General features: G+C 40.7%; 1 pseudogene; it reads right to left on the bottom strand.

Annotated features, from left to right (window-relative positions):
* Positions 1 to 16329: 16329 nt before the first annotated feature.
* On the bottom strand, positions 16330 to 48308 carry LOC128113187 (ferritin light chain 1-like; annotated as a pseudogene).
* Between the last annotated feature and the right edge of the window lie 23781 nt (positions 48309 to 72089).

The raw sequence follows: 72089 nt of genomic DNA, 5'->3' as shown, positions 1-72089 counted from the left end.
CCTTTCCCAAGCACCCAGACTCATCCCTTTCACTTCTTCTTTCTCTCTCTGCTGGAAATCCTGCTATCCTCTCCTGCCTAGCTATTAGTCATTCAGATCTTTATTACACCAGTCACAACAATACATCTTCACACAGTGTACAAATATCTCAATGCATTTCCCCCTTTTTATTTAAATTAAAAGGAAAAATTTTAATTCTAGCATAGTAAAACTATATTCAATACGAAAAAAATATCGAATAAGAGTTACATTCACAATGTTCCTTCGTATTTTGCAAATTTGGAGAAAGTACTGTATTATCTATATTTGTGAGTCCAAAGGTTTATACCTAAATCATTTTTTTATCATAACTGCATTATCATTCTAGAAATGGTAGACCATAAATCATTTTTTGGATAAATAACTTAACCTTTTATGTTTCTCTACCTTATAAACTTTACATCTCTTATGTAACAAGGAAACAAGGTAACAAGGAAAACTATAACCATCTAGCCTTCAACCCCATCAAAGATTAGAGAAGGATATAATATTGCCCAAGGAAACTGAAAGTCCAGAACAAACAACTTCCAAATCTATAGAAATGGCAAAGACAGCTGGCTGCCTGGACAGTCGCTCAAGGTTCCTCTACAATGTTGGGGCATCCATCTTCAGCCTACAGGCCTAGAATATCTGACAGAGTTTTCTGAGAAGCAGGAATTTTGAAGGACTGTCCTCCCTTGTCTTGGCAAAGTTAGGCCACCTCTTTCTTTTGTGTCCTACTTGTCCAATTTGGACAGCATACTGTCAGCAGTCAAGGCAAGGGCAGTTTCTTGCCTAATGGCTATTTTTGCCACACTGAAAGCAAACTCCATATGGAGGTTCTTTGATACACATCATCCTTTTTTGAAGTAAATTGGTGCTGCCAAGAGCAGACATGTCTCACTGTCATGAAAATCCTTATGTTATTAAAACATCTTAAATACATATTCTGTAGATCTCTGAAGTGTTTGAAGACCACTTATCTATCTAAAATATATCTTGTTTGACTTTTCAAAAAAAACCTAACATGACTACATGTCTAATTGTTATAGAAGACTACTAACTTGTATTTTTTAATTATCTTAAATAGTTGATAATAATAGTTTTTAAGGACTAGATATTTTCATTACATTGTTAAATGAACTGCATAGGTACAATAACTTAAACAAGAGTAGAAACATATATACAGTATAACAAAAATAACCTTAAATTTGTATCAATAAATAAAAATCAACACCAATGTAAAATATTTGAGACTTGTAGTTGTTTTTAGTTTAAAAGCAGATTCAATAATCTACCCCTTTATCCTGTCATTTCTATATCCATCCCTTCTATTTTCAGAATGAGATCCTTGAATCTAATGTCCTTTTCTCAGCTTCCTCTCTATAACCAATAACAACTTGCAACCAACCCCCCTAAATGTTGATAAACATCCATAATCCATCAAATGACCAAAAACCACCCACTCCACTTCTTGGGAATGTGGGTATCATGTATTCTAGACTGCTTCCTGTTGTCTGGGGTGATAGCATCTTTATGGAACCCTGAGAAAATTGGGACAATGGTCAAGTCCTGGGATAGTCAGCCAGCTCCCAAATAACAACACGGAGACTTATTAATTATGAAAGCTCTGCCTTAGATTAGACTTGCCCCACTAGCTATTATAACTTAAATTAACCTGCTTCTATTGATCTACATTTTACCATATGGCTTTTTACTTTTTTCTTTCTATATGTCCAACTCTCTCTGTGTCCCATTGACATCTCTCTGGTATAATTCAAGTGTCTAGATTCCTCTTCCTTTCTCTCCTCAGAAATCCTGCCTATATCTCCTGGCCGTTAAGCTCTTTACTAAATCAGTCACAATGATACATCTTCACACTGTGTAAACAAATATTTTGCAACAGTTGTGCTAGTCTTAAAATAATTGCTGATTGCTGCAGAAATATTTCAGTGCCTCAGGTATTCCTACAAGGTAATGAGTCACAAGATTAAACAGACTGACTGCTAAATTCTTCTTTTGTATGAAATACCTGCTTGCTTGGATGTGTGAGATACCTGCTGGACATCAGTGACAAAATCAAGCCTTGCCCCAACCCAGACACAATATGAGTTAATTTGGCTACCCAAAATTATAACTTGTTTTTTGGCCTATATAATCCTTTGGTTAACACTAGTTGAGACATTCCTTGAGAGGTCCATACCCCTCCTCCCTGCACCAAGGCTGCACAAGGTGTCCACCATAGTCACTGGGCTCCAAAAAGCCCTCTAATTATCCAGGGACAGATCCAGATTCCACTGCCTTGGGCCTCCCCAAACAGTTCGAGTTGAACAATCATCTCGCCTATCCAGAGGGCCTAGTCCAGAAGCATGGTGGCTCCACAGCTATTGGTCCACAGTTCATGTGTTTCCACTAGTTTGGCTGGCCACCTTTGTACATTTTCCCATCATGATCTTGATGTTCCTTGTTCATAGAATCTCTCCTCGCTCTCATCAACTGGACTCCTGGAGTTCAGGCTTGCTCCTAGCCATGGATCCTGCATCTGCTTCCATCAGTTACTGAATGAAGGCTCTATGATGAAAGTTAGGGTATTCACTAATCTGATTACTGGAGTAGGCCAGTTCAGGCACCCTCTCAACTATTGCTAGTAGTCTAAGGTGAGGTCATCCTTGTAGATTCCTGGGAACTTCCTTAGGACCCTGTTTCTCACTATTCGCATTTCTTCATTTATCATGGTATCTTTTTCCTTGCTGTCTCTTTCTGTCCCTGTTTCAGCTCAAATCTCCCATCCCCTTATGTTCTCATCCCCCATCCCCTGCCCTCCATTACCCCACTTCACCCCCAGTTTGCTCATGTAGATATCATCTATTTCTCTTTGGCTGGGCATTCATGCGACCCTCTTAGGGTCCTCCTTGTTACCTGGCTTCTTTGGAGATGTGGGTTGTAGTCTTGTTATCCTTTGCTTTACATCTAGTGTCCACTTATGAGTGAGTGCATACCATGTTTGTCCTGAGTCTGGGTTACCTCACTCAGGATGATAATTCCATCCATTAGCCTGAAAATTTCAGGATATCATCGATCTTTTACTGCTGAGTAGTACTCCATTGTGTATATGTGCCACAGTTTCTTTATCCATTCTTTGATTGAGGGGCATTTAGGTTGTTTCCAGGTTCTGGCTATTACGAATGATGCTGTTATGAACATAGTTGAGCATGTGTCCTTGTGGTATGATTGAACATTCCTTGGGTATATGCCCAAAAGTGGTATAGGTGAGTCTTGAGGTAGATTGATTCCCAATTTTCAGGGAAACCACCATGCTGATTTATCAAGTGGTTGTACAAGTTTGCACTCCCACCAACAGTGGAGGAGTGTTCCCCTTACTCCACATCCTCTCCAACATAAGCTATCTTCAGTGATTTTGATCTTAGCCATTCTGACATGTGTAAGATGGCATCTCAGAATCATTTTGATTTGCATTTCCTTGATGACTAAGGATGTTGAGCATTTCCTTAAATGTCTTTCAGCCATTTGAGATTCTTCTCTTGATAATTTTCTGTTTTTCCATGTGGACCATTTTTTTAATTGGATTGTTCAGTATTTTAATGTCTAGTATCTTGAGTTCTTTCCTTTTATTTTTTCTTTCAGAGCTGAGGACCAAACCCAGGGCCTTATGCTTGCTAGGCAAGTGCTCTACTGCTGAGCTAAATCCCCAAACTTGAATTCTTTATGTATTTTGGAGATCAGTCCTCTATCAGATGTGGGGTTGGTAAATGTCTTTTCCCATTCTGTAGGCTATCATTTTGTCTTATTGACCATGTACTTTGCCCTACAAAATCTTGTCTGTTTCAGGAGGTCCCATTTATTAATTGTTGCTCTCAATGTCTGTGCTACTGGTGTTATATTTAGGAAGTAGTCCCCTGTGCCAGTGCATTCAAGACTACTTCCTACTTTCTTTTCTGTCAAGTTCAGTGTAACTGGATTTATGTTGAAGTCTTTGATCCACTTGGACTTGAGTTTTGTGCATGGTGACAGATATGGATTTATTTGCAATCTTCTACATGTTGACATTCAGTTATGCCAGCACCATTTGTTGAAAATGCTTTCTTTTTTTTGTGTGTGTGTGTGTGTAGTTTTGGCTTCATTGTCAAAAATCAGGTGCCCATAGGTGTGTGGATTAATGTCAGAGTCTTCAATTTGATTCCATTGGTCCACATGTCAGTTTTTATACCAGTACCAAGCTGTATTTATTACTATAGCTTTATAGTAGAGCTTGAGGTCAGGGATCATGATTCCTGCAGAGGTTGCTTTATATATAGGATTCTTTCAGCTATCCTATGTTTTTTGTTTTTCCATATGATGTTGAGTATTGTTTATGGTGATATTTTATTTGTGCTGAAATGTGATTTTATTTGTATGTTAATAAATAAAATTACCTGGGGGTCAGAGTTAATAGCAAGCCATTTAGCAGAAGTCTGGCAGTGGTAGCACACTCCCTTAATCTGATCACATGGCAGGCAAAGGAGATTAGAATTAAGGTTCATATTTTTTAAAAAAGGATATATGGAAATGATAGAATAGAGGATATTGAATCTACTCTCAAAATAAAGAGAAGATATAGATATGATATAGATAAAAAGGTAGATTCAATAATCTTTAAAAGACAATTACTAGTTTTAAATACTTTACATTGGATTGTATTTTTGTATATTGTATACAAATTATATATATTGAGATTGATATTGTTAGAAAATGCTATATGTATATTTCTAATCTTGTTCAACATATTGTACTTATACCATTCATTTAACAATGTAATGCAATTTGCTGATCCTTGAATGTTATTATTATCAACTATTAGGATATAAAGAAAGGAAAGTTAGTAGTTAGACATTACACTCGAACATATTAGGTATGTTTTCAAGATAGAGCAGGTATTTTAGATAGACAGGCCATCTTCAAACCCTTCAGAGATCTACAGAATATGGCATTTAAAATGTTTTAGTAACTTAGAATTTTTTCCCTTTTTTTATGACATTGAGACATGTCGGCTCCTGGCAGTGCCAATCTACTTCAGAGAAAATATGGGCATTGAAAAAACTGCATACAGAGTTAACTTTCACTGTGGCAAAAGTTAGCCACTGGACAGCAAAGTAGTCTTGAATTGACCACTGACAAACAGGACAAAATGGGCATACAGGACACGAAACAAAGGACTACTGATTCTTGCCAAGACAAGTGTGGTTGTGGCTTTAACAAAAGGCATCTTCTGAGGTCAGGACAATATGGCACCATCCCTGAAGTGGCCTTTGCAATCTGGAAAAGGTACAGTGCCCCTTTCTTTGAAGGCAGCTGAACTGGCAGTGGACCGATGGCTTTTAATGTGCAGTGGAACAGCAGCTGAAACAGTTATTCTTGAAAGAGTAACTAAGTTGACAGAGTCGAACCTCTCAATGGTAGACTGGCATTTAATAGAGGGATGCGGAGAAGAATGGGATGCCAAGATGAAGCCACACACACAAGCCAAGAAGAATGGACAGCTGAGTTAAAAAAACATCAACAATTTCCAGAATTTAAAATCCTGAATCATGACAGGACACTAGTGGAATTCAGGTGTTTCTGTTACATGGATTACTCTCTCCAAATGTGAAGTCGAACTGTTTGCCTTGTGTACATCCTACTTCATGAATGAGTCTGTCAGATATGCTAAGCCTATAGACTGAAGATGATGCCCCAACACAGTGGAGAAACCTTGGGTGACTGTCCAGGCAGCTGGCTGTTTCTGTCAACTCACAAATTTTTTTTGGAAGCTGCTTGTGTGAACTTCCTGTTTTTACTTTTTTAGGTAATATTATTTCCTTCTTTGGTCTCTGAGGGAGTTGAAGATTAGATAGTTATAGTTCTAGTTAAAGATTAGATAGTTATAGTTTTTCTTGTTAAGAATTTCAGAAAAGAAACTCACTAAAGAGGTGTAAGTGTATAAATTTGAAAGACATTATAAGATAGTTCTGTTAGTAATATAAGTTAGGATAGAAAGTGAATCAAGTACATTTTGGACTTATCAAAATAGGATAGATAATGGAATTATTTTCTCTGAATTTGTCAAATGCAAATGGACTAGACATTGTTTAGGCATTTATTGCTTGTATATATTGTATATAGTTATTTTACTTATTGTATATAGTTTTTCTTATATTATTTATAAATTTTTTCCTATTTTCTTTTTATTAGAATAGAATGCTGTGGGAGTTTCTGTATGTTACATGTGTTGCTCCAATTGGGTAATAATTAAAACACTGATTGGCCAGTAGCCAGGCAGGAAGTATAGGTGGGACAAAGAGAGAGGAGAATTCTGGGAAGTGGAAGGTTGAGGCGGAGAGACCTGCCAGCCGCCGCCATGACAAGCGAGATGTAAGGTACCGGTAAGCCACGAGCCATGTGGCAATCTATAGATTAATAAAAATGGGTTAATTTAAGATAGAAGAAGTAGATAACAAGAAGCCTGCCATGGCCATACAGTTTATAAGTAATATAAGCATCTGAGTGATTATTTTATACATGGGTTGTGGGACTGCGGGGGCTTTGGTGGGACCTGGAGAGAAATTCTCCAGCTACAATAGAAAGGGGAAATATTGTGATATTTTATTTGTACTGAAATGTGATTTTATTTGTATGTTAATAAATAAAGTTGTCTGGGAGTCAGAGCTAATAACAAGCCATTTAGCAGAAGTCTGGCCGAAGTAGCACATGCCCTTAATCCAATCACATGGCAGGCAAAGTCTCTGTGTGTTCAAGGACACAGTCAGCATGGAGACACACACCTTTAATCCCAGTACCAACCACAGAGACATGGAGGTCTGTATAGACAGGCAGTGTCGAGGAAGTCATGTGGTTGGATTTAGAACCAATGAGAAGACAGAACAGAAATGTAGCATGAATCTTAAAGAGTCTTATTAATAAAAAACAAACCTGGAGCCAGGTATTGGGGTGAATGCTGGAAGATCAGAGAAGCAGAACAGGTCACATCCCCCTCACCTTGCCAATTCCTCAGCTGATCCTGTTTCCTCAGACTGGAAGCCTCAGCTGAACTGTGCTGCTCAAAAGCCTAAAAGCGTAACCAGGTCTTGCTCCTGGTCCTCATGCCTTATATACCTTTCTGCTTTCTGCCATCACTTCCTGGAATTAAAGGCTCTTGTTACCACACCTGACTGTTTCCAGTATGGCTTTAAACACACAGAAATCTGGATGGATCTCTGCCTCCCAAGTGATAGGATTAAAGGTTGTGTGTGCCACCATTTTCTGGCCTCTATGTCTATCTAGTGGCTGTTCTGTTCTCTGACCCCAAATAAGTTTATTATGGTGCACAATATTTTGGGGAACACAATATCACCACACAGAAAGGCAATAAAAAGATAGGCCACACAGGAGAAGGTCTGTCTCTCAGGGGAAGGATGACAGCTACTGTTAGGCTAAAGGCTATTTGCTAGTGCTCTGGCCTCTTGGGCTTTTAACTCTTTATTTGGCTCTGTGTTTCTTATTTAATAAGACTGTTTGGAATTACATCTACAATTGTTCTTTCCAAATCTGTGAAGAATTGTGTTGGGATTTCGATGGTGATTGCATTGAATCTGTAGATTGCTTTTGGTAAGATTGCCGGTTTTACTATGCTAATCCTACCTATCCATGAACATGGGAGATCTTTCCTTTTTCTGATATCTTCTTCAATTTTGTTCTTCAGAGACTTAAAGTTGTTATCATGCAGGTCCTTCACTTGCTTAGTTAGAATTACCCCAAGATATTTTATATTATTTGTGGCTATTGCAAAGGGTAATGTTTCTCTTATTTCTTTCTCAGCCCATTTGTCATGTGTGTATAGGAGTGCTACTGATTGTTTTGAGTTAATCTTGTATCCTGCTACATTACTGAAGGAGTTTATCAGCTGTAGGAGTTCCCTTGTAGAAATTTGGGGGTCACTTATGTATATTATCATATTGTCTGCAAATAGTGAAAGTTTGACTCCTTCCTTTCCAATTTGTATCCCCTTCATCTCCTTTTGTTGTCTTATTGCTCTAGCTAGAACTTTAAGTACTATATTGAATAAATATGGGTAGAGTGGACAGCCTTGTTTTGTGCCACTGATTTTAGTGGAATCACTTTGAGTTTCTCCCCATTTTATTTGATGTTGGCTGTCAGCTTGCTGTAAATTTCTTTATTATGTTTAGGAATGTTCCTTGTATTCCTGATCTCTCTAAGACCTTTGTCATGAAGGGGTGTTGGATTTTGTTAAAGACTTTTTCAGCATCTAATGAGATGATCATGTGGGTTTTTTTTCTTTCAGTTTGTTTATGTGGTGTATTACATTGACAGACTTTCATATGTTGAACCATCCTTGCATCCCTGGGATGAAACCTACTTGGTCATGGTGGATAAGTTTTTTTATGTGTTCTTGGATTCAGTTTGCTAATAATTTATTGAGCATCTTTGCATCAATGTTCATGAAGGAGATTGGTCTGCAGTTCTCTTTGTTTGCTGCATCTTTGTGTGGTTTGGTTATTAGGGTAACTGTAACTGTAGGTGGAATTTTCTCTCCAGGTCCCGCCAATCCCCGGCAGTCCTACAGCCCACTTATAAAATAAACCCATTGATGCTTATATTATTTAAACTGTTTGGCCTAATGGCTCAGGCTTCTTGTTAACTGTTCTTATATCTTAAATTAACCCATTTCTATTAATCTATACTTTGCCACATGGCTCATGGCTTACATCTTCCTTGTCATGGCGTGGCTGGCAGTGTCCTCTTTCAGCCTTCCACTTCCCAGAATTCTCTTCTCTGCTTGTCCCACCTATACTTCCTGCTTGGCTACTGGCTAGTCAGTGTTTTATTAATAACCAATCAGAGCAACACATTTGACATACAGAACATCCCACAGCATGTAACCTCATAAAAAGAGTTTGGTAATATTCCTTCTGTTTCTATTGTGTGAAACAAGATGAAGAGTATTGGTATTAGCTCTTCTTTGAAAATCTGGTAGAATTCTGTGCTGAAACCATCTGGTCCTGGGCTTTTTTTTTTTTTTTTTTTTTTTTTTTGGTTCGGAGAATTTTATTGACTGTTTTTATTTCTTTGGTGGTTATTGGTCTATTTAAATAGTTTATCTGGTCTTGATTTAACTTTGGTATGTGGTACCTATCCAGAAAATTGTCCATTTCTTTCAGATTTACCAATTTGGTAGAGTACAGGTTTTTGAAGTATAACCTGATGATTCTCTGGATTTCCTCATTGTGTGTTGTTATATCTCCCTTTTCATTTCTGATTTTGTTGATTTGGATGCTTTCTCTTGCTTTTGGTTAATTTGAATAAGGGCTTGTCTATCTTGTTGATTTTCTCAAAAGAACCAATTGTTTGTTTCATTGACTCTTTGTATTGTTCTCTTTGTTTCTATTTTTATTAATTTCAGCCCTCAATTTGATTATTTCCTGGTGTCTATTCCTCCTGGATGAGTTTGCTTCTTTTTGTTCTAGAGCTTTCAGGTGTGCTGTTATGTTGCTAGAGTGAGATTTCTCCAACTTCTTTATGTGGGCATTTAGTGCTATGAAGTTTCCTCTTAGCACTGCTTTCAAAGTGTCCCAAAAGTCTGGGTATGTTGCACATTCATTTTCATTGAGTTCTAGGAAATCTTTAACTTCTTTCTTATTTCTCCCCTGATCCATTGGTGATTCAGTTGAGCATTATTCAGTTTCCATGAGACTGTAGGCCTTCTGTAATTTTTGTTGTTGTTGAAATCTTACTTTAAGCCATGGTGGTCCGATAGAATACAGGAGGTTATTCCAATTTTTTTTGTATCTGTTGAGATTTGCTTTGTGACCAAGTATGTAGTCAATTTTAGAGAAGGTTCCATGGGGTGTTGAGAAGAAGATATATTCTTTTGTGTTAGGGTAGATTATTGTGTAGATCTCTATTAACTTCTTTTAAGTCATAACATCTGTTAGATCTCTTATTTCTCTGTCAAGTTTCTGCCTTGCAGACCTGTCCATTGGTGAGAGTCGGGTGTTGAAGTCTCCTACTACTAGTGTGTGGGGTTTGATGTGTGACTTAAGCTTTAGTAATGTTTCTTTTACGTATGTGGGTGCCCTTGTATTTGGGGCATAAATGTTCAGAACGGAGACTTCATCTTGGTGGATTGTTCCTGTGGTGCGTATGTAATGTCCTTCTCCAATCTCTTTTGAGAGGACACCTATGATCAAGTTGATGGTCCTATACTCTTGTACTATAGCCAGCACTTAGTGGGCTTCGTGGGTTTCAAAAAAAGAGCACATGAAGTTGGGAGAGAACAGTGATGGTCTTGGGGATACAGGAGAAATTGAAAAGGAGGTGAATATATTTAATCTCAAAGCCCACCCCCTCAGTGACATATTTCCTCAGCAAAGCTGTACCACCTAAACCTCCCAGACAGCACCACCAACGGGTGGCAAAGTGTTTAAATGTCTGAGACCATGAGAGAGACATTTCCAATTCAAACCACCACACTGGTATTTTGAAATTCATCATATAATGATGATTGTAACAGGCACATACACACCCTTTAATGTACAATGACATTTAAATATTCAGATTAGAACATTAATTCAGGGAAGTTTTCTTCTCATTATTTTTTAAACCTTCATAATTTGTCTTTTATGTCACTTTTTTATATTTTTATTACTTTTACTCCACTCTCATTGATGTTTTCTCTATTTTATGTTTATTATATTATTATAAATATTTTATTTATTTTATCTTGGACTCTTTTGACTCCCATTAAACTTTTCTATTTTAACTATTAGTTTTTCACCTCTGAAACCTCTGTTGCAGCTGTATTGTTCCATATTCATTGCATTCTATTATAACGTGGAAACAATGACTTCTCACATCATGCTCAAGATGGAAAGTAGAATTCGAACAATAAATGAAATTAAACTGATCATGACTTCACCATTTAATAGGTGCACTTCACTTCACTTTTCTGTCCTCAGTTTCCATACCTATAAAATGAGAGTTATAATAACACATAATTCATAAGATATTTATGTGAAAATACACACACATATCTATCTATATCTATATCTATATATACCTAGATAGATAGATAGATAGATACATAGATAGATAGATACATAGATAGATAGATACATAGGTAGATAGATAGATAGATAGATAGATAGATAGATAGATAGATAGATAGATATACTGTCCTTGAAACAAGGTCTGACACCAAATATATGTTATCAAGGCAATTTCTTCTTGTTAAGTTGTTAACTTTTATTCTGTTTTCTGCACAGTAGGCTTTTCTGTTTCATTGTTTTGGACTTTTTCTTTTGTACTTCAGGCTATCCAATACAGATTTTTGTTGTTGTTGTTCATATCCAATCATTCTTCAGAATAATGATGAGGCTCATTTCTCCTGTTGAGTTTTGTTAGTCTCTCTTGTCATTTTGTGAAAAGGTCTTTTCTCAAAAAGTCTCATCATGGCTTTGGAATTTCACCAGCAGTATTTTGTTTGGAGACAAAGGTATTTTGTAACCTGCCTCACCTTAGGGTAAACCAAACAGATAGCAGCTGACAGGCTATACTTTCTCTAAATACTAGAACAAAAAAGTTTGAAACTTCTGCATTCCAGTAGAAGCCCATAGTGGTTCAATCCCTTTTATTCTGGCGTTGTTTTGTTTTCTAGCTGATACAGAGACAAAGGTAATTGGTAGCTATTCATTTCAAATCCCTCATATTTGTTCCAGGTTTCATTTCCACCATGTGCCTTACTTGCCACTTTCAATTTTATGTCTAGTAGAATGTGACCTTCATTTTGTTCTGCCTGATTTCATAATTTCATGTCTCAGGATTTGCACTTTCTGTCTCTCCCAATTTTGTGGTAATATCTGCTCTAATGTTAACCCATCTTCCCCTCTCATCACCTTCTTTGTTAATGCCATCACTTTTCGCTCTTTGGTAAAATGACTGCAACTTCCACACCATGTCCTGAGATCAAAGTGAGTTTATTGTTCCTTCTGCTTGCTTATTGCAGAAGTAACCTCACAAATAATATTGTTTGGATTACTGGAAAGTCTCAGCTAATCCTTTATCCCCTCTTCATGATTCTGGAATAATTAGCAGCAAAGATAGCAGTCTTCCACTTCCAGAAGAATGGAATCACACAAAAACTGTGATGATTGATCACTTCTCTGATAAAAAAAAAAGAAGAAAAGAAAAAGAACTAAGAAGCTCTACTGTATCTAATTGCTGCAATTAATTAAGCCACTCCTTCCTCCTGGGAGAAGTGAAAGTGAGAAACAAAGAGAATAGCTTCTCTCATTCAGTCATAACACTGGAATCCCTAAAGCAAGAAAGAGAACTAAGGTAACTCAGAAGTTCCAAAAGCTGTAATGGAAACAAAAGAATTTTTTTGGTTCTCAGGAATATAAAATATTTTGTCAGTTTTCGAGATCTCTGATAAATATGTATTTTAACACAGAAACTTTTTATTTTCTGATTTTCTCATTTCAGCCCGAGTTTCCTAAGAAACAGTTCACTCTATCCCTGTAAGTGCCCAGTAGTAAATCACAAGTGTCTGTATTTCTTCTTGCCAGAAAAAGCACAAAGCTGAAAGAACTCCATTGGGAGACGTGAGTGGTGAGAGAGTCTTCATGACCCTGCAGAGGGCTAGGATTCAGCAGAAGTGCATTCTGTGTGTAGACAGTCCCTAACATAGCATCCCTCACTGAATCGCTGCTGACAACATTTAGCCGTTTTCAGGAAACATCTCAGGTCTGTTCCTCCTCAGTTTGAGATTAGTTCCTGAATTACAATCCCTGGCAGGGCAGCCGGAACAGGAAGACATAAAGTTGCTGGCACAGAGAAACTCCTTTCCTTCACCCTGTGATTCTATTAAAGCATCTCACTAAAGGATACTGAGCCTTTCCTGAAGGTTATTGTAATAAATTTTTCCATGCTGTTTGAGGCAAACAGGACCACTGGCTCAGATGGTTCCCTAGTCCTTTGTCTTTCATAGCGTGAAAATGACAGCGTGACAGTAGGCATACTGTAGATGTAGAGGTCATTCAGCAAAAAGCCAAGGACAGCTGTGACCTGACGACCTGAATAGTCTACAAACTCAATCTTCTATCATTCTAATATTTATAGAACACCTCTGGAGTGTAGCTGGAGAGTTCTCCAGTCCTGCCTGGCCCATGGTCAGGACAAAGCTCTCCTACCCACCAGTCCCGCAGCCGCTTGGACCCAATCAAACACACAGAGACTTACATTAATTAAACTGTTTGGTCAAACACACAGAGACTTATATTAATTAAACTGTTTGGCCTAATGGCTTAGGCTTCTTGCTATCTAGTTCTTCTATCTTAAATCAACCCATTTCTATTAATCTATAACTTGCCACGTGGCTCGTGGCTTACCAGTACCTTACATCTCGCATTTCATGGCGGCGGCTGGCAGCATCTCTCTGCCTCAGCCTTCCACTTCCCAGAATTCTCCTCTTTCTTTGTCCCACCTATACTTCCTGCCTGGCTACTGGCCAATCAGTGTTTCATTTATTGACCAATCAGAGCAACACATTTAACATACAGACCATCCCACAACACTGGAGTGTTATGCAGTGTACTCAGGATTGGTTAGGAACCCACTTTGGAAGGGTTCAGTCCAGTGATGAGGCACTATGAACTCTGTACATTGCATATCAGAATGTGCTTTAGATGAATACGTGAATAAATTCTAACAGATAATGCTAGTTTATCTACACAGTGTAAAAAGTAGAGGCAGAAAGGGAGATGGTCACTGTACTGAATTTCCAAATCCATAAACAGGATTTTCAGAGAAATAAGAAAGGCAACAGGTATAGCTGCCTCTCTTTGTCTGCACCCTTGGATTCAACCAGGATATCAAAAATATATTAACAAGTTAAAACCTATACTGAGCACATACAGATGTTTCTCCATTATTTCCTAAACATATGCATAGTTGTGATGACTATTTATTTTGTTGTAGTATATCAAAGAGAATTCTCTAAAGGAATAGAGTTAGTAAAATATTAGGACAAGTATTAGATGAGCATAAGCAGTTGGAGTCTAGGTATTTAATGAAAGGTGGTCTACAAAATAGATGCATGATGGACAGAGGACCAGAGAATCCATTAGATGCTCATTCCAGGAAGCATGGTACCTCAGAACAGGGAGGATGAGTAATGTAGCCCAAACCTGAGGTTAAAGGCATTGAAAATACCTGGACAGACACTAGAGTGAGTCCATGATGAAAGGTTAAAGAAGCTGGGGTCTGATGTCCACAAGTGATGGCAGAAGCAGTAGGTGCATTTGCTCAGGAGGACTGGAGTTTGCACACAATGTCAGGCAGGCCTCCTTTTCCCTGTTCATTCTATGTAGGCCCTTAGCCTATTAGATGGGGACATGTCCCATGTCCAGGACAGGATTTTCCTCCCTCAATTTGTCCCATCTCTTCAATGTATTTAGAACTTCCCTCACCAAAAAGATATACCAAAAAGAGCACTTTACTCTACATGAAAAATCATGATTAACTATGATAATTATCTGCCATAAGTAATTTAAATCCAATTTAATATGTATGAGATATACTCAGGTTACATACAAATGCTGTACTAATATAAATGAGTGACTTGAGCATCTGCAGGTTTGGGAATCTATAGAGATCCAGGCACCAACATCCTCACTTGAATACTGAATAATGAATATAATTAGAAAAAGGAGGACGAAAGAAGAAAACATGCTCTGCACATGGAACCATTGGAGATGGATCATGTGGATGATGGATGTTTACTGACCACAGATGAGGTGAGAGAATAGGTGGAGTGCTCAGAATTGCAGACAGAAGGGGGAACTTGATCTTCCAGACACGGAGTTCATGACCCATAGGAGCTCACTGTGCTTTGGTGATTTGCCCGAGCAGCTGCTGCAGGCCTAATAATGCAAAGGAAGTTCTGTTGTTGTTTAAGCAATGTGCTTTCTTTATCCCAAACTGACCTGTTCCCTAAACCTTTTCACTTCCTTCCTCTACCTGCATCCTTTTCTATCGCCCCATGAACTTGAATCTCAGGTTCTTTCTCTGAAAAATAGGAGTTGCAATTTGTTTGAATAATGATAATTAAATGAAGTATTACGTATCGAGAAATCAGAGTGATGTCTAGGATAGACTACACACTTAACAAAGATATCTAATAGTGGACAGATCAAATTGATAGAAGAAAGGAGGAAGAGACCCAAATGAGACAGGGAAAAAAATGAGCAGTTGAATAATGATCAATTGTGCAGATCAATGAGGAGAGAAACCAGGATCAGGTGAGTATGGAGGCAGAGTTGACATTATTCATAAGTGTCGTAATATGTCAATACTAATACCCACAATAATGTCAGTGTTAAAATGTTTCATCTGATGCACCTGTATTAGAAATGGAGACAACAAATAGTCACTTGAATATTTTTAAATCTGAGGCTTATAAGAAAGACAGAGCTAAATCAAGATTTTGTCATCCACTAATCTACAGGCAAAGGTTTGTGCCAAGGAATAGAAACTGTCAAAAAAAGCAAGGCAAAAGCAATTTATTCTTGAGAAATGACCCTGTGATTTGTTCCCTGAATGTTCATATGGTGGAGCTTGGTCCCCAGTAGGAACAGTAATACTAACTGTGAAGGCTTAGGGGAGGTTCTTAGGATGCTGGAGGCGCCATCCTAGAGATGGATGTGCATCTACAGTGGTTTGAGTGAGAGGGTCCCCAATATTCATGTATTTGAATGCTCAGTTATTAGGGAATGAAACTGTTGGTGAAGAATTAGGGGCATTAGGAGGTGTTGCTTTGTTGGAGTAAGTGGGCCTTGTTGGAGGAGCTGTGTTCCTGGGGGTAGGCTTTGAGGTTTCAAAATCCTGCACCAGGCACAATCTCTCAATCTCTCTCTCTCTCTCTCTCTCTCTCTCTCTCTCTCTCTCTCTCTCTCTCTCTCGCTCTCTCTCTCGCTCTCTCTCTCGCTCTCTCTCTCGCTCTCTCTCTCAACTCTCATCTTGCTATCACTCTCTGCCTATGGATCAAGATGTAAAGCTTTCAGCTGTTGCTCCAACATCATGCCTGTCTGCTTTCCACAGTGATGATAATGAACTAATCCTCTGAAGTAAGTAATCCTCTGAAACTGTAAGTAAGCCCCCAATTAAATGTTCCTTTTTTTTTTCTTTTTCTTTTTGCTATTTCAAACTGCTTTATTTTCACTTGGTCCCGAGACATGGGGGGGGTCCAGAGCTGTTACAAAGCTGCCTAGAGAGGTTCGGGTGAAGGTCCTGAGGTTGGCTGGTGCAGAGCAGAGGAGGGAGCCCCTTGGAAGGTGAGGCCTCCTAGTCATGCTTTAGAGTGGGCCTCTCGAAGAGGTACTCGCCCAGAGATGGCGGGGGCACACCGGTCTGTGCTGGCTGCGGCCCAGCCACCCTGCGGAGGTTGGTCAGGTGGTTGCCCATCTTCTTGATGAGCTTCACCTCCTCATCCAGGAAGTGGTTTTCCAGGAAGTCACAGAGGTGAGGATCTGTGCCAGCAGAAGCCAGGGCATGAAGATCCAAGAGGGCCTGGTTCAGGCTCTTCTCCAGGACCAAGGCAGCTTCCATGGCCTCCTGTGCTTTACCCCACTCATCTTGAGACGGCTTCTGCACATCCTGGAATAGTGCGGGCCTCTGCGTTCGTTCTGCATCTTGAGCAGCCGCTCGGCGCCCTGGCGCTTCTCCTCGGCCAATTCGCGGAAGAAGAGCCACGTCATCCCGGTCAAAATAGTAGCCCAAAGAGAGGTAGGTATAGGAGGCCCGCAGGTGCAAGTTGACCAGGCGATTCGCTGCAGCCTCCACTTCGGTGGAATAATTCTGAGGGACCTGGGAGCTCCCGGCTGATACGCAGTGGAGCTAACCGTGGAGAGACGGTGCTGGCTGGTCCTGGGAGCCGAAGGCGGCGACGAGATGGTCCCAGAGGCTGCGACTGGAGACACTGGGAGGCGGCCGGACGCTAACAAAGGGAGGCCCCGGGTCTGCTCCGTCCAAACCCTGTTGAAGCAAGACACAGACTCGGGATCTCTGGGCGCTGCCTAAACGTTCCCTTTTATAAAAGTTGCCTTGGTTATATTGTCTCTTCACAGCAATAGGACAGTAACCGTGACAGAAGTTGGTACAAGAGTGATGCATTGCTATGACAGGCCTGACCATGCTGTTGTTAGAGGAAAGCAGAAGACTTTGGGACTTTGAGAATAGAAACGCAGTTGAATGCTTTAAGTGGCGCTCACTGGGCCATCCTAGCAGGAGCATGGAAGACAGTGGTGCTGAGGGTGATGTGGTCTGTCAGGACCCTGCTCAAGAGGTTTCACAGGGGAAGAACATTATCATCTGGCTTAAAGACCATTTTTGAATGTGGCTGCTTTTTGCTCTTGTCTTGAAAATCCGCCTGAAGTTAGATTGAAGAGTTGTGGACTAATGCTGTTGGCAGGGGAGATTTCAAGAGAGCCTAATACTGACTGTGTCCTGTAGCATTAATGATCACTCTTCTGTAGTGCTACAATGAAAGAGCAGTTGGGGGGGGGGGGGTAGGGTAAAAGAGAAATGTAAAATGTAGAGTTTGAGGAGAAGAAGATCACCAAGAGTGCAATATTGGAGCCCAGTCCTGTGCTTAAGGATGTAAAAACTTTAAAGAAAGACCTGATTCAAATGGAATAAAGGAAGTAGTGCCCTCAGAGCAAGACCCATCCAGCAGAGCTTCAAACTTGTGAAAAAGAGTTAAAGCCTGGCTTAAGCAACAAAGGACACCATGAAAACAGAAAACTGATGCAAATTAATTCAAAAAGGGGCCAAGTTCCAGCCCCAGCAAATAGAAGAACATGGTAGCTTCTGCCATGTGGTTCTAAATTTGGAGTCAAGAAGAATGCAACGAAGGGGTTGTGGAATCTTCCTCTGAGGTGAAGGGAAGTCACTGATGCCAGGCATTTGTCAGGGCCATCCCTTGTGTGAAGCTGGGAAGGTGAAGTCTGGATTATGCAGAATTTGAACTTTGTCCTCATGGGTTTGGGTATTACTTTGACCCAGTATTTTCTCTCTATGTCCAAGCTCCTCCCTTTTGGGATGGTAATATGTATTTTGTGTCATTGTATGTTGGAAGTATGTAATTTGCATTTTTATTTTACAGGGGTTATGGTTAAGAGATTGCCTTGAGTCTCAGAAGAGACTTTGGACTTTTCAACAGCGTTAAGACTGTGAAATAACATGGGGACTTTTGAAGTTGAACTAAAAGCATTTTGCATTATGATATGACCACAAGCTTCTGAGGGCCAAGGAGTGGAATGTGGTGGTTTGAATGAGAAGTGCCCCTCATAGACACATATATTTGAATGCTTAGTCACAGGGAGTAGAACTGTTTAAGAAATCATGGTGTCTTTTCCCAACAATAGAACATTAACTAAGAAAGCATCTCTTGTAATGAGTTCTTGGGAGTGCAGGTGTTAATCCCACTGATTGAGAACAAGACCACTACCACAATTTTAAAGCAAAATTTGAAGCAAGCTTTAATTAAATACTGGTCAGGTGGATGGGCTCTGGTCCATACCCAGGTTCCCAGGGAAATGGCTCAGAATCAAGTATGGCAAGGGCTTAAGAAGGAAACCCATAATTCATTGCATTTCTCATCAGGTCCGATCAGGCACAAGCACACATCTTGATCTATTTCCTGCCTGTGAATCTCCCGCCCACATGTGATCAAGCACATCTGGTGCAGATGAGTCAAACAAACTTGTTTAGGGGAGTGAAAACATGTAGCTTGTTATCTCTCAAACAATAGCCTCAGCATTTCAGGAACTATCTGTCCTTGGGCAAGGGGCTTGCAGACCAGAGGCATTTCTGTTTTATGGATCTCTTAAGCGTAGTAATTAAAACTTAAAATGTAACTTTGGCTCTCATACTGGTGGTTATGAAAAGCTGAGGCTGATACTGGCTCTCTGTTTGAGATGTACCCCTCACATTTTCCCTGGTACCCTCAACAGAGGCAATGACACACTGGTATGACTTTCGGCATCCAAAATTAATAAAACCTTCATAGTCAGCCTGTCTTGGGTATCTTTTCTCCACTCAAAATATTCTGGTAATTTTCCTTTTTTCCTATTTTAAATTAATACTTTATCTTTCTTAAATATAAATAATGTATGCTTTCTATATAGAATTTCACATAAAAGTAGTTAGTGATTTTCTATTATCAGTCTTTCCCTCTGAGAAGAAAATCTTAAGTTATTTAATATTGAGACTTCAAACAAGAGAAATGTAAAATACAATGCCTCCTTCTCTGTCATCTTTGATGATAGAACAAAAGCAATCAGCTGGAGTCCAGCTACCATCAGATGAAAGGTAGCTGCTTGCTTTCTGGAGTAGGAGGAGCTGTTCTAACTGCCAGGTGATGGAGAGGGATATCTGGACCCTTTGTGCCACCAACACTTTGGAAAGGCAGGCTGGGACCAGGGCACAGAGCCTTTTATGAATGCAAGTACAGATATTTCCCCTTCAGTCTGGGTTCTGCACAACCTGGAAGTTATACTTCAAAGTGACCATCATGATGCTGCCACTCTACTGTCCTGCTCATTCGTCTAAGATGGAATAGCAGTGTTGAGCAAGAGAGCTTCTGCATGTACTTCATGAGGTCCAGGAGCACTGAACCTTTCAGACAGAATCCAGTTGAGAAAGGCTCTCCACAATAACCTAGAGAAAGCTGTGCTGTGGTTTGGATTTGAAATGTCCCCCATAGTTTATTTGGGGGTACTTGTTCCCTAGCACCAGTGGTACTGTATCAGGGAGGTTGTGGAGTTCCTGGAAGTGTGAACTGACTAGCAGAAGGTCCTCAAAGGGCCTTGCCTTGGTTCTATCCAGCCATGGTGTTTTCAGATATGATCAGCTGTTTCCTTACACTCTCCCTACCACTCATACATGCGCATCCCTGTCACGATGGGCTGAAACCTGGGCCATACAAATCTTTTCCTCCCTTGCTGCTGTCAAGTGTTTCAGTCATGGTGACACAAAAGTCAACACAGTAAGTATCTCGGTCATCATCTTTGTTTCTCTGCCCTGGCCAGTCTCTCTTTGGACCTGGGAGTCCAGTGGTGGATGATGAACTCATCCAAGATTTGACAACGAGACATCTGTAAAGAAGCTATGTCGACTTCAGCATTTCCACATGTATTTTGCTCTTTGGGTATTTTCCTGAGTTTTTAGTGGGGATCACTCTGTAACAACTTCAGAGTTCTGTTTTAGAACTGAGTGGTATGTGATGATCAAGGAGGACCTAGTCTTTCTTAATGCCCATCTTTTCTTCATGTGAGGAAGAAAAACAGTCCAGTTTTGTCCTTTCAGATAGTTGGTCAATTTCTGTACACATCTGGTTGATCTCAGCTCTGACATTTTATGTCCCGCTGGCTGCCTTCCACTTGACTTTGGCATTAGCTCCTCATCTGTCCTCAGGCACTCTGTTCACAGTTGCTCTCCTCTGCACACAGACCTCCTAGTGCATGGACTCTTCAGCTGACAACTCCTCAGAATGGGATGGAGTTGTTGGGAAGTTGTCTTGTGTTCCCATGAAACTTGCAGAGGACTTGGGTATTCTTACAGGAGTCGCCATATATCAAAGATCACACTAGTCATGCACACGGTGAACTCCCCTCTTGAACATCGAGAAAATACGTTTAAGTATGCAAAGTTAAAAACAGATAACAAACAATAAACTTAGTCTGAAAATGACTTCAAAACACTGAAAGATTTGGGCCCTTGGTCATGAAAATTTATTACATGGGAAATCTCAAATTTTACTATGAACTGGTTTTCCTTGCTTTTCCTGAGGTTTCAGATTGCAAGATTATTATTACAGTGCCACCATATAGAGTTTGCATCTACCACCCCAAATGGATAGGCCTCTCTCTGTCTGCTTTTCATTCTCGCCCATTTTCTGACTACTCTCCCTCCCAACACACTTCCTTCATACATGGCAAGAGGTGCAGCAGAGAACACCAACCTCCAAAATGTTTTCTTTTTCCTTAACTCATGAGGTTTTCTTACTTGCTGACATAGAAGGAAAAAAGAGATCAAAATGACACTTCCTCCTTCACTTTAAATGCTACCCCACCACTGTGATGGGGACTGATTTATGTCTCTGTTAAGGCTTCAGAGAGTGCTCAGCAGCTCTGTGAACCTGGGTTGGAGAGCTGTGTTAGATTAAAAACAAATGTCAGCAAAGAAGTCATCCCAAGAGTTTTCTCCTCTCTCAAGAAACATTGCAGCCCAGCTCCCTTTCAAAGACATCACTGGTTGTGTCAAATTTCTGACCCTTGGGCCCCTGTGATGCATCCTGTGATGTGAGGCACTAGGTAGGTGAGAGGAGGGGACTGACGCCTTGTCAGTCACTCCAAACAGTCTTTCTTCAAGCTAAAAGGCATGCCTTCCCCACGCTAACAAGAAAAAAATCAGTCTTTGGAAAAGAAATACCTTGGACAGAAAGCTTTAATGTCTGTAATTAACTCACACTTTTTATTAATGTTACTAGAAACTGACCTGAACACTGATGAGTGTGTGTGTGTGTGTGTGTGTGTGTGTGTATGCTTGTGTGTCTATGTGTGTGTTTGTGTGTGTGTGTGTGTGTCTATGTGTATGCATAAAAGAGAAGGACTAAGGTTTAAAGTGAGTTATAAGAAGATTTGTTTTACTTCCAGAAAAGATTAATTTGGGAAGCATTTCTTTGACACATTGCTCATAATTAAAGTCATTCTTCATTTTCTCTGTTTCCTTTCAGTCACAGCCTCGCATTATTTAGCCCTCTCACAGAAAAGTAACCTCAAGTCCCATTAAAACACTTAATTCTTCCTTGACAGAAGTGAGAGAAGCACTGAGGCTTGCTGTGGGGATTCTAGCCTCATCTGGGGTTGTTGAAAGGTTGCAGTGGCCCTAACTGTAGGTTCCTGCTTTGCCTGACAGGGTCTTTGGCTGTGAAATCTGCCTCCTGCACTTGCACCCATGCAGACAGCTATATCTTTCTAATAAAACCATATTGTTGGAAATGATCGCATGGGCATACTCCTCATTCAATAAATACGTTGCTCTGTTTTGTGTGAGGTGAAGAGAACACATAGTAAATAAGCATGGTTGCTTCTTTGGCCGGGCCAACTCTCTGGTGGCAAAGACAAAAATTAACAAAATAAGGTAATGGTATATCTCTAAATTTAGTCAAAAGCACCATAAACAAGAACTGGTCACACTAGAGTGCTTCGTGAGGGACGTGTTTTCTACAGGGAAAGGAGACCTCAGAGGACTGAAGGCATCTTTTCTAAGGAATATCCAATCTGATGGAGGAGCGGTGCAACATTCAATATAACAAGTACAGGGAAATGCCACACACAAGAGGAAGACAGGAAACTGGAGAATTTACTGGGAGGAAGGGTGTGGTTGATATATTATGCACCCCAGTAAATTTATCTGGAGGTCAGAGAACAGAACAGCCACAATATTAAACATAGAGGTTAGGCAATGGTAGCACACGCCTTTAATCCTAGCATTCTGGAGGCAGAGATCCATCTGGATCTCTGTGAGTTCAAGTCCACACTGGAAACAGCCAGGCATGATAACACACACCTTTAATCCCAGGAAGTGATGGCAGGAAGCAGAAAGGTATATAAGGCATGAAAACCAGTAACTAGAGGCTTTTTAAGCCTTTAGCAGCAGTTCAGCTGAGATCCATTCAGGTGAGGACTCGAAGGCTTCCTGTTTGAGGAAACAAGACCAGGTGAGGTGAAGTTAGCTATGGCCTGTTCTGTCTCTCTGATCTTTCAGAATTTACCCCAATAGCTGGTACTGAGTTTTTTTTTTAATTAATAAGACCTTTTAAGATTTGTGCTACAGAAGGGAGATGAGAGAGAGGCATGGGGGTGGAGGAAAGAACTGAAATTTATTATGTAAATTCGTGAAACCTCCAAACAATAAAAACATAAAAAAAAAAAATAACAACAAAACCTGAATGAGCAGGAACAGCGTGTGTCCAGCTGATGAACTCCACATTGCAATGTTTGGGGAAAATCAAGTTGTGAGCGGATGCTGCTGTGATATAAAAAAGCAGTTTACACTTCATATATTCCCTGCGCCTTCTGTCATGTGGCTTTGCAGTTCCGCTTAATAGAAGTAGATTATATTTCTCTACCCCATTGAAATTAGATTTCACCGTATTGTTGGCTTTGAGCCATGCAAAGCGGGAGGAAATGGCCTCCCTCCATAGTGGCCTCACACTCTTTGCATGTTTCTTCCCATCCTCCAGTGTTCTGGTGAACTGTAAGATGAGCAAAGCCCAAAGGGCCTTTCTCTTTAGCACAACCCATAACAAACACACGTGGCCCAGATGACCCACAGCCTATTCTGCAAAACAGCTTGGATGGCCCCATTTTAGATGAGTCGGTCTATAGCTGAGTTACTGCCCACAGAATGTAAGAGAACGATGCTTAGGTTAAGCTTAAAGTCTTGACAACAGAGAATATACATGCCCCTAAATATCACACAAAAAGAAAGAGGAAACACACCAAACTCGTCAGCTCTATGACAGTCATCAGGGTGTTCTCATTTTAGTAGCATCCTCTGCACTTCAGATCTTGAAAACAAAAGAAAAACCCACAGTATATTTTGCTGCATTGATCCATTAGTAGAGTTAAATTTTAGATAAACAGGCTTTGGGCATGTTAAATTTGAGAACTGTTCATGTGTGTGCAAAAGAATATTTTAAGGAAAAAATTGAGGGACATTTTAAAAAATCCAAAATCTTGTAATGGAGCAATCAGTTAGAATTTAAAGTGGCCATCCCCTTTTTGCATATAGATCATGGCAGTTGATTTCCTGTGTCAGTCTCTCTAGATTATTGGCACTAAGCTGTTTGGTCAAAAACAAATCCAGATGTTTCTATGAAGATATATTTTTGGATGAGATTAGCATATACATTGTTAGACTTTAAATAAAATATTTTTCTTCTGTATGTGTGCAGACTTCATCCAATCAGCTGAAATTCTTAAAAAAAGAAATGAGAGGCTCCAGAGAGAAGGCATTCTAACCCCAGAATTCAGAAAAAGGCTGATGCTCAGCCTTAATCTGAGAATCCTCTTTTTCCAGTGAATAGAAGTGAATGCACAGACCCAAAGCTATCCAAGGTGCTTAGAGTAAAGCATGGCGGAGGGGCTCAGCCCTGAACAAGTTGTGTATACAAACCCCTTACGGCTCTTTGAACATTGTGAAAGATGTGGTGGAAAGAACGTAATAGTCGGTATATAGGGTAAAATGTTGTGAAAGCCACTTTTCAAGCATGACATAGCCATGTGTGGTGGCTTGAAAGAAAATAGCCCCCATTGGGAATGACACTAGTAGGAGGTGTGGCTTTGTTGGAGTAGGTGTGGCCTTGTTGGAAGAAGTGTGTCACTGGTGGGGGCAGACTTTAAGATCTCCTGTCCTCAAATTACTCACAGTGTATAACTTCGTTCACTTCCTGTTGCCTGTAGATCAAGATGTAGAACTCTCTGTTTCTTCTCCAGCACCGTGTCTGCCTGCATGCCACCTGCCATGGTGACAATGGACTAAATCTCTGAACTATAAGCCAGCCCCAATCAAATGCTTTGTAAGAGTTGCCATGGTCATGGTGTCTCTTAACAGCAACAGAACCCTAACTAAGACAACCTGACAATCTGTTCACATTGAACCCCCACAGTTCAGCCCCCCAACAGTAGGCTATATGTGAGGAAGGAGATCACCTGGCTCTAGAATTTACTAATTTGTTGGCAAATGACTGATTGCAGGAGGGTGATGAGGCATAGTATCTAGTTGTATGTCCACTAATGAAGATACCAGGCTCTAATAGATAACTAGAGTAAAGAGATGGACCTAGTAAAACTCTGGAATACAAACAAAAAGTAATGATTATGGGGAAAAATTTGTAAGTAAAAAGTGGGGCTGGGATGTAGAAGAGGGAAATAAAACAGAGTATGGAGAAAGCAGCCAGAGTATATTATATACATGAAGAAAACTGTCAATAAACAAAATTTATTCAAAAAATCTTGCAGCCACACCTCTTCCCTTGGTCTGCAGCCGACTCACTCAGTCTACAGTGTTTGGGCCTCCTTGATTCCCAGGCATGTGAACCATTTCTTTAGAATCTCACTTTTTCTAGCTCTACATCTCTATTTTCTGTGAGTTATGTTTATAGCAAGGGTGAATCAGATAAATGTTTAAATATCAATCTAAAAATTGCCTAATCTCTCAATTTGGCCACATATGAAACACCTTTGATGCACATTTAAGAAGGGTGACCACTCAGCAGTAACTTTGGGCTGTTTATGCTACAGAAGGAGGCAGAATTCTAAGACAGCTTTCCAGATTCTTGCTCTGTGGTATGCATGTCTTATATGTCATTTCTCCTTGAGTGTTACATGCATCAAATGCATTAGTGATTGGCTCAAAGTCACAAGCAATGCACTGGTGTCATAAGGCAAACAATAAAACAACTTCCCTTTGGAGTCATTTAACTAAGAGCAAGTCTACTTCATTGTTTCTATGTCTTTTGTCCTCTGCCTGTCTGTTGCATGGGCTTGAATCCGTGCCTGCCTGAAGGTTGTCTTGTAGCTGTGTGACCCTGTGTCTGTCTGTGTCTTCTGTGTGTCTGTCCCTATCAAAGAGTTTTGCTCTGTCTTTATTGAACAGCACAGAAAGCATCCCATGGGGGAAGGAATGGGATACTTTACAGCAATCTTTAACAGAGTTTACAATTGATTAAGTCAATGGCTCCATCTTATCCCAACTGATCCAAATAATAAATACCATTTTTATCAGCCAATATTAATAAATGTTGCATTCAAATGTTACTATAGATTTTAGAAGGTTCCTTTTAACCTCTGCATTTGCTATTTTCAGTAAATGATACACACACATTGTTCTTCCTCAGAGGTATGAAAGAGTATATGATTTAAAATCACAGCTATGTATCAGCTTAGATTAGAAAAGTTGATTACACAGGAAATTTAAGGCAAGTAAAATTGGTTGTTACAGTGTTCTCTTAAAGGTAGTTAAAACAAGCAGTCTGGAAACGCAATGGGATAGCAGTGACTTTAAGATGTATTATTACCTCTCTGACTGTGAGGTTCCACAAAAGTTCCAGTCTTTTATAATGTAAGAGACATTTTCATCATATAGTATTGCACACAGTGTGATCTGACCTGCTGAGCCTTAAGTAAATTCCAAAGAGAGAAATCAGTAAGTCAGAAAGATTTCTCTTATTAGAGGTCTTATGAGTTTGGAAGGAAACCCTGGGCTGCTGGGGTTGTCTTTCTGTATGCTGTGAATATGTTGCTCTGATTGATTGATAAATAAAATGCTGGTTGGCCAGTAGCCAGGCAGGAAGTATAGTATAGGTGGGCTAAGCAGAGAAAAGAATTCTGGGAAGTGGAAGGCTGAGTCAGGAGACACTGCTGGTCACTGCCGCCACCATGAGAAGTAAGATGTAAAGTACCGGTAAGCCACAAGCCACGTGGCAACTTATAGATTAATAGAAATTGGTTAATTTAAGATATAAGAATTAGATAGCAAGAAGCATGCCACGGCCATACAGTTTATAAGTCATATAAGTCTCTGTGTGTTTACTTGGGTCTTAGTTGCTGCAGGCCCTGGTGGAACTGGAGAAATCTCCAGCTGCATATGACATGTGTACGCAGTCATTCAGTTGTGAATGTATGGCGGTCAGATATAGATGTCAGGAGTCTCCCTCTATTGGACTCAACCTTACATTGAGACAGGACTTCTCATTAAGCCCCAAGCTCACTAGTTTTGGCTATATTGGATGACCACCATCCTCCTCAGAGCCATCTATTTCCTCCTTTCAACACAAAAGTGTCAGGTACACTAGGCCATGCCTAACTTTTATGTGAGTACGGGGGATTTAAACTCGTGCCGTCCTATTGCACAGCAAGCTCTTGTGCCCGCCAAGCCATCTCCTTTGCCCTCCCAGGTGACATCTTGATTTCATCCTTTGAAGCCCTGAGCAGAGACTCTCTCTAGTCATGTCCCTAAAAAGCTCCTTGCCCACAGGAACTAAGATGATAAATATGTGTCCTATTGAGCCACTGATTTGGGATTGACTTGTGACATCTTAACAGACAACAAATACAACTACTGATGGAAATGTTAGAAAAATCCTCCATCTCATCAAATGAAGCATGACGTGTAAGAACATAGAAATTGTCTTGGCCAACTTCTTCACATTAAAGAAGAAGGTCCAGATAAATGAAGACTATGATCTGCTGTGTATCTAATTTAACTACGTTATTGACCAGATATCTCCTGGGAAACAGACCAATAGACTGTACATAGGTATGGATGCTAGAAAGAGTCAAATGATTAATTCTAAGAACTATGCTCTTGTGATTATGGAAGGTGGCTTCTAGAAAATCTACCTATACACACAGGAAAATCTACTGTCACTAGTCACATTAAAGGCCATCTGTTGTCAAATTCATTTTTACTTGGAAGAGATCAGACCTCTATTTAGGTCATCTGCTGATTGGATAACCCTCTGAGCCCATTCATCCCTCCTCCCCAGATAAGTTTGCAGATGTTGAGACAGGGTCTCACTATGATCCTCTAGTTGGCCTGAAAGATGCTATGAAGAGTCTCAGGAAGGGAGTGAGAGGAAAGCAGGAAATATTCTAAGTGTTTGTATTTGTGTACCCTATATGTACTAGTTCTTTCTAGCTGATGTTCAATAAGCCTGCCTCTAAGTAACATTCTTTATCTCTTATTCTAAAGACTTCATAGACAAAACAAAGTGGTAAATCTACAGAATTATGTTTAGATAATTCAAGACAAAGCCAAACTAAAAGTCTTTCCATGCATTTTCTAGGTATCTCTAATCAAAGAGGATTTTTGGATTCCTTCTTCTTCTTCTTCTTCTTCTTCTTCTTCTTCTTCTTCTTCTTCTTCTTCTTCCTCCTCCTCCTCCTCCTCCTCCTCCTCCTCCTCCTCCCTCTCCCCCTCCCTCTTCTTCTTTAATATCCATAGGATTTTCAGTTTCCTTCATCATTTGGTAAGGACAAAAAACTTTAATAAATGTTATGCATGTGTCCACAGGATACTATGACTCCAGTTCAGATTTAACCTTATCTTTGGCAAGGAGACATCGCTCTGTATTTCAGTCCACTAGACCCCTGCCCATTTAGTTTCAAATGGAGGATGAGCATTACACAAATTCTGGATGGGGTAATTAATGTGGCCTGGTAGAATATCAAATTAGAAAAATTAACAGAACGTCTGATGCAGGTGATTGATGACATCATTTGACCCATCTGGTTGCTGGTCTTTTATAGAGTTACCTCCACTTTTGTAAGTTCTGGTGCTGTTATCTGCCACTCCAGAAAAGGAAAAAAAATACATTAAATGCTTAGAATATTTTCAGTAACTTATTGAAAACCTTTAACCTTGGGTTTACATTATCAATTTTATCAACTAACTTTTTATGGTTCTATAGTAATGGCTAAGAAAAGTTTTTTAGTTGCATTTAAATTGTGTCAAGTTGGCCAGGTGGTGGTGGCACATGCCTTTAATCTGAGCACTCATGAAACAGAACCAGGTGGATCTCTATGAGTTCAAGGCTAGCCTAGTCTACAGAGTGAGATCCAGGACATGCACTCTGTCTCAAAAAACCAAAAAAAAAAAAATTGTGTCAGGTTAAATCTTGATTCATAGATGAAGTTAGAAAAATACTCAAAAAACAGTTGACCAACTTTGCCTTTCTCTTTCCATAAAGCTATTTTAGTTTCTACACCCTGTTGTTAATTCAGAGATCAAAGATTCCAACTGCTCTAGAGTTCAGATTCATAGATGCTTAAAAAGAAGAACAATACTCTGGTTGGTTTTCTAGGTCTCTGTACTGTTAGTACCTTCAGAATGGCTCTGGAAATGAGAGGGCCAAGGGTGCAGAACAGGGCATCTGAGCAAGGCCTTCTTTTTCAGTCCTTCCAACCTCCCCATGCCCTTGTGCCCACTCTCATTTCTCTCCTGAACAATTGCTCCATGTTACATCTGCCCCACTTCAGACTAAAGCTGAAGAATTCTTTCTGGTGCAGAAACCCACAACCAAACATTGGGTGGAGCTAGGGGAACCCCAGCAGAAGAGGGGGAGGAAGGACTGCAGGAACCAGTGGGGTAGAGAATACCATGAGAACAAGGTTTACAGAATCAATAAGCAGGGCTCAAAGGGGCTCACAGAGACTGAAGCAACAATCATGGAGCCCGCATGGGTCTGTGCTAGGTCCTTTGCAAAAATGTAGTGGTTGTTTAGCTTGAGGTTTTTGTGGAACTCCTAACAGTGGGAGGGGTGTGTGTCTCTGACTCTTTTGCCTGCTCTTAAGACCCTTTTCCTCCTACTGGGTATGAGGGTTTCTGCCTAGTCTTATTGCATCTTGTTATGCCAAGTTAGGAGATGTCCCTGGGAGGCCTGCTCTTTTATGAAGGGAAACAGAGAAGGAGTGGATCTGTGGGAGAGGGGAGGTGGTGGTGGGGAACTGGATGGAGAGGAGGGAGGGGAGCACATTGTTGGCATGTATTGTATGAGAGAAGAATAAATAAAAAGAAAAAATTCTCCAGGATCAGTAGTAGATCCTGTCCTTTACTTCTATGTCCTACAAATGTTCTTTCAACAATAACAAAAAAATTCTTGCGCCGGGCGGTGGTGGCGTACGCCTTTAATCCCAGCACTCGGGAGGCAGAGCCAGGCGGATCTCTGTGAGTTCGAGGCCAGCCTGGACTACCAAGTGAGTTCCAGGAAAGGCACAAAGCTACACAGAGAAACCCTGTCTCGAAAAACCAAAAAAAAAAAAAAAAAAAAAAAAAAATTCTTGCTCTGGGCCGTGGTGGTGCACACCTTTAATCTCAGCACTCAAGAGGAAGAAGAAGACCAATCTCTGTGACTTCAAGGACAGCCTGGTCTACAAAGCAAATTCCAGGAGAGCCAGAGCTGTTACAGAGAACCTGTCTGGAAAAACAAAACAAGCAAACAAACAAGATTCTTGCTGAAGAGAAAGCTGCTACAGTGCAGAGGCAGGACATCCAATTAGGAAGCCCAATCCTATGTTAGAGTCTTTCTTTGCTAGTGTCACTTCTCTAATTCTGGCCCTGGCAGCACAAAGTTGGACAACTACTCCGATGATTTATGGGGACCACAAGGAAACACCCTGTGTCCCCCATCTTCCTGTATCAATACTGCTAGTTAAAATACTTACTTGAAATGATCTGGTCTGTACTCAGGGGCCCAATCATCTCCTTCATTTCTCTCTGTGTCACTTCTGTTTGATAGACTGCTTTTAGCAATTTGCCATGGAACGTCACCTTCCTATTCCTAGGCCTAAAGGAGTCACCTTCGAAGCCAAGGAAAATAATCTTTCAAAAATATAAAAGTATTACAGAATGATGCTGGGTCAACTCATTCTTTATTGATTAAACCAATGCAAATATTTTGCTTGTCCATATTCTGTGTCACTTACATGGATACTATACATCTCCAATGTTGTTGGTCATAAGTACCAGTGAAAACTAGGAATAGTTTTCTTCTTTCCTATAGGTAAAACACTCCACTCAAAACCACAAATGTGTCTACTATGCTAGATGTTTTGCCTACTTTATTCCACAAGTTGAGTACAAAGGCTTAACTGATAGACGCATCTCAGATTGTATCGTGGGGCAGAGACGGAATTAAACAGTGAACCATTATAAAAGATTTTGAAAACACGGGAAGTATTTTTTTTTCTAGCAGTAAAGGGCAGGGCATGAAAAACTTCCTTTGTGAGATAAAATGAATGAATGCAGGTGACAGTGACAGGTATAAATTAAGATCACATTCTTCAAATTCTAAGCTTCAGTGAAACAAATGTAGCATTCACTGGGGACCTTTATTTCACTCGGTGCCTAGGACAGAGAGGGCACCTAGTAAACACTATTTTAAAGGACATAAATAGATGCTGTACTTACACACAGGCAGACAAAGGCTCACCATGCAGTTACCAGTCTATAACATACATGAAAGACCACATTCCTCTTGATTTGGGTCTAGTTTCTATTCACAATGTTACTAAATAAATATTAAAAGCAAATCACAAGACACTCAACATTTCTAAACACAGAGTAAAAGACCTGTTAGTTCAGAGGAACTGAACCAACCAGTGCCTGCAGGAGCCCTCCGGGGACAGCTTCCCCCCTTCCCCTCTCTCCGGTTGGAGTTACAAAAGTGGAGCAGTTTCTGTGTCTACGTAGCGTTGAATCATTTTGGGATAGAAACGTCTTTTAAAGGCTGCCGGTGCAGCAGATTGAAGCACTCGCTGCTGTGGGACCACGTTGCAGCTGTTAAACAGCAACTGCAAAGGCCCAGGCCGGTAAGAGATGCAGGCTGGGAAAGAGACACGGGCCAAGGGAGACAAGGACTTCTGCTCTAACCAGCAGAAAGACAGGGTGGGAGGGGTGCGTTGAAGCAGCCCTCGTCTGCGATTGCAGAAACAGGCAAGGCATTCATATTCAGGGGAAATTTCATCTGGCGTCTGGCCATGGGTATTTGGGGCTCAATCACATCAGACCTTTCAATCAGAGTGAGTGACTTCCCTGCAGAAATTAATATCTATAAAGCAATCATAAGAGCCTGTCTGGGGAATAGACACTGGAGGAAGACGAACCAATCCAGCATCAGCAATCTTCACAAAGACTTCTGTCACCTTGACTTCTGGCACAGCCCAGTCGGCGGGTTCCTACCTGCCCACATTTGTAACAGTGAAAAGTCGGGGTTCTCCTAAGTGAATCAAATAGCTTGAATGTAATCTTGCCTTGATTTGAATATTTGTGTTCAACCACACAGCTCCCTTTTGGTGATCTTGGCTGTCTATGAAATGGTTGATTGACAGCAGAAAACTCTTTCTAGCTCCAGCATGTCTCTCACCTGTGTTGTCTACGAGTCTGTAACTTGCCCTGACATAATAAGGGTTCAGAGAAGAAGCTATTCTGGCAAAAAGGCATGCATGGAAGCTGCTGTCTATTCATGAAGGTCAGACTGAGGTTATACACCTTTTGCATTTGAGAGGAACTCATTAATCCATTATGGACAAGGCACATTATGCTATAAAATTAATATTTTATCCAACAAACAAAAATATTGTCATTTTAGAAACTGGCCTTTGTTTTAGGCACTGTTAATATTGCTGTGAGGTGACACCATGACCATGGCAACTCTTACAAAAGAAAGTATCAAATGTGGGGCTGGCTTATATTTCCAGAGGCTTCCATTATCAATCTATTATTACCATGGCATGGAGCACGGCAGTATGCAGACATGGTGCTGGAAAAGTAGCAGAGATGGAGCTATATCCTGATCTGTAGGTCAAGAGAGAGAGAGAGAGACTGAGCCTTGTGTAAGCTTTTGAAACCCCAAAGCCTACCCTGAGTAACAGTGACACATTTCCTCCAACAAGGCCACATGTTCTAATCCTTCTAATCCTTCCAAAGAGTTCCAGTCCCTGGTGACTAAGCATTCACATATATGAACCTATGGGAATTCTTATTTAAACTACCATACTGTTTAGTAGTTAAATGGTCTTTATCTAAGTGATAATGACATTAGTCTATATTCTCTGGTTCATTTACATGTTTAATGTGAAGAATTACCATCTATTTAACCATAACGAAAGGAAGATACTTTAGACACATTTGTATATTGATTTTCTCTGGTCTGTTTCCTCTTACAACACTTTGTAGAAGGTTCAGATACATCAATTAATATGCCTTTTTCTCCTTGGTGCCTTGGTGTAAGATTATCAAAGAAGTTCTCAATACTGTGCACTGGAAAGATTGAACAATTCGATGAAGATTTCTGGGGCCAGGTCAGTCCTCTGAATCAGAGGCCCTGGTTCCCTTTCAGTAAGCTTTGCTACATGATGCACCCTAGGCTTTCAGAATTCCCTCACGCCAGTAAATTTTGCTTGAGTGAGAGAGATCTGGCAGTAACCCAGAGATTTCTGGCCCAGAGAACCAAGCCATATTTCAAGTAGAAGCTTTGTGAACCTATACACTTAAAAGTGCAAATTTCCAGTATCATATTGGAGGAATTTATCATATTAGTAGTTTATTGGCACGGCTGATTAGGTATTATAAGATACATGATTAGCAAAAGGGATGTATGTGTTCCCTTGGGTAAAGTCTGAAAATGATAGAACATCACACCACTGCAAACCCTGCATTGCTGTGGCTGTACATCATAGGAGGCCTTTCTATCTCGTTGAACATGGAGACAAAGAGCTCACCAGCATCCTGATCCTATGCCTGTCAAATACGGCTCCTTGTGTATATTGATAGCAGTGCTCAAGTAGTTTGATAATATTACTACCCTGGAATAAATGAAATCAATTTTAAAAAGATGGCCGTATTCCTAAGCCTAACTATCAGACTAGTGAAACAATAGACCCCAAGAAACTAGACACCCCCCACCCCCCAGGAATCACATACTGGGAGAAGAAAAAGGCTGAAGCTTGGCATTAGCCAGAGCAGTAACTTGACTTCTAGAAAGAGATTTCACACAGTCCTGACAGCTTGTCAGACCACCTTGCTGGAGAGACTAGAACCCAGACAAGGAGGAGGGTACCATACCTGAACCAGGACTGCGCAGATGTGCATATCCCTTGCTCCATATTTAAACTTTAAGACATGAAGATGGACTTGAAGCTGGGGTCACTGGATCTCCTTATCCCTCTTCCCTGAGCCACCACATTGAAAGAACCTCCTTTTCTGCATTTTTACTATTAATTTGGCTCTGTTATCAGATGTCTCCAGGACAGGTGGCTGAACCCAATGGCTTCTGGGAGTATAGATTGTGACCCCAAATTCAGTATCAATAGAGAACTCTGGAAATTTTGGTCTATTACTAGTATATAATCAAATAAATCTTTTTGAAAAGTGTTTTTAAAAAAGTCAGGAGTTTTTATATAAATAACACAAGAAATCAGACATCAGCTCCAAGATAGCCCAGACCTCCCCTCCCCTGCTACAGCGAGTGTGGCGGCTCTCATCCTCCATTTCTACTCTAACCAGTGTTGATGATGATGGCCTCTGGCCAGAAGCAAGTCTGATTTAATTAAGTTGAGGTGAAAGTACAATGTGAAGAACCAGAAAGGAATTTGTTGAGCTCTAGAAGGCTGACATCACATTTTGAGGACAGAAAAAAACCTTGACAAGAAGTGTTTAATAGTCAAATCACAACATAGCATGTTCCGTGAGTGGAAGTCTCTGACTGCGGGAACACTGACGGTAACGTGCAAGCTTGGGACAAGGAAAGAGAGGTTAGGGAGTCACCCCCAGTCTGGGGAGGTCATTGCTTTTTGGAAGCACAAAGATGTGTAGTGCTTATCAGCTCAGAATGAGACAAGCTAGAGCTTGAAATTGGAGAGGCGAGGACTGCAAGCAGGCCACCCATCCGTCTTGTAAACACAGGAGATATGTGGCTCTTAGAGTCACAAGTCAGTTGACGGAAGGAGCGAAAAGGGGGACACAGAAGAACATGTGCATTGAAGACTAGATGAAGGACGAGATGCCTGGCATGAGCAGCCCTTCCCAGCACACGGAAGTCCTGGCGTCCAGATGTGCATAGCATCAGCAAACTAACAAACACATAAAAGAAGAAAGGAAGAAGAAGTTTTACTCACATTAGACAGGCAGTCAAACGAGGACCAAGACAACCAGGCAAGGTGCTGGATCAGATGTCCTTTGTCTAGCCTTGTTTTGGAATCCACTCCTCCAAGAACTGGCTTCCTGCCTACTTTGCCAATGGACAAACTGCCTCTCCCCTCACAGAGTTCTCAGACACTTCCCTATGCTTGTCCTTTTATAAACAAAAAAATGTGGTCACCAAGCTGGAGAAAATACAGCAGCAACAAAGAGAAAGATCAAACTTAACAGAAAGAAAGTGATTCTGGAGGAAACCCAACTAATTCAGAAGTTAGGAGGGCAAAAACTGTAAACAGTTCTAGAGAAGATGTGCATCCATAAAACAACAAATAACGTTAAAAAGATAAACAGGGTGATGTTACTCTGGTTTCTTTCTCAGCCCATTTATCATTTGTATATAGGAGGGCTACTGATTTTTTTGAGTTGATCTTGTATCCTGCCACCTTACTAAAGGAGTTTATCAGCCGTAGGAGTTCCCTGGTAGAATTTTTGGAGTCACTTATGTATACTATCATATCATCTGCAAATAGTGAAAGTTTGACTTCTTCCTTTCCAATTTGTATCCCCTTGATCTCCTTTTGTTGTCTTATTGCTCTAGCTAGAACTTCAAGTACTATGTTGAATAAGTGTGGGGAGAGTGGAGAGCCTTGCCTTGTTCCTGATTTTAGTGGAATCGCTTTGAGTTTCTCTCCGTTTAATTTGATGTTGGCTTGCTGTAAATTGCCTTTATTATGTTTAGGTATGTTCCTTGTATTTTTGATCTCTCTAGAACAGTGACTGATGGAGGCAGATGCAGAGATCCATGGCCAGGCACCAGGCTGAGCTCCGGGAATCCAATTGATGAGAGAGAGGAGAGATACTGCAGGCGAGGGACGTCGAGATCATGATGGGAGGACGCGCAGAGATGACTGGCCACACTAGTGGAAGCCCGTGAACTGTGGACTGGTGCCTGTGGAGCCCCCATGGGACTGGACTAGGCCCTCTGGATATGGAAGACGGTTGTTTGGCTTGAAATGTTTGGGGGGCACCCAGGCAGGGGGATCGGGATCCGTCCCTTGTGCATGGGCAGGCTTCTGGGAATCCGATGCCTGTGGTGTGATGCCTTGCGCAGCCTTGGTGCAGTGGGAAGGGGCTTGGACCTGCCTAGGCTCAGTGTGCTGGCCTCTGCTGACTCCCCATGGGAGACCTTGATTTGGGGGATGTGAGGATGTGAGGTGGCTTGGGAGAGAGGGCTGGGGGGGTGGGAAGAGGGAGGAAGTGGGATGTATGGGTGGTATGTAGAGTGAGTAGAAAATTTCTTAATAAAGAAAAATAAAATAAAAAAGATAAACAGACAGAGAATAGTAAAAATTGTCGAAACCCAACACTTGCTAAAAAGAAAGAAAAATGTAGTGAATGAAGGAGTAGGAAAAGATTACCCAGTACATCTAGGATAAACATGGGAAAAAATTGAAAACACAGAGAAATGTCTCAGACATTCATGTGTGCCTAGTGCAGTGACTGTATTATTATTATTATTATACCCATGTTTACACCTAGTATCATATTGCCCAGAAATTTCAGAACAACAAAGAGACTGTTATCCCAGCAGTCGACAATGAAGCAATCAGGGCATCAACAAATAATACAGACGGCCTTGATCATCTGCTCAGCTGTTTCAGGTGCTGCAAAGTGTCAGAACAAGGCCTTCAAAGTTTTGAGTGAAATGCGTTTCCAGCTTAGAATCCCAACGATGTTAAATCATTTTTAAAAACCACACATTTTTCAGAACTTCTAAAACATAAGGCCCCTGAAAGATGCCTTCTGCTGCCATTTTGTCCTTTAAAAAATAATTTATGGGGCTGTAGGGGTGGTCTATTGGCTAAGAGCTCTTACAGCTCTTGCAAAGGACTTAGGTTTGGTTCCTGGCACCCAAGTCAGGTGGCTCAAAACCTACTGTAACCCTAGTTCCAGAGGATCCAATAACCTCTTCTGGCCTCCGCTGGCTCCTGCATGTGTGTGGTGCACATACACTCCCACATGTAAAAATAAGTGACTAAATGTTTAAAACTATTGATTATTGTATGTGTGAGTGTGGGCACATGTGTGTCATGGTGCACATGTATGTGGAGGTCAGAAGACCATACTCATGAATGGATTTTCTTCCTTTGGCGGGTTCCAGAGATTGAATTTAGGTAATCAGGTTTGCCTGGCCAGCATGTTCACTGGCTGAGCCCTCTCACCGCCCCTCTCCTGCTGTTCTTAGAGCATGTTGAGGATATATGTTATCTCACAATGATTAGACATTAACCCCAGACAGAGGGAAGCAAGATGTAAGAGACAGATGACCCAGCCTTGCAGAGGACTGAGCAGGAAGCCGTAGGATGAAACCAGATCCCATGCAGCAGGATAATGAATAGCTTAGAAGAAAGAGTGAAAGAAAGAAAGAAAGAAAGAAAGAAAGAAAGAAAGAAAGAAAGAAAGAAAGAAGGAAGGAAGGAAGGAAGGAAGGAAGGAAGGAAGGAAGGAAGGAAGGAGGAAGGAAGGAAGGAAGGAAGAAAGAAAGAAAGAAAGAAAGAAAGAAAGAAAGAAAGAAAGAAAGAAAGAAAGAAAAGAAAGAAAGAAAGAAAAAGAGATTTAGTGCTACCCTCGTGATGTTAAAAGATGTGAGTGGGCAGGATGCAAACAAAGTAAGGGGACACCAGGGCATCGTCAACATAGCACACACAATAAGAAGCAAACTGTTGTGACAGTACCCTGTTTGGTTCTGCAATCAACACTGTTATGTTGTCATTGTGTGAAAAACAATGAACAACCTTCAACTTCAGTGCACAACCTAGAGATAGTTTACAACTGTTAGTCACTATGGTGGTCTGGAAGAAAATGGCCTCCAAAGGGAGTGGCACTATTAGGAGGCATGGCCTTGTTGGAGTAGGTGCAGCCTTGTTGGAGGAAGTGTGTCACTCTGGGAGCAGGCTTTGAGGTCTCTTTTCTCAAGCTTCACTCAGTGTGACAGTCAGTCGACTTCCTGTTGCCTAAGTCAAGATATAGGACTGTCATATAATCCCTCTTCCTTCTTTCAACTGGACTCCCAGAGCTTAGCCTGGTGCTTGGTTGTGGATGTCTGCATCTGCTTCCACCAGTTACTGGATAAAGGCTCTATGATGACACGGTAGTCACCAATCTGATTATCAGGGTAAGCCAGTTCAGGGGCCCTTATCACTATTGCTAGTAGTCTAAGCTGAGGTCATCTTTGTGGATTCCTGGGAAATTCCCTAGCACCAAGTTTCTTCTCCCTTACCCCATAATGTCTCCCTCAATCAAGATTTTTAAAAAAAAGGAAAGAAAATGTGTTGAAAACATCTAACATGTTAAATAATATTGTATCATGAAAAATTCTTTTAATAAACTTATTTTGTTTAAAAAAAAAAAAGATGTAAGACTCTCAGCTCCAACACCACATCTGCCTGCACGCCACCATGCTCCCCACCATGATGATAATGGACTGAATTTCTGAACCTGTAAGCAAGCCACCTCAATTAAGTGTTTTTATTTACAGGAGTTGCCATGGTCGTGGTGTTTCTTTACAGAAATAAAATACCCTAAGACAATTACATACAATTAAAGCTCTTACTGGTGTGTGAACATAGACATTTGTTTAATTGCTTTTACTGAATTTCCCTCTTGTAACATCACAAGTTTTCAGAAGGTGTCAGATAAAATAAGAACAAATTACATGTAAAGTATAAGATTTATGGATAAAGCAGAATAATATGCTATCATACTTGGCAATGTAAATATATAGGTATGGATCCTTGGAAGTATGGAAGAATCCTGAATCATAGTTAGAAAATGATGTTTACAGTTTCTTGAAAAAAAATTAACAAAGGCTCCTAAGAGAAAGACAAAAATGTGCAGGATAAATGTGTAAATGAGTTAAATTTTGTAAGAAGGTACATTGTAAGAAGCTAATAATGTGATTCCAGTTATTGAATGAAAAGCTAGCATATCCTTTGGTTCTACTTCGAATTTCAAACCTACACATGCATTACTTTATGAAAAATGCTTATGAGAAGAAGTAAAACCAATCTTTAAACAGTTCACATTGTTGATAAAAATCTCAGGAAACTCAGAGTCAGGAGATTGTAAAAATTATAAAGAAATAATATTTTCTGAATAAGGTTGAAATGGACTCCAAGCCCAGAGCTAAAGTTTACTTTGACAGATGAAACTAAGCAAAAATAAAATCACATGTACCTGACAAACAAGTGAATGTTTTTTAAAGATTTATTTTTAATAGAGTAATTATTATTTATGTGTGTATACCATGTATGGACAGGTACCCATGGAGGCCAGAAGAAAGCATAAGGTTCCCTGGAGCTGGAGCTACTGGTGGCTGTAAGCCATCTGTGTAGGTTCTGGGCACCAAACCAGGGTCCTCTGCAGGAACAGCAAGTGCTCTTGACCGCTGAGCCTTGTCTCCAGACCCACAAGCCAAGTTTCATGTTGATGATGATGCTTTACTTCTATAGACTTTGGACAGCATCCTGTGCTTTTAGGAGGCGTGTTCAACACTGGATTTGTGCTCTTACTGGAGATCTGTTCTGTGCTCTGTTCTCCTGGGCTTACTTCTCCGATGGCTCACTGGGAGTATGTGGGCACTATTAGTTTTTCTTCTCATGTTTGTAAAGGATGAGTGTGCACAAGTCAGTCCCAGAAAGGCCCCGGACCTCTCCTGAGAAGCTACTAATGACTGATCCTGTGAATGTTTTTTGTTTGTTTGTTTGGTTGGTGGGTTGTTTTCTGTTTATTTGTGTTAGAGAATATTATTTTTTAACATGTATTGCTTTTGTTTATGTTGCATTTGTTGAACTTTGTGAAGCTGCGTTACTGTGCCTGTCTAAATCACCTGATGGTCTAATAAAGAACTGAACAGCTAATAGTAAGGCAGGAGAAAGGATAGGTGGGGCTGGCAGACAGAGAGAATAAATAGAAAGAGAAATCTGGAAGGAGGGGTTTGAGGAAGTAGTCAGAGAAAGAGGAGGACATCAAGGGCCAGTCAGCTACTACACAGCAAGACACAGAGTAAGAAATAATGAAAGGTATACAGAAATAGAGAAAAGTAAAAGCCCAAAGGCAAAAGATAGATGAGTTAATTTAAGTTAAGAAAAGCTGTCAAGAAACAAGCCAAGCAATGGTCGAGAGACAGCCCGAACTGACCTACTCTGGTGATGGGATGGCCAAACACCCTAATTGTGGTGCTAGAAACCTCATCCAACTACTGAGGGATCTGGATGAGAGATCCATGGCTAGGCCCCGGGTGGATCTCTGGGAGTCCAATTAGCGAGAATGAGGAGGGTTTATATGAGCGAGAATTGTTGAGACCAAGGTTGGATAAAGCACAGGGACAAATAGCCAAATGAATGGAAACACATGAACTATGAACCAATGGCTGAGGGGTCCCCACTGGATCAGGCCCTCTGAATGGGTGAGACAGTTGATTGGCTTGATCTGTTTGGGAGGCATCCAGGCAGTGGGACCAGGTCCTGTGCTCATTGCATGAGTTGGCTGCTTGAAACCTGGGGCCTATGCAGGATCGCTTGGCTTGGCCTGGGAGGAGGGGACTGGACCTACCTGGACTGAGTCTACCAGGTTGATCTCAGTCTGTGGGGAAGGCTTTGCCCTGGAGGAGATGGGAATGGGGGGTGGGCTGGGGGGAAGGTGAGGGGGGCGGGAGGGGGGAAAACAAGGGAATCCGTGGCTGATATGTAGAACTGAATTGTATTGCAAAATTAAAAAAAAAAAAAAGAAAAAGAAAAAGAAACAAGGCAAGCTAAGGCTGGGCATTTATAATTAAGAATAACCCTCTGTGTGTGATTTATTTGGGAGCTGAGTGGTGGGCCCCCAAAAGAGCAAAACCAACCAACAACATGTTTGTTTGCTTTCTTTTAACTAAAGAACTATAGAATAGTTGTTTAAAATAGTTCTGCTTGCTTTAGTAAATTTTATCCATGCTTCTCAATGGGTGTTTTACAGAACCTGTATTCTTTGGAAAGATGTTTTATTTCTACTTTTTGGTTACAGTCTTCTGGAAATTTATCATCATTTCCAGTTGTTTGAATAAGCCAGAGTTATCGATGCTAAGACCATAGTGACCTGCCAAAGCCAACCAGAATTTTCAAAAAAAAAAAAAAAAAATCCCACCTCAGGAGCTTTAGTTGGATGCCTCGGAATCATGTTCTTCCTATACATGCCCTCTAGGAGGTTAGCTAAGAAATACTTCTGCTGTAAACTCTCTGACTCCGGTCTCTCTCTTAAATAGCACAGGAAGGGTCACATGAAGTTTGCAACTTTAATGGAATGCGAGGTTGTTAAATATAAATATGAAGTGCTTGGGAAATGATTTTTATCAGTGGCAGATGGTTATTTTCATTTGCAGTGTGAATCCTGATCTTGCCTTCTTTTTCTCTCCATCACTGCTTTAGCTGGTCTTCATGCTTGAGACTTCAGGAGACTTCAGAGGAGTAGGGGGAGCTGGCGGCTGGCTTCAGGGCGGCTGGTTCTGTGGCTGAGTTCTATGGGTTCAGAAACAGACATTATTCAGACATCAGGATGGAAGAGGACAAAGAAAGGTCAAGAATATGAGGTCACTGGGTACCAGGAGGTCAGGGATATAAATGGGAGGGTGAGGAAAGAGTCTGAATTTCCTGAGCTTTTGGAGGGCTTGGAAAGACCTTGCTGTGGAAGAAATTAGAGGTTATCACAATGTTTTAGGCAGAATATAAGGGATTTTTAAAATTGCCCTCCATTGAGATTAGATTGTATGGAGTAAGAAGGGTGTCCCCTCACACTACTATACAGACCACTGTTGCTTGGATCAGGAAGATGTTGGTGAAGGGAATGGAAGGTAATTGGATTCTTGGTCTTTTGAAGATACTGTCAATGGGATATGCTGATCATTTGAATGGGGGGATGTAAGTGCAAGAGAAAAGCCTGACATAGTGGTCCATGTCGGTGGTGATGTATGGTGTACCCTAATAAATTTGCTGAAAGACCAGAGAGACAAAAGAACAAGCCATCTCTGACCTCTAGGACTCCTCAGCTTGAAAGAGCTCTCTAGACTAAAGGCCTCTAGTCAACAGAGGTTCCTCAGCTGAAAAGCCTTTAGCTCCTGTCTCCTCACGACTTACGTACCTTTCTCCACCCATGTCATTTCCTGTCTCAGCTTCCCCAGGGCTGGAATTAAAGGTGCGGCCACCACTGCCTGGCTCTGTTTCTGTCCTAGACTGAGTCCATCACATGTAGTCCAGGGTGGCTTTGAACTCACAGAGATCCAGACGGCTCTCTGCCTCCCAAATGCTAGGATTCAAGGTGTGTTCCACCACTGCCTGGCCTCTATGTTCAATCTAGTGGCTTGTTCCCTGATCTTCAGGCAAATTTATTAGGGTACACAATATACCACCACATGTCTGTAATTCCAGCACTTTGGATGGAAAGGTGAGAGTGTCTATGTAAATTCCAGATCAGTCAAGGCTAAATAGTAAGTCACTTTATCAAAAGATGAGAAAGAGAGGGAGGGGGGACAGAGACAGAGAGAGAGAGAGAGACAGAGAGAGAGAGACAGAGACACGGAGATAGAAACAGAGAGAGACATACATACAGAGACAGAGAGAAAGAAAAGAAGGAGGAAGGAAAGGAAGAGGGAAAAGAGAAGAAAGAAGAGAAAAGGAGAGAAGAGAAGAGAGAAGGGAAGAGGAAAGGAATTCAAAGGTCATGACCCCTGAGTAAGTAAAATAATAAAGTTGCAATTTGCCATGATGAAAATTTGGAGGGCTGGTGGAGAGAGCAGGAATTAAGTATAATACACATTGAACTTGAGAACACTCACACACATACAGAAGAAAAATTATTATGTAAAAGTATTCAATAAATCAACTTACATCTTTAAATATTCATTTCTTAAATCGAGCTAACAAAGATTGAATATCACAAGATAAATTTATAGGTAGATAATGATCTTGGATCTCACATAGAAAGATGCTGTAACTATCTGCTTTGTTTCTGTTGAATTAACAACTGGTAAGATTTCTTAAAAGAGCCTCCAAATCAAGCATAATAGTGGAGCCCAGAGATAAAATCTTCTGTCCTTGTTCTCCAAATTAACACCAAGAAACTCAAAGGCCTGAGGGATCTCGCTATCAGATCCTTCATTGTTACAGTACAATGTGTCATGTCAAAATCCCGGCAGACGTTTTCACAAAGCATATTTTATACCCGACTTGCCCTTGAGCGGTCAGATAAGCGTCCCTCCCTGAAGCCACCTGTAAAGTCAGATTAGATAATTCTTAACAGTTCGACTGTACTCAGGTGTGCTGGCAAGCACAAACACAAAAGAAAATCCTTGGGTTATTTCCAAATGTTACTTGTTCTTTGTCTATACAAGCCGAAGGAACTATTAAGAAATAAGAAAAGAATTAATCTGTTCATTTTTCTCTTTCCTGAAGATTTTTGATTTTGCATTTTGGAAAAGGCCTTGTGTGTTCAGTTCTGGGCACTTCCGTAGTGGGGGCAGTGTCCTGGAGATGAGCTGGAGGGCCGAGCCCTGAAAATTTTCCACCGTAACCCTGGCATGTCTCTCGTCCCTGGATGATTCCTCGCCCACTTCTCTTGCAAAGGACTTTATCCCGTGATTTATCTCCCTCGCCACTCTTAAAGACCCCTGATGTCACAAAGGCCCAGATGGTAAGAACAAACCTCCACGTATTTCTGAAGCCAGCACCCTTTGGATGGCCCTTCCTGATAAAGTTCCACAAGACTTTCTGTTCTCTTGCCCCGAATTAGACGCTCCCTCCTGGTTTTTAAGTGTGGTTGGAAATTTCCAAACACAAGTGCACGCTCACAAACTGACGAATTGACAGTTGTCCAGTGTCCCGTGGAATTCCATTACTCCACCCCACGGCTTCTCCTTTTGCTGCTGGTACAAAAAGAGGAATGGACGGGATGTATTAGGAGGTGTGCACTCCAAGGGGAAGGTGTAATGGACGTGAGGAGTGTCTTCACTATGCCTGGAAGGAAGGAAACGGTGAACGACTTGAGTAGCTTGATGCACAGAAAATTCAAAAGCATATAATTGTGAAACGTAGACAGGAGACAGACTCTGTCTGGCCTTGGACAGCATGGGTGGTTGACAAAAGCTCCCTAGTCGGATAGGAATACAGTAAGTTAAAGCAAAGTGAACCAAGCTGAGATTACGTTTCATAGGTACAAAGTTCTTTGTTTTCCTAAGATTTATTTTATTTTTACTTCTGAGAGTGAGGATGTATCTCTGCATGGGTATGTGCATGTGAGTAAAGGTGTCCATGGAGGCCAGAGGGGTGGGATGTCTCAGGAGATGGAGTCACAGGAGGTTGACAGCCTTCCAAAGTGGATAGTGGAAACTGAACTCCGGTTCTCTGCAAAAGCAATGTGGGCTCTTAACTCTGTGCCATCTCGAGCCCTGATCACAGAATTCTTTGTCATAAATATTCCTGCAGCACCAGCATTTAGTCTGACTGCCAGAGTACATTTGCGCAGTAAAATGTGAAGCCCCTGGGATGATTTCTAAGTTAGAACAATGGAGTTGCTGTAATGGAGCCTTAACTATCAAACTGAGGGAACACAGAGGGAAAAGGAGAATAAGGGGAGTCCATTCCTCTATAGAACCAGGTGAATGGACATGGTGACCATGAATGGAGACTAGAGCTTCTGGGGGCTCTTTATGTGGCACAGTAAAGAACAGAAGTGGGACTTATACACACGGGAGCTAAATGTGGTGTCCAAGTGAGAACTAATAAAAAGAAGAGCTCAAGGACAGAACTTGACTGAAATAAGGAGGCATCATTGTAACTCCGGCATCTAGTACTGTGCCTGGCACCTGGTAGCCTATCAGAAGGAGATACAGCCTAAAGGCTGGATTATTGCCAGATTGCTCCCCAATGGGCAATGTTCCTTCCCTTGGCTATTGAGATAGACTGTTGGCAACAACTTGTGAAAAGGTGAATGCTGGAGAAGGCGAAGCTGGGGAGGTGTGCTGAGATCACGGCAGCTGAGGTTTGCAGCCGTCCAAACTGCTCTGCAGCCACCCAAAAGGGGCAACAGGGAAGCAATGTGTGTAAATCATCACTAGTGAGATCCTTTCTCAAACCCAGGGTGGTGGTGTTTTCCATTTGTTTATGTTTTTAATGAGTAATCATTTGTCAAAATTATCTATGCACCATAAAACACTCCACGACTTCCATTAATTTAAACCAGAGGAAATTCTCGGGAGGTTTCCACAGCTTTCCTTTATCGGTTGCTGGGATGAGCTGAGGGTTACCCAGTGCTTACATAACCTTCAGGGTGGAGTCTACACAGAGGAAAAGTGACTCCAAGGGCAGTTTGAGGGGATTCCAGCAGGCTGGGATATAGGATGATGCCTTGATTGGGGGTTGAAATCAAGGGCTGTTTGCAGCACTCATTCTGTTCTCTGTTAACTCTTTAAATTCTTTAAACTTAGACAATGAACAAACAAATAAGGAAGCAAACAGACGCAAGTGAACCCTGTGGGATTGCATTTCATAGAACATCCAGGAAAAGGGTTAGAGAGAAGGCTCTGTTAAGAGCACTTGATATTCTTGTAGAGGACCTGGGTTCTGATCCCAGTGCCCACATAACAATTTACAGCCATCTATAACTTCAGTTTCAGGGGGTGGGTTACCCTCTTTTGGTTTCTGCAGTCACCAGACAAGCATGTGATACATAAGCATACGTGAGGTCAAACACTCACATACATAAAAATAAATACCTGAATTACAAGTAAGCATATACAGAAACAAAAAGGATTCCCCCTTTTACATGAAAATACCAGTTTAGGAGTGGACATGGGTCGGTGACGAGTTTTGTAAAGCAGTTTGCTTACTCAAATAAAGGTAAACAGTATTTTTGCACCCGTATTGCTATACCACCTCTCATTCGGAAGTGTGTATTGTTTCACATCTGTTAATTCTAAGTTCCCTTTATCGTAACATTATGCGAGCCAGAGGGAATACAGGACATAACAAGGAAACAGTGTCTTCCAGATATGAGACTGAAGCACATATCAACTCACAGAGACTGTGGCAGCACACGCAGGACCTGGACAGGTTCAAGCCAGATGGGGTACCAGAGCTGAGAGGAAGCAGTGGCCATGAAATTTCATCCCTAACCCAGAAGCTATCTCCAATGGACAGCTGCTTACAAAGGGAAAATTGCTTTTTGCCCATGGAGTCCCACTGGGTGTATTAACCACAGTGCAGGTAGATATTGACCACCCCATGGCCAGCATTATCAATGATCTTTTTGTAGACTTTTTATCTCATATTCATTTGTTTGGGCATTGTTTTTTGTCTTACTGGTCTTTTGTTTGTATATTATGGCTTCTTATTTTGTGTTTTTATGAGTTTTGCTCTGTGTGTGTGTGTGTGTGTGTGTGTCTTTGTGTATTTCTTGTGTTTTCTCTTTCTTTCTCTTTTTGTTGTTTTGTTTGTTTGCCTGTTTTTCTTCTAAAAAGAGAGAATGAAAGGACACAGAGTTGGAAGGGTGGGTAGGTGAAAAGGATCTGGAAGGATTTTGGGGACAGGAAACCATGATCAGAATATTTTATATAAAGAAAATGTATTTTCAATAAAAATATATATTAAAAAAGAATATTTATGCCAACCTCCCCTGCTGACACCAATGCATTCAGAACCATCCTGTTTATTCAATTCTTAGTTTTCATGAATGAATAAATCTCTTTCCCTATTTTAGTTGTCAAAATTAGTTGAAACCAATTTTCTTTTACTTGTAACTACAAAAGAAAAAGAAAAGAAAAGAAAGACAAAGAAGAAAGACTTTTTCCCAACTCTCTAAACAAAAGGCAAGGAAAGAAAACGAGAATGTAACTGGGTGGTGGAGAGCTGTGATTAATCAGATAGATTCAACAGATTTCATTGGAAAAGATTTATGAGAGACAGGTTGACCTCAACTCCCAAGAGTCCCTAAGAGTGCAGAGGTCACTGGAGAATGCAGGAGTCACAAAATGAAGATGCGCTAAGAGCAAGAGCACATAGCAACATTTTGAAGAACAAAGGCTTAGGATTTCCTTCAAAGTGGTTTTATATTTATTTCCCACAGAGAATAATGAACTGTCAACTCTTAGTCCACTAGGCTAAGCTGTATTCTCAGGGGACAGGATCCCTTCCAGGACAGAAGGCAGGCAGACAGATAATTTCTCTGGTAGGAAAAGCTGTGTATATCACAGATCCTTGTGCTCCTGATTCTCCTGCTTTTCCCACTCAATTGCTGGCATTACCAACATGTGCCACCATGCCTGGGTTATGCTGTGTGGGGATGGAAGCAGGGCTGTGTGAATGCTAGGTAAGATTATTAGCAATAGAGCCATATCTCCAGCCTGATACTGTAGCATGGTCTAGGCTATACTCTGCATACTTGAAAAGTGTGCAGTAGAGAGAAACATTCTGCCATTATCAATTCATGGAACATTCTTTAGGGAGTTTACATACTCTTTATGTGTGTTTCAGAGGAAAACAGAAAACTTACCAAAATAAAACTTTATATTCAAGTAAAAGAAGGATAGATGTAGAGAAGCAAATTCTGGTCACAAACCACCAGACCCATAATTTTACACTCTGCAAGCATCTAAATAAGCAAAATCATGAAGTGTAAACACTGCTGATAAAGGACTACCACAGAGTTTAGTAGCCTTAGGGAGAAAAGACCACGTAAATACTGTTTTTTTTTTCCCTTTCACCAAAGAAACATTCTCTGAAGTTTATGAAAAAAAAGTATTATTTTTAAAGAAATTAAGCAACAGCTCTCTAATTTCTCATTGAACATAATTATTATAAATAGAGACATGAATTTAAGAAAATAAAGATGTTTGAAAATCAAAAGCATCCATAATTCCAAGCAAAGGGTTTAGTTTGAGTAACCGAGTAGGATTTTAGGAACTAATCAACAAATACAGCGTGCACTTACTCAATCGTGAAGAGTAAGCAAATGTGTTCACTGCTCAGCATGGCTATTGATTCACCGAATGGTCCTCTTTTGTATATTTGAGCCCAGAGCTGTATTTTTTTATTGTCAGATCATATAGAAATAAATCTTCATTTAGAAAAATAAAAAACAGTTAAGACATCTTCCTGTTGACAGCTGTAACAGCAGGCACACCTAACATCAGTTCTCATGACCGCAGCTGGCGAGGCAAGGGATATTCCTGCGAGCATGACCCTAGAGGCGCCTGGCTGGCATCCTCCAGCCATGCCACCCCTTTCCCACTTGCCACGCTCATCTTTCTTCTTTTGGTCATCCACCTCCTCATAGCTGATCCCCCCCCACCGCCCCGTGTACCTCAGTTTCTCTTTCCATTCCAGCTGCTCCCTGTTCCAATCTATTTTATTTTCAGTCTCTGCAAGAGAGATCTTCAGCTTGGTGCTCATCTTGGTGGAGTGAGGGTGGCAGGATCACAAGAATTCTCCGTGAGGGATTTGTGGCATAGGGACCATTTAGAGCAGCATGCCTTCATACTCCTGTATCACACTCCTTTATCTGTTATCCTTTCTCTACTGTGGCTAAGATAGTCGTGAACAAAGGTTTTCAGAGCACTTAAGAAACGAGAAAAAATTTAAAGACGTTGCAAACTGTTCACTGAGCTTAAGGAATAAGCTAAAAGTGGGCTTCAATACTGGAATCATTTCCATCTTTAAAAAAAAAATGAAAACCAAAACCTTTCCCTTCTATGCTTTCAAGCCACAGACCTATTTCCCCTCAGTGCCTAAAGGAGTCACGTGAGGTAACTATTACCCGTCTTCTGTTTACTTGCCAACTTATCTGATTTGTTTGTGGTGTCAGCTGCAGGCAACTGCAGCTGTTGTGAAGATCACCACTGGAGTTACCAGATATGACGAACAATTTCATATCTACCGTTATGTGCACACTATCAAGAAAATTAATTCCAGATTTGGAAATAGACAAGAGAAGTAATCTACTGGTTTTTCTCTCAGTAGTTTTGTCTGTTTCCTTGGTTATTAGATAAGTCTATAAGTATATATACATATATATATATATATATTTCATTTTTATTGATCATGCTATTTTGCAACACAATACTGGTAGAAATAAAAGTAATATTAGTGCAAAAGACTTTTGGCTAGGAGAAATGTAAATGATCCTTGCCGCCTACAATAAAAATTGATTTGGCTAAGAATACATGTAGTTGATTTATATCAAGTATAACAGATAAGCCAAACTTTACAGTTTTTTGTCTCATAAGATATTAACCAGTTTTCTATTCAATAGCAAATTAATTTCACTATGACGTTGACTTAACCTCTGAACTATAGATTCTCCATGAAACAGTCTAAACAGCATGTTATTTCTCACCCCAATACGTTAATAAATTCTTTGGTTTTATAGGTCTTATATGTTTGTTTTCCTGAACACCACACCTTTGGATTTCTCTAGAGTGCTGTGCATTACTCCCATCATGCTACAGGGCCTCTCAAACTGCCTCCTACGACACCCCGTCTCCCTGTCTTTCTCTTGGCCACTCTTTAAATTTTGTTTGCTACATCTTTCACTTTTATTCACTGTTTAGTCATTTGAATTCCTTGGCACTTGATTCTTAATTTTATTCTCTCACTAAAATTCTTTCACAAAATGATTTTGTGAATTCTCTGGAATTCATCTATATATTGTAACTCATCAATTTACGTCTCGCTTAGTTATTTCTCTTTGAAAATCCACAAATCGACACAAAATGTCTATTTAGAATAAACATACATGATGTGTCACAAGGCTGTGCTGATGAACATAGACTCATATCCAAAGGACTTAAATCACCTTGGAGGAATACGTGACTAGGCCATGGTAAAATACAATTTTAACTTTAGTATTTGTGCTAAAATAGACTGCACATTTACAGTGACTAGGATCTTTTTGTCTATTAGATATAGTGTCTTCTTCCTCTTGATGATAGTGAATAAATGTAAAAATTGCAACTGTTATATTTGTCTACTTTTATAATCCCAGTTGACTGATTAATGTCTCTATTATTTCTTTAGATAAGGAGTAATATAGGCCATAACGTTCTAACCTTTCTTGATATCAATCATGTATGTATGTGTATTACATACCCACACGCACCCCCCATACACACACATACACATATACACACACAGAGAAGTGTGTGTACTTATGTCAGAAGATTCCCAAATTTCTTCAAATACATTTTATATACTTTTTTTTATTATAGGTCCGAGTGCCTCCTTAATTGTTCAATCATATGGCATGATGTAGCTATAATGGGCAACTATTTGGGAATTCCTGGGAAGACCCAGCCCTACCTTTTCCCTAAAACCATGAACGACAAATAATTTTGTGGAGGAAAATTATCCCAAGAAAAGTGAAGAGCTGTAGAGATGCCAATGGACTGCTATTGAGATGGAGGGCTGATTCTGAGTGCAATCTGTCACCTAGGTTCTCTTCTGACACAGCTCCTGCAGTCTTTGATTGGGTTTGTGGGAGACGAAGTTTTAACACAGGAACAAATAAAGTTAGCAAAAGCACTCTTTCCTCTGATCTCTGTGAGGTATTTAAGAACGTAAGACATCGGGCTTGTAGGCTCGAGTGTCCTGAAGAGTGGCCGCAGCAGTACTGGCAGGGAAAGCGGGGCCGCAGTGGGAGACAGTGAGTTTGCTGGAGTTGCAACCGGGTACACAGTCCCTCCACATTGGACATGTAGATCTTGTGACTGCGCCTTTAGAGGCAGGTGTGGCCTCAGCCAGGAAAGCACTGGCCGTTGCCGAAGCAGCTGGGGTGACAGTTTTTGGCAGGAGACATGGCTGCTATTCTTGGCACCAGTGGCAGTCGGTCAGGGTGTTCATCGCAAGAACTCCAAACAAAGGAGGGATAGAATTCAGGCGAGATCTCAGCAAGCATAGAAAAATCCTCCTGGGAACTCCCAGCCCCGTCAGGGATAATTCCGAGAGGAGCACTTCCTTTAACGCAGGAGAGAGAGTGAGGACCTGTGCAAACAGTCTTCAGCTGATGCTCGTGTGCTGTCTGCAGGCCGATGTGTCTTAGGAAACACAGGGCACACACAGACCAGCCATCTCAGCCACTACACTTTGTGATTGAAGTCACCGACTGGTGTGTGAGGGGTGAAGGCCAAGAAAGCTCTCCTGCCAACACAGGCCGCTTTGAGCCTCATTCTGCAGGGCTCTTGTCATTCCAGTGACCAATGCCAAGTCCAGTGTTTGTGACAGAATACGAGTTAAGCACGTGAATGAGAACCTAACACTTTCCCATACCACACAGGCCATTCCGCTCTGCAGGCTGGCGTACGCATGGCGTCTTTCTGAGAAAGGCAGCTGCGGGGGGTTTCTCTGGGCATCAAATCTCATGCTTTTTGCCATGTGACCCTGACCTGGCCACGGCTAATGAGACCCGGGACTGATTTCTGATACAAAGGCAGCCTGTGTAGACATGACTACAGCAGCTTTTCAGTAAGTATGGTGACAAGCTGAACTAATCAGGATCTCTCTTTTGACGAGTCTCGGTGCCAGCCCTGCAGAGGTTTGGCAGAGCGGAGTTGGAGTTGCAGAGGACGAAGGAGCTGAAGAGAAAAGGGGCATCGGGGAGAAGTCGTATGCTGGATTACAGGCAGCCCTGGAGCAAAAAGGATCTGACTGGAGGCAGCTAGTCAGACCCACGCGGAGTCTCAGAAGTAAGGCAGAGTTCGCTGGAGTCATATCGTGTACGCATATATAACAACAAATGAATAACAAATAAACAGCCAAGCATGGTGGTTCACACCGTTAGCCCAGGTACTTGGGAGGCAGAGGCAGGTGGAACTTGGTGACCTCAAGAGCAGTCTCATCTACATAATGAGTTCCAGGCCAGCTGTGGCTATGCAATAAGACACTGACTCTAAATAAAATAAAATAAAAACGTATAATACATGCTAATGTGAAAGTCATGTTATCTTCTGCCTTTCTTATTCCAGTAGGCGTCCTTATAGTTAAGCATCATGCCAACTATTTGTCACACCTTGAAAGAGCTTCATGTTGCCTCATTTCCCTAGGTATCTTTAAAATAGATTTCATAACCCAAGGCAACTGGAGTGTCTGTTCCTGATAGCCTAAGACGATGTAATGTATGGAGAAGACTGGAGCGCAGGAGAATATATGAATACTTTCTTTTTCTGCAATAACAGCTAAAAGCTTGCAGGAAAATCAAATTGAGTCTTTGATGACTCTTCTCCCAGAATATACTTTAGGTTTCTTCCTCTTCATGTCTACTTAACTATCCTTTTTTCTAGCAACACCTTAGACCATATGATTCTTATTAGGAGAGCAGCAGGCACTCTGGATCCAGTAACACCTCACCTTCCTGAGGTGCTGATGGATCAGACAACAGGCTCACACTCTGCAGACATTCTCTTGGGAAAAGCAGAGCAGCTGAAATACAATGAACCACCCACTGTGCTCACAAATTCTACCTTATAATGAGGACAAATGGTAGGTAGTAAAGGTCATTGTTAGCTTCTGAGGATTCTCTGGAAGAAAAGATCTCCTGTGTTTACGAGCTTTGCATTTAAGAACTCACCTTTACAGGCTTAGCTCCCCCAAATTTTATTTCTTTAAAGTCAAATTTAACCAAATTCTTGGCCAAATATACTTTAGTGTGCCTCGATTAATCAACAAGTAAGATTCACCAGTATAATCATAAGGAAAAAATAAGAATACCTAATGCAGGCTTTCCCAGTGGAATACAGAATTGTATTAAAAGGTTATAGTAATGCAAACATTAATTTTATTAATTCAAGATAATTTTAGATGATTATATCAGAATAACATTAAAAGTATAAATACATTTTATTACTTAACACAAGAATGCACACAAAGCATTCTTGAAACATATTCTAAAAGGTTTTAGATGTACAATCTCTTGTAAAAAGAGGACCCAGAGATCAATGATGGGCAGCCACTTCATCCCGTAGCTACACACAAGATCCAGCTACACACAAACCGGGTTTTTGCCATATGGAAATACCCTCACATCTGAATGATAACGCTGAAATTCTCACAGCCAAGTGGCTTCCACAACAGCATGGCATCAAAATTTTGTGTACCCCGTAAAAGACTGAAGCAGAATATATGATACAAATCTTATTTGAGCCAAGTTAAAACACAGATGTGATGAAAGCTGTTCTGCTAAAAACCGACTCAGAGACCCAGAGCTCTGCATTCTTAGAACAATTTGTCTGTCCTCCAACTCCATGCTTCATCTCCAAGCACTGAAAGAGTGGTACAAGTCCAACAGTCGGTATAAAAATCGTTGCTGTTGGGACTAGACACATACTGGCAAGTAACTGGTGAGTTACTCTATGCGGTATTTTAAATTCAAATAGGTGAGATGGGAAATGGATGAAGAAAGAATAAATACGAGAAAGTCCAAGAAAAAGAAGAGATCACATCCAAACGTTCCTTTGAATTTGTTTTTGATGAATTCTTTAAAATAATTAGATGAGTAGTAGTGATTTTTAAAATCATTTTTGCTTTCTCTGTTCCATATGCTGTTTTGTGTTGGTCTTATTGCACATGAGGAGGAAAAGTAGAGGAGGAAACCCCAGCATGCCAATGAGTCAGCTTGATGCTGCCGAGACCTCCTGAGAGAGTCGCTGAAGTGCAAGAGGGCCGCTGGTCAGGTGAGAATGGACTCAGCAGTGAGCATTTACCCCACACTTGCTCATTCTCTGCTCACATGGCCCCCAGCATCCCCTCGAGACAAAGGTCATAACCGTTGGCCCAGGGCTGTTTGTCACCCTTGGTTTCTGTGGAAACAAGGTGGAATGGAAGTGACCTATTTTTAGTGTGTAGGCTGCAAATTCTTCAGAACCGAAAAGTCCTGTGCTGTGTCGAGATATTAATTTTTTGTCATCTTTCCCCTTGTAAGCATTTTCTTTTTGATGACTAATATTTTTCAAAATTTAACAAGTTGGTATTTTTTTTAATCTTTTCCAAACATCCAAAGAAATGAAAAGCTAAGACAGCAAATATAAGACAGCCTTCCTCTGCTGAAAACAACAGATTCTGAAATTCCCTGGAACTGTTTTCTCTAGGTACAATGTTTCAGAATAAGCAGATGAATTAGAAATAGTTCAGACACTAATTTTTCAGGATGTACCAAACACAACTATACATCAGTACTTTGATTGTGTTTGCTATCAAATTGCCTTGAGCTGTTATCTCAGAGTCTAAGTCAGGTTTTCTGTCGCTTATAAAGTATTACATGTACCGCGTCTCATAAATTTATGTTATGGTATCAGATATCTGATATAATCAGCTTATAACAATGGGCTTATTTTGACTCACGGTTTTGGAGGTCTCAGTCTATTCTCAGTTGGCCATGTTGTCATGTCCCTGTCATGAGGCAGAACGTCTTGATAAGGAGAACACATAGGAGCAAGAGGTTCACTTCAACGGTTGGCAGAGAGTGAAAGAGAGGAGACTGCCATCCCACAGTCCTCTTCAAGGACACATTCCTGATGGCTGAGAGACCTTTCACTAGGTCCCGCCTCTTTTTAACAGCCCCAGTAGCACCAAACTGAGCACCGTGTACAGAGTGCAGCTGGATTCTAGAGCCACACAGGAAAGCCCATGCACTGAAGTTGTGATGGGAGGAAGCTCAGAGCTGGGCCAAGTGCCTTCAAAGAACTTGCTGGTGGGAGGCACCTATGTCCAAATTTCTAGCAGGAAGCTACTCAGATCTGCTCCCCAAGAAGCAATATTAGAACAGAATAAAGAGTTACAAACTGGCCTTTAAGGTTTTTTTTTTTTTTTTCCTGGAAATCTAGTGGTCAGCTTCACACTTGCAGACTATTTGGGCACAGTCAAAGACTTAACAGCTTCTTGAGTGTTGAGTATACTTGTCAGGGGTCTAAAGGAACAGGTAAGTTTCAGTGTGCAGTCTACCTTGTGATTCATAAGGTCTCCCAGAACATGGAGGAAGAAAAATCCCATCTGCTCCAAGGCTTTCTTTGCTCATTCAGGCTTAGGGTCATCAATCCCTCTTCTGTGGTAGGATGGAGGGGCTGATTGACAAACACACTGTGACTCTCCTGAGCACAGCTAATGAAGTGGACATTGCCCTAATTGCTTGAAGAATTCCTGGCAGATGTGTTCTGTAATAACCACGGCTATCTTTAGCTATCTCTATTACAAAAACCCACAGGAATAATTGCTATTTTTCAATACAAATTTTATGAAGATATTTCAGAATTGAAGGGAGCAACCATGAGCTCAGTACTCAAAACAAGTATTTTAGTGCAATATTGTTTTTAGAATAAAAATTGACATAAAATTTATAAAATTCATAAAGGACAAAACATCACCATCTTAACTAAAAACAGGCTGCTTGTTAGTCTACAGTTCAGTATCATTGTGCAAAGGCCGCAGTCACATCTGTCCGCCCAGCATCCCCTCTCTACTTAGTGGATTAGGATTGGTAGTGGCAAGCAAATCGGTTGGGGTTGCAGGGCTTTTCAGCGTCTTGCTTTTTGTTGTGATACTGCTCTCCACTTGACTGTAAATACGGACCACATTTTGATAACTGTAAAACACAAATCCTTCCTTTGGGCTCAATTTCCATCATGGCTTAGCAGGACGATGTCTAATATTAGTGACATTTGCTTTCTGAAGCTTGGAGAAGGAAGCTAGCTTGTCCAAGGTCGCAGAAGCTTGTGAGTGTTGAGCCAGGGCTTTCATCATACATCCTGTAGTTAGATTTGGTGGGGAAGCTTTCCTTCCTATTATATTTGATGTTGTGGTTTTCTAGTGGCAGAATCATGTAAGCAGGACTTTCCAGTACGCAGTTTCTCAGTGAGGATGTGAGATTGTATTGCACCCATCCTGGCATTCTTGAAAGCAACTGGGCCATGCCTAAGTCACAGGTGCCTCAGTTTCCTCTGAAACAAGTCCTTTCGATTTGGTGCATCATAAAAATTAAACTGTAACACATATGCATATATGTGACTATACTCAGGTGTATATGTATGTTTGTGTGTGTGCTGCTCCACAACATGAAAAACACTGGGAAGTACTCTGTGCTCTCAGGTGCAGGCTAAATTACATGCAGAAGGTCTGGTTCTTTGGCATTCTCTCGAGAGTGCTCTCCTGCCTATCCTCGTGGAGAACCAAGATGCTCTGATTCCTCGGTGTAAAGCTGGTAATTTCCATAACTGTTACATAGGCCTTCCCCATTCTTCCAAGGACTCTTAAACGATCCATGTGCAAGTCTCTCTCTCCCATTAGAAGGAATGCTTCCTGAGTAGCTGTCCCCCTGGCTCTGCTTCTTCTTCCTTTTCCCTCCTCAACTCTAGGAGCTGATGCAGTGCTTTTTGCAAAGCTAGCCCTCGATAAACAGCAGCACTGTGAGCTGCAACATGAAAATAGTGAATTGTATCTTCCTCCAGGGCAATGCAGCAAACCTTGACCATTTACAGCTCTGCTCAGGATTTGTCTTAAGCACAAGGATCTAGTCAGATATTCTGCGTCATCACTTTTGTGTTATTTGCTACTTCAAAAATAACAGTTTGAAGCCAAACGGCGGTGACGCACATCTTTGATCCCAACACTCGGGAGGCAGAGCCAGGCAGATCTCTGTGAGTTCAAGGCCAGCCTGGTCTCAGAGCGAGATCCAGGACAGGCACCAAAACTACACAGGGAAACCCTGTCTTGAAAAAAAAATAATTAAGTTTGAGATATAAGACCGTATAACACAGTATCATGCACAACAATAGAGCAATGTTAAGGCCAAAACTGAAAGTTGACTTAGTTGCTACAACCATAATTCAAATGGCAATGCCCTTGTATTTTCATTCCCAGGTAAGGAGTGATCCGGCATGAAGAACTGGGGGCGGTCCCGCATCACAGTACAATTTATTAGCGACAATTTAAAACATGGATTGGAGACACTTTATGAAATTATAGCATGCTTTCTAAGTTGTGACATCTGGAGCAGGTAAAGTCACTTGGGGGGTGAACTTACTCAAAGGAGAGGACCTTAGAAAGGCTGTCTGTATTCTTTGTCTTTTCTTTCTGAAATAAAGAGCATCTCATTGCATACCTCAGTGGAAGTTTAGTTACATAGTAACCCTGCATGGGCAGGGGCTATTGCTCTCAATCTGTGGGCTGGGAGAACCTGCCTGCGAGAAGGCTGTCTGCAGCACCTCCTCTCAGAGTGTTACCTGGCACAGAAAAACACCACAACTCCACAGCCTCTACTACGCCCATCCCTCTCCCTCTCCCTCTCCCTCTCCCTCTCCCTCTCCCTCTCCCTCTCCCTCTCCCTCTCCCTCTCCCTCTCCCTCTCCCTCTCCCTCTCCCTCTCCCTCTCCCTCTCCCTCTCCCTCTCCCTCTCCCTCTCCCTCTCCTCTCTCTCTCTCTCTCTCTCTCTCTCTCTCACACACACACACACACACACACACACACACACACACACACACACACCCCTATCTGTATAGCTAGATCTATTACACAGGTAAATGCTTGCAGAGTGGAAGTATAAAACCATTCATAAATGGAGACTAAACTCTAATCCACATTCAGTACCTCACAGTCTTTGAGGTAAGCCATTGAGTGATTTACACCAATCTTCTGTTCAGTTCTCAAGATATGTGTCACTTCAGATAAGTATTCATCTATTGTCCTGCTTGATGAATTGTCAACTTTTTGGGTTTTTTATTTTTATTTTTATTTTTTTTTTGGTTTTTCGAGACAGGGTTTCTCTGTGTAGTTTTGGTGCCTGTCCTGGATCTCGCTGTATAGCCCAGGCTGGCCTCGAACTCACAGAGATCTGCCTGGCTCTGCCTCCCGAGAGCTGGGATTAAAGGCATGTGCCACCACCACTGCCACCACCACCAAGTGAATTGTCAACTTTTAAAAACACAATAGTAATGAGTAAAGGCATCTTTGTCTCCAATGACTTTTCTTTTCCTGCCTTTCTTTCAGGTAATTTTGTTCCAACATTAGGTTAGAATACCAAACATAAATACCTTAGGAAAGAAAGACAGAAACGACAGAGGCAAAGATGACTGCAGATTTAATGTGAGAGATTCACTGTTACACACACCACATCATTTGGTGGTCACGGCAACCCACTGAAGTGTGTGTGTGCGGGGTGGAGGATCCTATCATTATCTCAATTTTACAGATTAGTACTTGCATCTTAGAGATGTAAAGTAAGGTCAGACAGCTAGCAATTTGCATGGCTAGGACTGAAGCCAGGAAGTCTTAATCACCGTTCTGCACCGTATTCCGCAATTACCTTAAATTACTTAGTTCGGTGAAAAGCATGTTGTCTATTACATACGCAGTTAATGCATGTCATATAATGTTCGAGCACTAAAATCAAAATGACTCAATTGCTTGCTTGGAAAGATGTTTAGAATTAAAGCACCTCTGCTTCATGTTCATCTCCAAGAAAATGTAACTCAGCGAGTTAAAGCCACCACCTCTTGCAATTACACAGTATCACAGTACAGCAAAATTCTGAGCCATCGGATTTTCCCCTGGATAATTAGTAGTAGGGTACTCACTGCTTGTCCAGACAACCCACGTTTATTGATTCCTCTGAGGCAGAAAAGGAAAAGAAGCAGGGAGTTTATAAAGAGAAGGTGTGGGAAGGACCTGGGGAGAGAGGAGGCCAAGAGGCTTGCTCCTCGTGAAAATGAAGTCGCTCCTCTTTTGTTCCCGTTTGAAATTATGTAGCATCCTTCGCTTCCATTAACCTCCCTCGGGGTAGAATGATAGCCACAACAGCCAATTAGGGAGCTGTGGAAGGAGGAGGAGGGTGCCTCAAGCCTTTCTTTGTCCTTCAGGAAACAATCCCCTTGTTCAAGGTGGTTTTAATTGCCCCTACCCCATTCTTTCCCTCTCCTTCCTCCCATCAATGCCCTTTCAATCAGGCTCCTGGTCCCAGTGCTTGTGAATTACCCAGAAAGAGAAAAGCGCTAATAAGTTCCCACCCAGGTGGTTTGAATTAATGTACAGACAAAACTCGAGTATTCTTTTGGGATTAGCCAGTTCTCCTTTCCAAGTTCTGCATTCACAAACGTGTTTCACCAGATGTGCACCTTGGACCACCTGCATCCAGGTCACCTGGGGGTTGCTTTATTGTTGTCCTGGACAAAACCCCAGATACGCTGAATCAGAATGTTGGAGGGTGAGCCTGAGAAATCAGCATTTCAAACAAGCGTTCCTGGTAATACTTGCACGTACTGTAGTTCCAAAACCACTGCTTTGCAGCATGTAAAGTGCATTTATACATGCGTTTGCAGACTGAAATGCCAAGTTCTCCACGAAATTATTTTTCTGCTCTTTTCTATGTTGCCATTGTTTTCCTCTTCAATCTTGTTCTGCTCCAAGATCAGTAGGTGTCCCTGTGAGGAGGCCAGAGAAGTCAAAGCCTAAATAAATAAGTGAAAAATAAGAAGAAATCACAAGTTGGGCAATCTGGAAAAGCAAAACACAGAGAAGAGGAAGCCAGAGGCCTTCTGTGAGAACCCTAGGGTGAGGGGCTTCCTAGGGGCTCTTTGTATAATGCCTAAAACATGAACTCAGCTTCGTCATTTTGCCTCAGATTCCCCATCTCAAAATGAGAGAAAACAACATGCCTACCTCATGGCATTATTGCTAGGTTAATTTAATACCAACAGCTTGCTTAGAACAGCACCTTGCTTGAGAGTACTGGCTAGTTAACTGAAGATAGTTAAAGTGCAGCCTAAAAGCTGTAATTCTGAAGATGGAGAAACGGCTCAGTAGTTAAGAGTGTTTGCTACTTTTGTAGAGGAGGAGAGTTTGGTTCCCAGCACCTAGATCCGACTACACACAACTAACTACCAGTGATTCTGCCTCCAGGGGATCCAGCGCCCTCTCTTGCCCTATGTGGTTACCCACACTTATGTGCGTATACACACATGCTATCACACACATACAAATAAAAATAAATTATGTCTTTAAAAACATATCAATAAATTACAATTCAATAAACCAACATATGTATCTCTAAGTTTTCGTCATCAAATTAAAAATCATTTTGGTCCTTTGTTTTTTTCAATAAAGATGCAAGAATAAACAATACACTAAGCATGCTGATGGACAGCTGTAATTGCTCATCACAAGGTCGAGACAAGAGGGTTACCCTCAGTTCAAAGCAGCGTGCAATACATAACGAGTTCCCAGGCATTCTGGGCTATAGAGTGAGACACGGTCTTAAAAACTAGAACAAGGACTGGAAACTCAGCTCAGGAGGTAAGAGTGTTTGCTACACCACATACAAACCTAGCAGTCACACGTGCATGTGTGTAGTCCAGTGCTGTCCTAGTTTGCTGGTTAGCAGACAGGCTCCAGGTTCGGTGGGAGACTCTGCCTCCACACTCACAGGCACTGTGTACCCACACACATGTGAGCATACCCTGAACACACACAGACACAGACACGGGTCGACAGACTAATAGACACATGCTCACACACACACACACACACACACACACACACACACACTCACACATAATCAACACACACATTTGCACTTACAATGCACATACACATGATAGAAATACAGGTGAGGTTGGAAGGAAAGTGAAGGTTTTCAGATAATATACAGGAAATAGTATTAGGTTTAGACTTACAAATAAGTGGGAGTTATAATATGGAGCAGTTCCTATGCTCCACCCATTGTGCTGGGTGTCTTACATGTATACTTATTTACCACCGTCCTTGCTGTAGAGGATATAGAAGAGAAAAGCGGAGCACAGAAAGGCTAAGCTGTTTGCATATGATCACATAACTAACAAGGCACCAGAGCCATAGCAGGCAACAATTTCTCTCTACGTTCTGCATAATTATCATTTTCAGGCAAACTAGAGGTGAGAGATACCTCCAAGCTAGGAACACTGCAAGAGTCTGGGTTTGATAGAATATTCTATGGGAAGAGAAATAACTGACAGGCAAGGAGAGATCTCAACCCAAAAGGAGTCTGAGGTCTTCCTAGGAGGTGGACATTTATCCTGTTCTCAATGTGGACCCACTGCAAGTACAAGGACTTGGCCATGTATTTTTAAAACACAATCTGGTCCAGACAAAAAAGGGAGAAATGCAAGCAAAAGCAATATTTTAACTTTGCACAAAATTCAAAACACCTACATTCACTGCTGATGTTCCCGTCCCCTTTTCCTCTTCCTTTACCCCAATGATACTAAGAAAAACACTGAATGTTAAATTGAAGAAGAGATACATTTAATCTGGTCTGCAGGCAAAATCTACTACTAATATCTTCTAGATAATATACATGTGTGTTTGTTCAAGTCTCAGATAAAACTAGATTTAAATGAAACTTTGGGCACAATCATGAAGGAAGCCTGATGTGAGCAGGAGAATAGCAAGAGGTCAGAGGTGATATGCATCCCATCTGTTCTCCCAGGAGGAAGATTTCAGTCTTTCCCACCTGCCTTCTTCCCCATCAGGAGAAGAACTGCTCTTAAAAGAGTGCCAAGCAACAGACATGCATTTGGAGATGCTCTACAAAGCCCTCTCACTCACACGCTCACCCCGAGAAAGTTAGCCAAATGCTGTAGTTTGGCTTTATCTCCCTTGTTATCTATCCCAAGATGCTAAACTGCTTTATTCTACATTAGGCTCTCATGAAGGCTCCAGTTCTTTGTTGATAAGATACACTTGGGACATTTGTCTTTAATTTGTTGGTTGAGATCTGCAAGCAGAGTAGCATGCTTTGATTCTCTCCAAGCTCAGTTGCTTGCTTGCATTTTGAAGAAACTCTTAGGTTAACAGTGACCCGCGTATTGTAGCCTCATGAATTGAGTATAAAAGATTCATTTGGTCAACTATGAATTGTTCATTCTCAGAGTCTGACAAAAAGCATGGAGATAAAATTACTAACTAGACTATTCATCTCCTATTTAGCTATATGGTTGTCCTAAGAATAGAAATTAAGACTTCATATATTAGCATATATTCATTATACATAGTACTGGGTTTCATAAGGACATTTTCATACAAATGGGGAATGAACTTCCCTATTCGGCCCTTTTTGCCCCTCTTTACCCTGCTCATCACAGTAGGCAGTTTCATTTCTACTGCCATGTCATATGTGTATACATAATTTTATTTATTTATATAAAACGCAGGATCTACAGATGAGAGAAACCATTCAATATTTGTCTTTTTGAGTATTTTGAGTATTAATTCATTTAACATGATTAACTCCAGCGGCATTCATTTTCCAACAAATGACATTCCTCCCTTCTTCACTACTGAATAACATTCAGTTGTATACGTGCCCCCTATTTTCTTAGTCCATTCCACTGCTGATGGGTACCAAGTTTGCTTCCAGAACTTTACCATTGTGATTGATACTGCAACAGACAAGGATGTGCAAGTATTTCTGTGACGTGTTGATTCTTTCAGGAGGAGTACAGCTGGGTCACATGGCAGATCTAATTGTTATTTATTTTTTGAGTAAACTCCATACTGATTTCCATAAGACATGCATAATTATTATATATAAGACATGTTATATTCCTACCAACAGTGTAGAAGGGTTGTCTTTTTTCACATTCTTACTACCATTTATTGTTATTTGATTTGTTTTGTAATATAATATTTTATTAATCTTTGAGAACATATATGCATGTAATATATCTAATCATAATCATCCCTTATTCCCCACTCCTATCTCCTGCCGGGTTCAGCCTTCCCCTGCCTTCTCAATTTATCTGCCCCTCTTTTTATAATGCACTGAGTACAATTTGTCTTACTCATAAGTACATTGGTGTAGAGCCACCCAGAGGAGCACAGTCAATCCACCAGGGACCATATTCTTGAAAAAATTATGTTTTTCTATCCTTTGATAGCCATTGACTATCAGTAGTTCTTCAGCTGTGTTGGGAACTCATGAGCCTTGCTATTCTCTGTGCTGAAATATTGACTGGCTTAATCTTGTGCGGGTCTTATACAGGAAGCCGCAGCTGCTGTGATTTCTAAGTCCTACTGTTACCAGGAATTTGGGGCATCCCAGCGAGTCACCACATGTTAACAGGTAAATTGGGACTCCCTTGTGGTGCTTGGTCTCATTAATAAAAGAATTTGAGAATGACTCAAAAGGAAACTTGGGGACAATTTCATTAGCATTAAAAGAAAAACCTTGGGTCAGACAAACTACAAATCTTGGCAGCTGCCTGCAGGAAGAGAATGGAGAAAAGAAAAGGGGAAAAATATACCTTGAATAAGCCAGCATGTAGGTCAGCCACATGGTAGACAACCAGCCATATGGTAGGGAGGGGAACTTTAGGAAGAGAGTAAGAAAGCCCCACAGTACCAAATAAAGAATCTTAAGGTCTAGCTAGCATCCAAAAGAAAAAGATAGAAGAGAAGAAAAGGGAAAAGTTACCCATTTCTTTTAACATTCCCTGAGCCTTGGAGGGGTAGTGGTGATGTCCTATTTGTGGCTGAAAACTCCACAGACGTTTCTATGCTGTGAACAATTATGAGTTTCTGTACTAACTGCAACCCACTGCACAAAGCAATTTCTCTGATGAAGACTGAAAGCTGAGCTACTCCTTGGGCATAGGTATATATATATTTAGAGGGAATTTTGATATTATATTCATTCAGCAAAATAACAGTAGGTAGGTTCACTTCTATGGTCAGTGAGCTTCCAGCCATGGGTTCTCCACCAGATTTACAGTACTAGGCATGATTTTTCCTAATGTGGAGTGGCCCTAAAATCTAATTAGAAAGTAGTTGATTATCACCATAATATTTGTGCCACTATTACGCCTGTGGACATACCTTGCTAGGTCAGTCATTATTGTAGTTTGAGTGTTCTCAACAGGGTAAGGCTGTTGATGACTTTTCTTCCCCAGCACTTCATGTAGCACATTCTGGTACTATGGAAACCAGCCAGCAGGGAAGATGCTTCCAGGTTGTTACCATCTTTACTTCTCCCTGGCCAGAGGGTATGTGTCTGTAGAAATGGGTTCTTAACTGCTGGAAGATAGAATCTCTGTGTTTTAATTTGCATTTCCCTGATGGCTAGTGATGCTGAGCATTTTCTTATGGATTTATTAGCCATTTGTATTTTGTCTTTTGAAACAGTTCATTTCATTATCTAACTTATTGATTGAATTGTTGATTTCTTGGTACTCAGTTTTTCTAAGTTCTTTGTATATTCTAGATATTAATACTTTGTCAGGTAATAGCTACGAAAGATTTTCCCCATTTTGTGCAGTCTTTTCACTCAATTAACTGTTTCTTTTGCTATGCAGACCTTTCTAATTTCATGAGGTCCCTTTATCAATTCTTACTATTTTCTGTACAATTGGAGTGCAAGAAGTCTTTGCCTATGCCTGCCATGAAGTGATTCCCCCACGTCTCCACTAAAAGATCCAATGTTTCAAATCTTACATTGATGTCTTCGAGTCATTTGAAGCAAATGTTGATTTAAGTTGAGAAATAGGAATCCAGTTTCAATTTTTACATTTAAATATCCATTTATTTCCTTAAAGCATTTACTGAAGAGGCACCATTCACTGAAGAGGTTGTCCTTCCTCCAGTGTATATTTTTGAAGAATGTTCAGATGGCTGTAGCTGTGTAGACTTCTATCTGGGTCCCTCACTGATCTACATGTTGCTTTATCTGCTAGTTTGAGCTGTGTTTTTTTACTATGGTTCTGTCTCATAACTTAAAGTCAGGCTGGTGATAACTTTAGCATTGTTCTTTTTGTTCAAATCACTTTCAATATCTAAGATCTTTTCTACTGTCACATAAATTTTGGAATTGCTTATTTCTATTTCTGTGAAGAGTGACAAGGAATAGTCATGGGGATTGCATGGGGATAGTAGATTGCTTTTAGTAGTACGGTTATTATCACAATAATTAAACAGATCCTTAAGGACAGGGCTTCTTTCTATATTCTAGTGCCTTCTTCTATTTCTTCAGTATTTAAAAAACTTGTTGTGGAGGCCTTTCCTTTCATTGGCTAGGTTCATTCAAAGACCATCCCCTCCTAGCCCCCAGTTTTTGAATAAAATTATTTTCCTGATTGTTTTATTCAGTTTTTTTTTAATTTATATAAAGGGAAGATACTGATATTTGTGTGTTAAGTTTGTATCTTACCACTTTCCTGAAAGTGCTTATCAGTTCTAGAGTTTTTCAGAGGAGATTTCAGGATCTCTTATGTATAGAATTATCTCTTCTTCAAATAAGGATAGTTAGACGCCCTCTTTTTTTATTTGTATCTTTTAATTTAATTCTTTTGTCTTATTGCTTTAGCTAACTCTTCAAACACTATTTGGATAGAACGGAGATGGGGGTACTTTTGCCTTGTTTTTGTTTAAGGGGAAATGCTTTGTGGTTTTCTCCTATTAGTCTAATATTGGTGATATGCTGTCATAGAAAGTCTATGTTGAGATATGTTCCTTCTATTCCTATTTTCTTCAGAGCTTTTATTATAAAAAGAATGTTGCATTTATCAAAAGCTTTTCCAGCAGTTATTAATGTGATCATGTGATTTTTGTTCTTGAGTCCATTTATGTGATACATTGCATTTGTTTAATTTGGTTTTGTTCAACTATCCATTTTTATGGTTGTTGTAATTTATTTTATTTTCAGACAGAGTCCCACTCTATAGTCCTGGTACTGGCTGGGCTAGAACTTGCAATGTAAGTGAGACTGGCCTCAGACAAATAAAGGTCTACTGTCTTTTCTTCCTGGGTGCTGGGGTTAAAGGCGTGAGTCATCACATCTGGCAGTCATATTTTTATATAGTGTAGGTATCACAATTGTAATAACTTTATAAAAAACAACAACAAAAACTTTGTTAGTGCTCCTTTATTTCTGTTTTACAAAAATAGTTTGAGGAGTATATTAACTTTTCCTTAAGGATGTAGGACAATTTAGCAGTGAATTCATTTGAACTTGGATTATTTTTAATTGGAAGTATTATTAACATTATTATTAATTATTATTGCTTCAGTCTCATCACACGTTGCAGATACATTAAGGCTATTTATCTCTTCTCAGTTTAATTCTGGCATGTAATATGCATGTTAAAAATTCATTTCTTTTTAATTTTCTCATTTATTGGATCATGTGTTTTTAAGGAATGTCCTACTGACTTTCTGAATTTCATTCGTATGTGTCGTAACATCCCCATTTTCATTTCTAGTTTTGTTAATTCAGGTCTTCTTTCCTTTGCTTTTGGTTAGCTTGGCTAAAGGCTTCTCAATGTTGGTTATCATTTCAAAGAAACAACTCTTTAGTTTTATTTTTCATTTTTTGGTGTGTGTGTGTGTGTGTGTGTGTGTGTGTGTGTGTGTGTGTGTGTGTATGTGTGTTTTCATGTCTGTGCAATGTGCGTATGTCCATTGTCCACAGAGATTAAAAGAAGGTGTCAGATACCCTGCAACTGGAGTTACAAATGGTTGTGAGCCACCCTGTGGGTGCTGGAACATAAAGCTGGGTCCTCTGCAATAGCAACAAGTACTTCTAACTGCTGTGCCGCCTCTCCAGCCCCCAAAGAAGCAAGTCTTCATTTCGTTGATTCTTTGAAATGTCTCCATTTCTATTTCATTTATTTATGCAGAGATATCACTTCTCTCTGCCGACTCAGTTTGAGTGGGTTCGTTTTCATTTCTTCAAGGAAATAGAGTATATTGCTAGTGATCATGAATTTGTTTGATTTGTATTTATCATGGAAAATTGTTTCTTTTTCAATGATGGATATGTCTTTTTATAATGGATAGTCTGCTGGGTATAGTAAGTAGGGTTGGCAGTCAATATCTTTCTGAACTTAGAATACAGCCTTTATGCTCTCCTGGCTTCCAAAGTTGAGAAAGGATTCTGCTCTAATTCTAATGGGCTTATCTTATGTGTGGCTTAGCGCTTCTCCCTTGTAGAAGATTCAGAAGATCTTTGTTTTCTGTGCTTAGGATTTTATCTATAATATGGGATGGGAAAGGTCTCTTCTGGACTTGTTTGTTTGGTTATCAAAATGTCTATTGAATTTTAAAGGTCTTCTCTTTCTTTAGATTTGGGACATTTTCTGCTGATTTTGTTGAAGGTGTTATTCATGAGTTGGTCTTTTAATGATGCACTTGTATGTTGTGTTCATATGTTCCCATTATGTTTGACGATGTCTGAAAGCTCGAATTCACCTAGTCTTCCATTCACCTCTGACATTTAATCTCCCCACTTGATTGCTCTATTGGTTAAGATTTCTGCTGGGATTTTTATTTGGATTAATAAGATTTTCTTTTTCTCTTTCTTTCTTCTTTTAAAAAACTTGTCAAATATATATTAGTATTAATTTAAAATATTAATATATTTTTCATGCAATATATTCTGATTAGTGTTGCTGCTCCTCCAGCTTCTACCAGATCCTCTCTACCTCCCTGCCCACCCAAATCTACATCCTTTCTTTCTCTATCGTTAGAACAGACAGGCATCTGAAAAATAATAATAAAATAAGATAAAACAAAAACAAATAAACTGGAATATGATGAAGCAAACAGAATAAAAAGAAACAGAAAAAACTGTAAGAAGCACATATAGATGTAGAAACACACATGTTTGCACACACAGAAATCTCATTGGGAAACAGAATATATATATATATATATATATATATATATATATATATACACACACACACACACACACACACACACACACACACATATGCACACAAAATACCTGTAAGGAAAAATATAAATAAAATAAAAGAACAAAACAATACCCAGGCAAAACATTATGAGACAAAGAACTGTCCAAAATGCTTTGAGTTTGTGTTGTGCTGGCCATCTCCTTCTGGGCATGGGGTGTGTCCTTAAGAGTGGTGTGTATACTAGTTTTTCCTTTGTGAATGGTTATCAATTGGAGATAACTCCTGGGATAGATTTTCATCTCTAAAATTTCGAGGTGATATTTTCTCTATTGAATTCCTCTTTCATATTGTGTATTGACTTCCTTATTTCACTCAGCTTTTTATTGCATTCTCTTTTTACCTGGAATTTATTCTAACTTATCAGAATAAATTATTGATTCTACTATTGCAATATTGGAGTATTTGGAAAGATAACGCTACTTTGATTTTTTTTTTCGTATGTTTTACTTTTCTGCAACAGGACTTGCATATCTGGGACTGTTTTGCCATTTACCATTCCACCAGCTGTTCCACCAGCTGTTTTAGAGTATTCCCAGGGTCCAAACAGGACTGCCCATCCACCTGCTCTGGGTGTCAGCTGTGGTCCCCTGTACCCCTCAGAGAGCAGGGTATTAACGTTTGGGTCACATGTCTGCCTTCAGTGCGCTGAGTTTCATAGTGTGGGTCTCAGTCCCTGCACTGTCAATCACGGAGGCAGAGACAGGTCCCTCAAGGGTTCCCCGAGGCCATGCTGCTGGAACTCAATGTTATGCGGCAAGAGTGAGGCCAAAGAAGAACACTAGAAGCATGGACTAAGGAAGATGGGATGATTCTCTGAAAACTAAGCTGTCAAATGCATCATTGCTCCAGTGAGAGCTACAGCAAATAAGTGTAAGAAACATGATGTGTAGGCATGAGTAAGAGGCAGCTCTTATTTGCTTGAGGTTATTCAGCTGTCTAAAACAATGAGAATTTAGTTCATCGGCCAGTAGTAGAGCACACACAAGCAAAGTAAAGGGAGCAAATACTATCTGTGCCTACTAGGAACTCTCCATCAGAGATTGCAGTTTAGGCTTCCCCCAATATGTATTTGTAGAGGAGCATAAACTCACTTATCATAACATATCTGTAAACATTTAAATCACCTAACTTATGCCTCCATTTCCCAATTCCATCCCTACCCCACAACCTTCTGATTATATTTGGTTTTTCCTGTAACAAGCCAATGCTTGACCGCATTGGTCATTAATGTTTCTTCTTGACAATGAACAATTGTGCTGCTAGAGACCTGAGACTCCTGGGGCTTAATCGTCACAATTTAGTCTTCATTGATTCGCCGAGTCTGATAAGATGTGGTGCCTGGATGTGCCAGGAAGTGGGCAGGAAGGAGATTCATTGAAGCGGTGACTCTTTCGGCTCTCAGCGGCTTTCCCTGGCAGTGCTTTGGTTGCTTACACAAGCTTTTGAAGACAGATTTCCTCCCCTCTTGGCTTCAAAATTTTCCCATGATCTGCTGATCCAACTGGTTAGCAAAGTTAGGAAATCTCCTCTTTTCTGTCGCTCCTTCTCATGCTGTTTGCAGGATTTGTGAGTTCACCTCTACTTCCAGATCGTCGGTTCCCATGCACCCCGTGTGGGAGCTGGCTGCATCTGAATCACACGTCACCTTCGGCAGAACTCGCTGGAGTCGTGACCGGGAGTCCGTTCAATACATTCCCTGGCTAATTCTGACATGCAGTCCCATTTCAGATCATTATCTAGATCAGTAGCTCTTAAACCTGGCTACAACATTTAAGCATCCTTAAATATCAGTGCTCAGGCTTTTCCCTAGTCTCAAAACATATACATTGTTCCCCTTGGAAATGAAGAAGAATGAGAGAGCTTGTTCATACAACACTCCAGACGATGAATTAATTGTATATGAAGGACTTGGAATGCGATTCTCTAGGGGTGGTGCCACCCCAGCAGCAACAACAGGATCTGGAGACTCATTAGAAATGTAGATTCTTAGCTCCTACCCACCTCACCCATCATCATCTGAAGTGGAAACTGTGGAGAAGGGAGCAGTGATCTTTGGTCTAACAACCCCTTTAGATGTCCAGGGTCTGATCTGTCTGACTATGCTGTTTCCTGATGTCTTACTCTATATCTACTCTGTTCTCTATTTCTGCCTTGTCACCTCTCCCTCAGGCTCCAGTAGAAACCAGGGTGTTTCTGAGCCCTGGACATGAGGTTTACCATTTTGCTCCTGCTTTGCTTTTGGTTGGTAAAAGTCCAGGAGAAGAAGAATTATGTGCTCAAACGCATCGTCAACCCTGCTTTGCTCACACAGTTGGAAGTCAACATGTGTCTGCAGAGTTATCCATAATTCTTTCCTGTTAGTCTATCAATCTATCATATACTCTTTATTCCGTCTGGACAACAAATAGACCTACCACTATCATCACTTGTTTTTAAAGGCTCATGCTCACCAGGGTTTGTACGATACCATTTTATTGAAATATTCAGTTAGTTCAGTGTCAAAAGCCCCATGCGGATGAATGACTGGAAGGTATCAAGAAAGGGTTCTAAGGTGATGGATGTTTTATTTCTTGAGGTGGATGCTGGTTTCATCTATTGTTTGTGAGAATTCACTGAGGGAAACACTCATTATGTTTGCACTTTTCCCACCTGTGTGTTTGACATGAATAAAAAGTTACACAAAGCCTTCTCCCTTTCAATTTTCTAATACAACCACCTTTGAGCTCCGGTAATACTCCAGGGGCGGGACTGATTGCTTCTTTGTTTTGTTATGTCATTTTTATCCTTATAAAATTGTGAAGTTTCATTTTTATCCTTATAAAACTGCCATTGCCTCATCAGTGAGAAGACTCCATAGAGACTAAGGAGCTTCCTTAGTTCACACAAGCAGTGCTAAAGGCCTGGAGTCCAGGGTTTATGTGACCGAGGGCGATGGTCTTTTGAATGCCCCAACATGGCCCTCTAAAGAGAAATCGTTAACTATCATTTATTAATAAAAATTGGTAAGGATGTCACGGTGTTCATCATGAGCCATCAAAAGAAAATCATCAAATTTCCATTTACATTTTTGTATCTATCATTTTATCTTCCACGGTCTCTCTGCTAATGAGGAAAGCTGTAAGTCAGGTTTAACATGTTTAACCACCAGTGGTTTGTTTTGAAGTTGACAGAGGGCTGACCAAACGGCTCGCTCGGTGAGCAAAGGCACTTTTGGCCGAGTCAAACGACTGAATTCAATCCCCAGGTCCCGCGCGGTGGAAGAAAATATCCACCTCCCTGGACATTGTCCTCTGACGCCCACATATGCACAGCGATATGAGCAAACACATAAAATAAACAAGTTTTAGTGTAGTACACACCAGAAGGGTGACAGGAAGAGCACTTGGGAACTATTTACCAATTACGACAAAAGTCTCTCTCATAGTCTAGATGTTGCTGAAGCATGCAGAACATCAGCCTTGGGGGTGAACTGACTCAAAAAGGATGTCCTGCTGTGCCGGCACACTTTCAGTGATGTCCGAGCAACCATTGGCCAAGGAAGGACTCCAACGAAAGTCCTTTGCTTTGCAGGACTTTTTTCTTTCTTTTTTTATGTCATATTTCTTATTTTTTTAAGATTTATTTATTTATTATGTATACAGTATTTTTTTTCTTTTTTTATGTCATATTTCTTTTTTTTTAAAGATTTATTTATTTATTATGTATACAGTATTCTGCCTACACACCAGAAGAGGGCACCAGATCAAATTACAGATGGTTGTAGAACTGAACTCAGGACCTCGGGAAGAGCGGCCAGTGCTCTTAACCTCTGAGCTATCTCTCCAGCCCTGTTTGTTTGTTTTTCAAGACAGGGTTTCTCTGTGTAGTTTTGGTGCCTGTCCTGGATCTCACAGAGATCCACCTGCCTCTGCCTCCGAAGTGCTGGGATTAAAGGTGTGCGCCACCACCGCCCAGCCACAGTCAGGCCTCTTAGCCATAGCATGCGGTTTGTTGAGAATCCACAGATTTGATTTGCTGTTTCTGCAGCCTCTTAACTGTCCTTGAAGCTCTATTGTCTCTTTGGTCGGAGCACAGGTGCACACTCAGCTATTAATCAGAGCCCGGAGGCTTTTTTCTGGTAACTGTGGAAATGAGCCTGTTCACTGGGAGTGTAAGAAAACAAAAGAAGAAAAACAAATGCCCAGAAGACAGCCGTAAACCATACTGGGGGGGGGGGGGAAGTCCCCTGTCCCCAAGGCAAACTAACCAACTTTATGCATTTGGTACTGCTGCGGCATATCGTTTTAATAGCAAAAATTATTGACGAGGAACATATATTCACTTATATTCACATATATTCTTGTCCAGCATTCAGTCGAGAGAGTAAGCAAGATATAAGGAGAACACAAACATCATGCCTGACTTACAAGAACACCTTTATGAAGTGTGTGAGCTACATGTCACCAAGAAATGGGAAAATGTCCAATAAAATGAA

This window comes from Peromyscus californicus, unplaced genomic scaffold, assembly GCF_007827085.1.
Source record: "Peromyscus californicus insignis strain IS unplaced genomic scaffold, ASM782708v3 Scaffold_18__1_contigs__length_77618521, whole genome shotgun sequence".
NCBI classification, from domain to species: Eukaryota; Metazoa; Chordata; class Mammalia; order Rodentia; family Cricetidae; genus Peromyscus; species Peromyscus californicus.
Note: the sequence above shows the minus strand (reverse complement) of the source record. Positions and strands in the feature narration are given on the sequence as shown.